General features: G+C 42.4%; 1 protein-coding gene and 1 pseudogene across 7 annotated transcripts; both read right to left on the bottom strand.

Annotated features, from left to right (window-relative positions):
• Positions 1–22,138: 22,138 nt before the first annotated feature.
• Positions 22,139–35,248, bottom strand: LOC125524085 (protein PHOTOPERIOD-INDEPENDENT EARLY FLOWERING 1). Of its 7 annotated transcripts, none has more exons than XM_048689153.1 (21): positions 35,043–35,248; positions 33,876–34,007; positions 33,520–33,600; positions 33,286–33,393; positions 33,063–33,143; positions 32,880–32,968; positions 32,410–32,759; positions 32,268–32,326; positions 31,779–31,914; positions 31,603–31,686; positions 31,380–31,501; positions 31,232–31,264; positions 30,581–30,616; positions 30,300–30,368; positions 29,249–29,311; positions 25,814–29,171; positions 25,588–25,652; positions 25,430–25,500; positions 24,486–25,224; positions 23,305–23,774; positions 22,139–23,143 (listed from the first exon to the last, which is right to left on the bottom strand). In XM_048689153.1, exons 2-21 carry the CDS (start codon positions 33,933–33,935, stop codon positions 22,729–22,731), a joined length of 6,489 nt encoding a protein of 2,162 aa, XP_048545110.1. In that variant the 5' UTR covers positions 33,936–34,007; positions 35,043–35,248; the 3' UTR covers positions 22,139–22,728. The 7 variants fall into 7 exon arrangements, with proteins under 7 accessions (XP_048545110.1, XP_048545113.1, XP_048545115.1 ...); XM_048689156.1 differs by having other exon boundaries at positions 24,486–25,221; XM_048689158.1 differs by having other exon boundaries at positions 31,603–31,671.
• An 18,249-nt stretch (positions 35,249–53,497) lies between these two features.
• Positions 53,498–67,214, bottom strand: LOC125525586 (annotated as a pseudogene).
• Positions 67,215–72,089: the final 4,875 nt, after the last annotated feature.

Here is a 72,089-nt window from a genome sequence, read left to right as displayed (position 1 = left end):
ACGAAGTCTGTGAAGGTTTGAAGTCTACCTTGAAGACTTACCAGAGTGATTGGGCGAGGACTGGGTGTCCTTAGCTCAAGGGGAATAAGGTGAAGACGCGGTCTTCTGAGTTGAATCTCAGCCTCCCTAACCAGACGTACAGTTGTCACAGCAACTGGAACTGGTCCAACAAATCATTGTCTTCAACGAGTCACTGGTTCCATTCTTCCCATATCTTTATTTGCATATTGGTCCTTGTGAAGTCATTGCCTGTTTGCATTATCTATTTGTCTTCACTGTGTGACTGCTTGTTCTGTTTGGCTTCATACTATCTTCCATCCTGATCTATACTGCCTAGCTGTGATTAGTCTTTGTGCTTTCATCTCATTGAATACTTGACTATGCCTTGCTTAGTGTAGTCTACCTTCCGCTGCATGGTAATAGGTTTGTTTCTATCGTTTGTCTTCGAAACTTCCACTTTTGAAGAATTTCATAAAAATCGCCTATTCATCCCCCTCTAGTCGATCACTAGCACTTTCACGCACACGCAAGATCTATCATGGTGATGCATAGCAACGAGAGGGAAGAGTGTTGTCCACGTACACTCATAGACGGTAAGAGGAAGCGTTATGACAACGCGATTGATGTAGTCATACGTATTCACGATCCGACCGATCCTAGTACCGAAAATACGGCACCTCTGCGATCTGCACACGTTCGGCTCGGTGATGTCCCACGAATTCCTGATCTAGCTGAGTGTCGAGGGACAGCTTCGTCAGCACGATGGCGTGATGACGGTGATGATGAAGCTACCGGCGCAGGGCTTCGCCTAAGAACTACGACGATATGACCGAGGTGGATTATGGTGGAGGGGGGCACCGCACACGGCTAAGAGATCAATGATCAACTTGTGTGTCCTAGGGTGCCCATTGCCCCGTATATAAAGGAGCAAGGGGGGAGGCCGGTCGGCCCCTGGGCGCGCCAAGGAGGGGAGGAGTCCTCCTCCTAGTAGGAGTAGGACTCCTCCTTTCCTAGTCCAACTAGGAGGAGGAAGGGGGAAGGAAGGAGAGGGAGAGAGGGAGGGAAAGAGGGGGCATCGCCCCCCGCCCCCTCCTTGTCCAATTCGAACTCCTCAAGGGGGGCGCACGGCCAGCCCTAAGGCCCCCTCCTCTCGACACAAGGCCCATGTTGGCCCATTAGTTCCCCCGGGGGTTCCGATAACCCCCCGACACTCCGATAATTATCCGGTGACCCCCGGATACCATCCAGTGTCTGAATATAGTCATCCAATATATCAATCTTCGTGTCTCGACCATTTCGAGACTCCTCGTCATGTATGTGATCACATCCGGGACTCCGAACTATCTTCGGTACATCAAAACACATAAACTCATAATATCGATCGTCACCGAACATTAAGCGTGCGGACCCTACGGGTTCGAGAACTATGTAGTCATGACCGAGACACGTCTCCAGTCAATAACCAATAGCGGAACATGGATGTTCATATTGGCTCCCACATATTCTACGAAGATCTTTATCGGTCAAACCGCATGACAATATGCGTTGTTCCCTTTGTCATCAGTATGTTACTTGCCCGAGATTCGATCGTCGGTATCTCAATACCTAGTTCAATCTCTTTACCGGCAAGTCTCTTTACTCGTTTCGTAATGAATTATCCCGCAACTAACTCTTTAGTCACATTGCTTGCAAGTCTTATAGTGATGTGCATTACCGAGAGGGCCCAGAGGTACCTCTCCGATACACGGAGTGATAAATCCTAATCTCAATCTATGCCAACTCAACAAACACCATCGGAGACACCTGTAGAGCATCTTTATAGTCACCTAGTTATGTTGTGACGTTTGATAGCACACTAAGTGTTCCTCCGGTATTCGGGAGTTGCATGATCTCATAGTCATAGGAACATGTATAAGTTATGGAGAAAGCAATACCAACAAACTAAATGATCATCGTGCTAAGCTAACGGATGGGTCAAGTCAATCACATCATTCTCCAATGATGTGATCCCATTAATCAAATGACAACTCATGTCTATGGTTAGGAAACATAACCATCATTGATTCAACGAGTTAGTCAAGTAGAGGCATACTAGTGACACTCTATTTGTCTATGTATTCACACATGTACTAAGTTTCCGGTTAATACAATTCTAGCGTGAATAATAAACATTTATCATGATATAAGGAAATATAAATAACAACTTTATTATTGCCTCTAGGGCATATTTCCTTCACAATCACCAATGGACGGTGATCAGATTTTGTCATTTCACCATTTATGACACCCAAATTAGGAAATAACAAATTCCACCGCGAGTTACATACAGCTCTATCCAACCTTTCCTTAATACTCCCTCTGCTCCATGTGTACGAGTCTCCCGTAGCACCCAAATCTTCCAACTCGCACTCGGACAGAACATCCATGAATGCTTGCATACATCTTTGCTCTCTGGGTGCTCCTCCTTCCTTTTCATCTGAGAATAAGATTTGGTTGAAATCGCCAAACACTATCCATGGCTCATCCATCCTCTCCTGCAGCGCACGGAGATATTCGCATGATTTATGTTTATTCTCTTTTGCCGACTCTCCATAAAATCCAGTACACCGGCACTTTCTTCCATCATCAACTGTTACGTCAATGAAGTTGGATGTAACATCATTTTTTGTCACAATCACTCCAGATTTCGACATCATCGGCAACCCTCCCGCCCTTCCATCACTCCGGTCAACCAGCCTCTCCTGGAACCCTAGTCTCCTCATCAGCAGTTCTGCCCCTGCGTCAGACAGATGTGCTTCTGACAGAAAGAGCACATCCGGTTTGTAGCACCTCCGGACCTCCATAAGTGCTCTAACTACCCGGGACCGACACATCCCGCAGCAGTTCCACCCTAGAAGAATCATTGGGCCTAGCGGTCCTCCACCCAGGAGGCCGCCAATGTTGCCAAGTCCATAGATGTTGCTTCGTCTGCTTTGTGACGCTTTGAATCTTGTGAGGTGTTGTCATTCTCTCCCCCCCCCCCCCTTCTTGGGACCATGTTTCGCCCCCCAATTTTATTCCAGCCTCTCCCCTTCCCTGTGTCAGGAACAGCTGGTCATTCTTTCCCTTCTCCGTGAACTCAAGTCGCCTCTTCTGAGCACTTGAAGTTTGTGAGGAGGTGCTAGGTGGTTTAGATGGGCTGCTGGCCGAGCTGCTCAGGTCGTCTGACTCCCTCCGTACTGCAGTTGCAGCAGCACCCCCTCTTCCTACCTCTTCAGTTCTTCCTGCCCTTCCTCCTCTACCATTGTGACCACTCTGCCACCCTTGCTCATCTCTTCTAAACTTTGCCGCAATCAAGGTTAAGGGATAGATAATTGCGGCTTTGTTATGAACCCCGTTCCCATGCTCTTTGGTCAAGTGACCCACAAATCCACAAACCCCACAAAACATCGGCATCTTCTCATACTCAAAATCAAAGTAGACTTTCTTCGTCCTCAGGGTTAGGCTAGCACATCTTGTGAGAGGTTTACGCACGTCCAAAGTAACTCGTACTATGATTCCACTACCCTGACCCTTAACAGATTGTTCATCCACTCTCACCACGGTGCCTACCTTCGTTGCCAACTGTCGCGCTATATTCTCACTCCTCATCTTCTCCTTCAACCCCATCACCCTCATCCACGCCTGGTAGGTATTCAGATCCACCTCAGTTGCTCCGACCAGCCATCGTACGGAGCAAGTAACACTGGACAGTTTCGGAATATCCAAGGCCCATCATGCATGACTCTCTCCTAATCCGCTAGACATGTGATTTGCACAGAGAACAAATTATCTTCTATAGCTCTGAATTCCACCTCTTGCGCAAGATTCCATGCAGATCTCATCGTTCCATAGAAGGCCCATGGCTGAATTTTCTCATAGTATGCACTCTAGCTATCGCCATGAACTCAACATCCTTCTCTAACTCCTCCAGATCCTCCTCCAAAATCACATCTTCCTCTTCATCTTCCTTTAGATTCAGGTACTTCAGCTTCTCATCTAGTGGTTCCTCTTGTTGCGATCTACCACCCCCCGCCACCGCAGCCATCTCCGCCGTCACACATTTTCCTTCCATCTTTGCCCTGCCGCCACTAACCCTAGACATAGATGAGGTCCCGCTCACCATCGTCTTATCTTCCTCCGCTCGTATCCCTCCCTAGGGTTGCGATCTCCTTCTGTTCTGCCGTACTACTCTCCTGGGAACGGGATCAGACATGGTCTGATTAGTATCGAAGGGAGGGAGAATAATCTCCTTGGCCGTCACCGCGGAGAGAGAGAAACCCTAGGTGTTGATGTCTTGTTTTAACCACAGGAGAAACAATATGTAATTATATTTATTGTGAACTTTATTCGAATAAAATTTCATTCTAGCCCATTCTGTGGAGGAATCATATGTTAACAAAGGTCTCAAAGCGCTAGAAAACCTTTTCTGATGAGGGGGAGTGAGCCTAGCTCAACTGGTTGGGGGAGTGGATGTACAAACTCAACATCTAGGTTCATTTTTTGGGGTTCAAATCCTCACGGAGGCGAATTTAGGTTCCTATTTATTCTTAAGGACCAGCCTTTCCTGGTACTCACACATTTATTGAGGACTAGACTCGATGCGTAACCGAGATTAAAAATCCTAGCACTCATACTTAAAAGGTTGTATGCATCCCTAGTTGGTGCAGAGGTCGGGGAAGTGAAATCCCCCCCCCCCAATTTCTAAGGTTTTACCCCTTTTACGTAGACCCCCTCGTCGCTCACCCTCCAGGGCGATCGGGGGGCCCAACCCTAGCCTCCAGCCGCCCCAATCCCATTTCTCCTTCCCCTCCCCCGCCGCCGGGGGATAGCGCGAGCAGAGCCATGCGTTCGACGGTGGCGGCGGGGTACTTCTCCTCTTTCCCGGACTGTACGGCGGCAAGGGCACCATATCCGCGGAGATGCAGCCTCTTACTCGATCCATGGCGGCGCGGTGGATCCTACTGGAGGCGTTTGTGGTGATGCGGGTGAGATGGCAAGAGGATGGAGGCGGGGCTAGGCATGGCCGGTGGCAGCGGTGGCGTCCAGCCTGGATCCAATCTTGGCAGACGCGACAGCGACTCCGGCTCAGATCCGAACATGGCGGTGGTGGCGCCCCCTCCGCCGGGGATGATGGGCTAGATGGTGGGTCCTCGTGGCGGCGCCGGTGGCGGTGGATCTTGGGATCCCGCACCCGGGGACGCCGCAGGACGCGTGTGGCGGCCGAAACTTCCTCCGGCGTCGGCGGCGCGTGAGCGGGATCGCGACGGCGTTGCTGTTGTATGGGCAACGAAAACGGCTGGCGCGACGGTGCGTGCTCCCTGTAGCGCCCGAAATCGGGGCGGCGGCCCCTCTTCATCAATAGCGGCGGACTCCGAGATCGCGTGGGCGATTAGGAGTCTGGATCTCAAGGTGGTGATGGCCTTCTGAGGCTGGTGGCGGTATGGGACACCCCTTCCATCAATAGACCGGGTTTGATGCGGCTCAACAGGTGACACATGTGCCTCTTTCGGAGTTTTCGGGCGGTGCCTCTCGCCGGCAGATGAAGCCACCAGTGGATGCAAAACCGGCGGATGCTAAGCACGGCATCTTATATGGAGACGTCAAGTCATGCATGCTACCGGCAGGTCACGCATGGTGGCTCTGGTGGAGGTGTCGTGTTTAGCCTGTTGCTGCCAGATCGAAGGTGGTGCGACGGTAGCGGGAGCAGGCGGTATGGGACGTCTTTATCTTCTGTTGTCTCCTCCAGAGGTATCCGGCTATCCAGGTGTTGGTAGACAGATAAGGGTGGATGGTACAGACGGCTTTAGCAACGAGTTTATGCACTCTGGTGGAAACACAAGATCTCCGATGAGACTATGTCATCGTGCGCTGTGTCGTGTCCTTGCTGAAGGTGGTGGATTGAAGCTTGGCTTTGGGGATGAGAATCCGGAGTTCAATCATGTGGTGGACTCGCCATCATCGGCGCACGTGCGGTGATTCCTTCTTGAAGGCATAGCCTAGGAGTTGTGTATTTTTGTTTATGTTGTGTCTTGTATCATAGGGATTAGTGGCTATCTGGGAGAGGTACTATCGCGAGGTATACGGCCTCAGGGTTTGTTTTCCGTTTTATTTCCAGATCGATGAAGTTCGGCTGCTGAATTTTGCACTATTAGTAATACTAGTCGTCAACCCGTGCATTTGCACGGGCTAGTTTAGTAATCTGCAATAGGTTGAGTTTTGAGACTACATTTCATTTACCGGGAGTAATTAAATTGGGAATTCTCAAATTTCTATTGGAACAGTTCCATCTTCTCCTATGACCATACATGTTCAACAGTCAAATCTTATCGTAGTTAAAATTTTATACTTAAAATAACAGAATATGAAATGACTCGCATATACTCAAATGTTCTCCATCTAGATAAATATAATCCAATTATTTAACAACCTCTAAATCTTGGTATATGATCCCTTCAACACATTGAAATTAAATTTTGTTGATTGTTCATTAACTTGGCACCTATTCCGACTAGTCTCTGGACTACTTAGGAAGTTTACTTTATATATAAGATGAAAGAGCCTCACAAAATCAACAACACAAACAATTAGACCTTTTTAAACAGAAAAGGAATAGATGCACGCATCAGCGACCATTTTTTAGTACTTCTTTTCTTGTTCGAAACTTTTTTCATTAGAAGACAAAAGCCTAGTCCATACCTGATAAAATAAATCATGCATAGAGAAAATGGTCATTCCGTTTAGCTTGTGTACATGTTGAGATGGTTGCACTTCGGTGCATCTGCTTTGCTTGGATCACATCAAAATGTATTGATCTAAACATGTTCACTTTCATTATATTAATCATTTCCTAAAAATAAATGCTAATATAATAACATATAGACAAAAGTGAACTGTTCTGGTCTCTATTTTGAATTCACACGAAGTTTGTCTAATAAGGTATATACAGAGACCTTACTAAAATAATTTTGTATATAATGAAACCAAAAGAAAATGTAAATCCATATATAGCGAAATACTGATACAATATTTACCTGAAATCTTATTTATATAATCAAACAAATCGATGCACATACCTCGTATCCATTATCTGCACCCTATATATGTCGTTCCAACAATTTAATATGCATGTTGTTCCTAACGTGGTAGTTTGCCGAGTTATCTTTTTTCGAAACTCAGCAATGGCTGTTTAAAATGTTTGTTGAGTGCCCAATAATAAGAACTTAGAAAAGTTCAAGATTGCTCACGTCCGTCCAACCAAGTGTCGTTTGCCGAGAACAGAACTGGGCAAACACAATGCCAAGTTGTTTCTAGGCTTTGCCGAGTATGCTGCAAACTTGGCGAATTCGGCGATTCCAGTAGTGACATGACATTAATAATAAAGTTTATCATGTTCACGTTCCAAAAAAATGAACAGTGTAAAAGAAAGTAACTATCATTCCTGAATGAAGACTATTCTTGGGTGCATGCTTAGTTTTGTTGCTTGTATGTAAGATTGACCTTTATAACATATTAACATGTCACCCTGGAATTAGGTTGCATTTAGTTGGGGTACGGGAGGTGTATTGGGTTTGACTACCATGGAGTTATTTCATACTTTTACATAGGTATGGGTTACTGGACAAATAATCTGATCATATATACGTTGCAAAATAAGAAACAAAACATGTTTAACATATCTGTCTACTCTCAAAAACCAAACACGTATTTATCATATTTTTACCCTAGATTAACTTACAAAAATTATAGTGCATGGACTGATATCAATTTCAATTGTTACTTATTAGCAATACAAAGTCAGAAAATATTATACTACCTCTGACTGTTAGTACCCTAACAGTCAGAAAACCAATTCGAGAGAAGATAGGCAACTCTTACCTCCGATGCATTAGGCAGTGCAAAGTTTGGCAAGATGGTGACCTGATGAGATATATGATTCATGCATGGCCTATTTTGCATGGCGGGGTTGCCATAGTTCTGCTCTAATTCAGTCTCACGCATTCAGAAAGGTTAATTAGAATCCCTCCAATTTTGTGATCTGGTGGCTTTTGTGGATAAGGTCAAAAATTCTTCCTGCATGAAAAATCTATTGCATGGAATATGAGCATTTTCTACCTTGCTGATAATAACCCCTGTGCCCAACAACGATGCTAGCCTGCGAAATGATTCACTGGTCGTCCTGGAAATTGAGAACATTAATCGCATATTATGCTTGGAAACTGAATAAAAGATTAATCGGTTGGAATTCTTATAAAACACATTAAATCAGGCCCAACATAGAACGTGAGAAACTAAATGCACATATAGGATAGAACCTCAGAAGCACAGTCCAAGTATAAGACGTCACAAAAACAAACTGGACTGCGAGATAACTTCTTTTTTACTCATACCATGGGCATCGGTAGTCCCTCGATGGACAACTTCATGGGCTCGATTGAATAGTTGTGCATTGATACGTCCATACAATCAAGGGAGACATTGATCATATTAATAGAATTGGCTGTTTTACAGTACGTGTCAAAGATGAGGAATAGGGGGGGGGGGGGTTCAATGCAGATTTGATGGTAGAAGAAAATGTGTCATGATAATTAGGGTATAAAATATGAAAAATTAAGAAAACAAAAGAGAGACAAAATCAGTGATAAAAATATGAAACTTGTTTTGTTGAGTGAATCCCCATGCTCCAAATAATAAAAAATCACATAGCCTGACTGATTTGAGAGGGTATAATTATATAGGTATGCTTTTCAGCCATCACAGACTAACACCTGTAAGTTGTTTGTCTTGCCTAGTTAATTACTTAATGAACCACAATCTTTCTTAAATAAACGCTACCTGCAGACAAATAGCTTGTAGAGGTGCATGTTAAAAAGACACTGTAAGTAAATAAGAAAATATTATACTACCTCAGATCAAAAGTTTCTTCACACGCTTAATCCATCACCAGACCAGTTGCTTAATGGTGAGCTTATCACCGCGTCCTCGGCCTCGACGGTGCTGCAGCAAAGAACAGCTTCCCATATGCACCCTGGATGGATAGGCTAAACAATGTTAGAACTGACATACTGCAGACAAACAACATTATATTTACCCAATTATGTCACTGGATCGAACTCACTGCATTATCTTCATCATCTGCAACACACACACACACACACACACGCACACAGAGAGAGAGGGGGGGGCTAACCGCACCAGGAGAAAGTGGCCAAGGCCTATCCGCAACGCCCAATTATGTATAACTTGTGAGGCAGCCAATTTGATGATGTTCATCACCTACATGCAAATCTTGCTTTTCTCATATTTGCCGCTGGATCTAACTTGCTGTGTTCTCTCCATCATCTGCAACAAACACAAAGAGAGAGAGCAGGGGCGGACCTACGTTGATGGCTGTGGGGGCAGTTGCCCCCACTTGATTTTTCCATCGGCTCATAGCAGGTCAACGTGCTACGCCATGTGCCCCCACTCAGCCCAATAGCTTTGCCCCCACTCAGCCCAATCTGTTTCCGTAAGCCCAATTCTAAAGAAGCAGGTCTACAAAATAATAATTCATGTGTATGCGTCGTTGTCTCATTGACTGCAGCCTAGGGCCCAACTCAATCGATCCCAGACAAAAGCCTAATTCAATCGCAAGATTAAACCTAGACGCGCACCTCACGCGTGCAGTCACCCACGAGACGGAAGCCCTGGCTTCGCCTCTCACGCCGTCACGCGGTCGCCGGCGCCGGCAATCTCCGACGGTCCCTCGTGTCATCGTGGACTTGCACGACACTGCTGCAACGACAGCACAACTCCATCGCCAAATAGGGACCGCAATTCCCGATTCCCTAATTCTAATTGACATTAAGGTAAGTCATATCAACCGTCCAGGGTTTTCTTTTTCCAAGGTTTTTGTTCTTTTGTAATTTATGCGTTGGAAATCGTTAACTTATGTGTATAATCTATCAATTTAGGTGATTATGTCAGTTCAAACTTTTTCTGTAATAACATACAAATTTAGGATGCAATTTGTACTTACAATCAATGGCTAGTCCACATAATATATTTCTACTTCCTAATTTAGTAATTCATTTAACATTATAGTTTTTGGCACTTGAAGTTGCAGGGAAGCTAATCAAGAGATGTTTTCCAAAATCAATAACTTCCAAAATGCATGAAATAGTTGATTTGCACAAGCTTCTTAGGGATACATCTAAAAAGAAGACGACTGTAGATTACGACCAGAATCAGCATGAGGATGAGGATATAAGAAGTACTTGATGATTTTATGAACCATAGCCCTATCCGCTTTGTCAAAAAATAATTGGTGAACAAAATTCATAATGAAGTGGTATATGTTTCCATGCGGTGAGAGATTGTCGTGGGATGAAACAAAAGGTAATGGGCAAAGCTCCTTTTCTAATTTTTAGAATCGTCCTTCTTCAAAGTTTTCATTCTCCCTCGATTTAATGATGTTTTTTTTTCTTTCAGGTCGAAGGTTTGATTCTTACAACAATGTGTCGATGTTCTCTTATGCAACTTTAGAACAAGATATTGTCATATTGACATAATTCATTTTGTCTCAAATGGTTAGTTTTCTCTCACTTTTCAATGACTTTTAATCCCATGCCTAGAATGAAGTGAATACGCCCCTATTTTCGTTTATGTGGAATATTTTTCCTTGTTGGTTCACGAATATGGTTAAAAAAATTGCCCCCTCTCAACTTTTTTCCTGGGTCCGCCCCTGAGAGAGAGGCTAATGGCACCAGGAGGAATTGGCCAAGGCCTATCCGCCATGAATTGGTGGAATTAGATTTAGTCTGGAGATGTGATTTGCTGCTGGATCTAACACGCCGCCAATGAAACGAAAGGCATGAGAAAGACAATTGTGGGGGAGAGAGAGAGGAGATGCCTGCGGGGAGGAGAACGCACTGAGGTTAGGCGATGGAGACCACAACCAGGACCATAGCCAAATTGCGGCAGGAGGCGACCGCATATGGAAGGGGCGATGGAGACCTCAACCAAGAGCTCTCGATCAGGGTTTAGGCTGAGGCGATTCCTTGAGTAGACAAATCGTGGAGGCTAGGGAAAGTAGATCGGGACTCTTATTTAGTTTTGGAAGAGGCCGTGGAGTATGTTAAGTTTTTTTTTCGGTGGAAGGACGTGAGGCTTTTTTGGGTACAATTGAGATTAGATTTTTTTTCTTTTTTTGGTGGAAGGATGTGAAGTTTTTTTTTTTGAGGATCACGTGAAGCTTTTAGGTACAGTTGAGATTGGATTTTTGTTCTTTAGTTTGGACGTGAAGTTTAGGTACAATTGATATTGGATTTTTTTTCTTTAAAGAAAATGTCTTTTTCTGACTGAGGATTTTATGATCAGATCTACACCGTTATAATTCGGTCCCACCAGATGAACGGCTCGTAAAATCTAATTAACGTGGTAATTTTGTGGAAGTCTGTAATTAGTATGAAGTCTGTAATTAGTATAGAAGGTATAGATATAGATAGATAGATAGATAGATATAGATAGATAGATATAGATATAGATAGATAGATAGATAGATAGATAGATAGATAGATATAAATTTTCATCGCTGACCATTAGGCCAACTCCAGCACATGACCCCAAACGGACATCCGTTTTGGCCGGATTCTGTCCATCTAGGAAGGGTAATGGGGTCGTGTCCGGGCCTGTCCTGGGATGCGGTGGACGTGCGCCCAGCGCGCGGACGCATCTTTTGGCCCGATCATGTCCGCCTCCATTTTCAAACGCCAACTTTCGAAACCACGCCCTAGTTCAGGCCAGCGGCCCTAGTTCACGCTGGCAACAGAGCCAACGGCCTACACGTCCTCGCTAGCAACACAGCCAGCGGCCCACACGTCCTTGCCGGCAACACAGCCAGCGACTGGCAACAGATCCAGCCTACAAAATGAATAGTTTGGTCGCCAGCAACACAGCCAGAGGGCGGCAACACAGCCAGCCCCCAAAATGAGTAGGTTTCGCGCCGGCACACAGCCAGCGGCCCAGCGGCCGGCACCCATGCCAGCCTTCAAAAAGAACGGCCACGGCCGATCAGACGACCTAGTTCAGTCTGTCGGCGTCGAACATCTCCTTCTACCTGGCCTGGAACCAGCTACTCGTCTTCTCGCTCATCTTGGTCAAGTCCACGCTCATGATCGCAAGGGCCACCTCCTTTGCTTTGGTTGCGGCATTGGTGGCCTCAATGTCGAGCTGCCTCTGCCTGGCCGTGACATTGGTGGCCTCGATGACGAGTTGCCTTTGCCGGGACGCCTCCTCCATGTCGATCTTCCTCTTCTTGGCCTCCTCCTCCATCTCAAGCTTCTTGCTTTGAAGCTCTAGGTATTGCTTCATTTGCTTGTCCTTGCTTTGTCGCTTTTTTCTCGTCGGCGAGGGGCAGTGGTGAGGCTTGGCGACCGATGAGCCTGTGCTTGCCGGGTCGACGGCCGCACCAGAGAAACCCGCCGGACGGCAAAGCCCAAGCATGAGGAGGGCATGTGCTTTGTTGACGATGGCCTCCTTCTCGTCGACCTCGGCCTTGCGCCGTGCGGCCTCCACCGCATCGCGCTCGGCGATGAACTTGGTCGTGGCATTCTTGCCCTTGACGGCTGCCCTCCAATTCCTCCTCTTTACTGATTCCGCGTCCATCTTTGCGAGCTCCTCCGGCGTGCATTCCGACCGCGGCTTCCTTGGACCCTTGGCCGCCTTCTTCTTCACCTTTCCGGGCGGGTCGACGGCCAGGCCGCCGGAATTGGGGGGGGGGGGGGCCGGGGGGGGGGGGGGGTGGTGGGCGGGACGTGGAAGGGTTTTGGGGGAGGGTGAAATGGCGCGAAATGGGGCGTGGGGGTTTTGCTTTGTGCCACCGACGGGCGGGCCAGGGAAGGACAAGCGCGCGCGTCCCGCCCGTCCGCATGCTGTCCGTTTCACCCCAAAAGCGGCCCAAACTTGGGCCGGGGATGGGTCAAAAACGGACAGAAAACGGACAAAAGTCCGTTTGCGCCCGCGCGTTGGGCCGTCTGGTTTGTCCGTTTTGCCCCAAACGGACAAACACGGATAGGATGGGGTCGCCCACTGGAGTTGGCCTTAACTCTTCATTCAATCATTCGTCGGCATGGCAGGGCCCCAACTCTCTTTATGTGTGGTCCCCACTTGTCAATTGGAGAGTGGAAGAAACATAAACATAAAATTGTTGCAGTGTTTCAATTAGATACAATTCCCGAGACTGGCAAGACCCCTTGTCTATTATCTATGCCATGGACAAAGTAGATTTCACTGGTCTATACTTCCTAGAATATTAAATAATAATCTCTAAGCCTAAAAATAGTCTACTCTATCGGTTTCTAGGGAAACTAGACTAAAAGATATTTAACTAAACTACTAACAAGAAGGTAAAAACAGGAATAAAAAGAGACTAAGTTAGTAAGGCCGGTGCTTGAGCAGTAAGGCGTTCTCTAGGGTTCCGGAATCACTGCCACTAATATGAACTATTGTATCCTCTAGTCACTGGTCAAATGCATAAGTGGGCAGAGTCGGGTACAGAACACGTTCTGCTCTAACGTAGACTCTGTGCCACGTACGCCACTACTGCAGTGTCCCCCTGCAGGTTACCACTACGATAATTAAGGGTTTCCCCGTGGATGTAGCCTCTCTAAGGGTTCTTTGTTAATTCCCTATAAATTGCAACGGCGAGGAATCAAGGCTTTTACTGTCACCTTGAATTACCCCAATATCCCCAACACTCACAACGACAATAATATACTTCACGGCAACAAGGAAACAATGTGAGTGAGCACTCCTCTCAACATTCGCGAAGGCTACTAACTCGAACCATGGACAAGTAATATTGGATCACGTCAAGTATCATATTGGAGACAAGTAATACTGGATCACGTCAAGTATCATATAGGGTTCAACCATATCCCGAGAAATAGTACAACTACTCAAACAAAGACATGAAGATTAGGGGCAAATTACAAGTCGGCATCAAGCCGGTGAAGGGAGAAGGCATGGTGGTGTTGGTAATGACGGCAGCGTTGTGGTGATGGTGATGATGGTGGCCACGCCGGGTGGTGATGGAGATAGGGGCGGCGCCGGTGATGGCGCCGACGCGATGGCACCGGCCGAAAGGCCGGTGCTCATGGTGGTGGAGCCTCCTCCTTCTTCCCTTGATGTTGGCCCTCCTTCTATGGTGGTGGATGGAGTGGCAATGGATATTGATCTTGGATGAATGTGTGCTCATTGCGGCGACTAGGGTTGAAGAGGAATGTAAACACCTCTCTCCAAACTAGGCTCTTTGTACAAACGACAAGGGTTCATCCTGGTCATGCAACAGGGGCCTCGAGGTGGGAGGGGGTAGGGTAAGGAAGGGAAGAGGAAGAGGAGGGTGGAGAGAGGGAAGGAAGGGCGGAGGTGCTAAGTCTCACGTCGGCGACATGCATCGTGCTAGGAATAGCGGCGAGGTTGAAGGGGGCGGCCGTGAGTTGATCGAGGAGTAGTTGTGGGGCAGCAGCGAGGTAGACTGGATCAACAGGGGCGGTCATGGGGTAGAAGACGAAAGGGGACCGGCAGTGGGGTAGATCGGCGGGAGGTCTCCATGGTCGCAGGAGTGAGGATGGCAGCTAGGTCAAGAGAGAATGGTGATAGCGCGATGAGAGGTTCACGAGGGGGGGGTCAAGGAAGATTTTTCTCTGGGTTAGCCTCGGGCTCGACCCGGCTCGCCTCTATGGGGTGCATAAGATGGGAATGGCTAAGGGTCTTGAGATGGGCAAAGCCCAGGTGAGCCCATGCACCGAACCAAACAAGCAAAAGTGGGTCGGATAGGGAACTTTTTAGCCTATACATCCACCATGCATGCTACCAAACACGCCCTTGGAGCTCCTTTTGCGCGCATCGTCGCCTCCCTACTCCCTTATCGACACCGCCTACTGCCGCCACTGCGACTCGTTTAGGTATTTTGGGGCTTCGGGTAATTTTGGTGACGTAGGTGCAAAGCTTCAGATCAACGGTTTGATCGCTCCAGCCATAAAACAATTCCCAACTCACTTTTTTGTGGGGATTCACATCAACATGGTACCTGCAGGGTTCGGCTGCGGGTAATGGTCGCCCAAAAACATACCTGTCCCGATATTTTTTGCCCAAATCTGCATCGGTACTCGTGGGTAAAAATAACAACTCGGCCATCTTACTCAATTTAGACTTCACCATGTATTGTTCAGCCTTTCCACACATATACACTACATAGCAATAAGCATGAACTAGATGTCACTAAAAAATGTCCAATTACATTCATGGATGAATAGTATGTAAGTGAACTTTTTAGAGAAACATTCACATATGTTCTTTCTTCTTCTTTTCAATTACAAAGCAAACAGGAGGAACATAGTTTTCTTTAAATTTCTTTTGTTGAAGATTCTTCTGTAGCCCATATTTTTAAATGATCAAATGAAGGAGACCATATAATAAGATAAAAAATCATAGACAAAATCATGAATTCACAAAAGAAGATCTACACATTTAAACAAGATATGCACATGGATAAGGGGACAGGATTTTGGGTCAAGGCTAGCGACTGTATTAGCCTAGGGTAAAGCGACTAGGTTTTTCCCTTAAGTGAATGACACATGAAACCTACCTGTTAGAATGAATTAGTATATGGGTATGCGGGTACGCGGGAATGGATTTGCCTTTCCGTACATGTACCCGACTATCCGATGGGTACAATTTTTTCCCATTTATGAACTCATGGTATTTACTTTTTCCAAACTCATGGATTCGCGAGTACCCATTGCCATGTTGAGATTCACATTTCATCTGACACCCTTGAAACCTATTGCAGCCCGGTTCATCAGAAAGCACTGAGAATGGCCTGTGGAGCGGCGGGCCCTTTCATTTTGGTCTGGCCGGCTCGGACGGGCGCCCCTATTTCTCGCTTTTTATGAGAGCGAGGGAGTGCTCGCTGAAGGGGAGGGCAACTTAAGCCGCCCAGGCGCAAAAGAGGCCACAACCTCGTTTTCCTCCTTTTTTACGTTTCCTGATTTCATTTGTTTGCTTTATTTTTGTACTATTGTTTATATTTTAGAATATTTTAAATGTATATATATTACAAAAAAATCTATAAAAAACATTTGAGACATGTCAAACAAGTATTTGAAAAATGTTCAACAAGTATTTAAAAATTGTTGAATAAGGATTTGAAAAATGTTGAAGAAGTATTTTGAAAAATGTTGATCATGTATACAAAAATGTTAATCAAGCATTCAAAATAAAAATATTGAAAAAAAATTTAAAAAATGTTGAATAAGTATTTGAAAAATGTTGAACAGGTATTTCAAAAAATGTTGATCATGTATATAAAACTTTTAATCAAGCAATTGAAAAAAATGTTGAAGAAGTATTTCAAAAAATTTAATCAAGCATTTGAAAAATGTTAAATTTGTATATAAAAAACGTTGACCATTTATTAAAAAATGATGAATTTTGTTGATCATGTATATAAAAATGTTAATCAAACATTTGAAAAAATGTTAATCAAGCATTTCAAAAATGTTAAATGTGTATAGAAAGAATGTTGACCATGTATTAAAGAAAATTATGATCTTGTTTTTCATGTACATAAAAATGTTAATGAAGCAATTCAAAAAATATTGAACAAGTATTTGAAAAATGTTAATCAAGCATTTGGAAATATTAAATGTGTATAGAAAAAATGTTGACCATCTATTTAAAAATGAAGATTTTTTATCATGTATATAACAATGTTAATCAAGCATTTTAAAAGTGTTGAACAAGTATTTTAAAAATGTTAATCAAGACAATTGGAAAATGCTACATGTGTATAGAAAAACATGTTAACCATGTATTAAAAAATATTAAATTCATATTGTAAGAATATTAAGTATGTATTAGCAAAATATTGTTGACATGTACAAAATATGTAGAATGAAACCAAAAGAAACAAAGAGAACAAGAAAATAAAACCAAAAAATAAAAAATAAACCAAAGAAAAAATAAAAAAGCGAAGAAACAAATGCAATAAAGATTGAAAAAAGAGAAGAAACAAAATTAAAAAAGAAAAAAACCAAAGAAAAAGCGGAGAAAAACTGGAAAGAAATGGAGAAGAACAATGGAAAAACGAGGCTTGTTTCGACTAAAGAACTACCGCCCTACTTGTATATCTCGCACTTCCCCTCAACCAAGATGGCAGGGTTCGAATCCTATGCGCCCCCATTTCTCCTCTCCTTTTTCCCTTATCAATTGCACACGAGTGGGCGGCCCAATAATTGCAGATACTTCAGCGAGAGAAACTTTGCATCTCGCTCAATGCGATAAATAATCGCCGAGGACTCGGGTAGGCTAATTGAGGAGCGCTTGTTTGGGATCCTCCCCAAGGATCACTTGGGGTAGGCTAATTGAGGAGCGCTTGATCCCACGCGTTTTTGGATTTTAGATAGTTTTTCCGGATTTTTTTGGCTTTTCAGTTTTTGATCGGTCTTTCTTAGCTTTTCGACAAAAAATTTGCAAGAAAAAACGTGTTTTATTTCTTTTCTTTTGTGAGAGGCATGGTTTTGCTTTCGCGAGAGGCACAGTTTTTCTTCCACGAGTGGCACGGGCGCGCCTCTCGGAGATGAACCAAAAAACGATTTTTTTTACTTCCGCCAAAGCCATGGTTCTGTTGTCGCGAGAGGCATGGTTTTGCTTCCGCGAGAGACACGGTCGTGCTTCTCTTTTTTTTCCTTTCCGTGAGAGGCATGATTTTGTTTCTGCGAGAGGCACGGATGTGCCTCTCGGAAACGGAAAGAGAAAACATGATTTTATTTCCTTCCATGAGGGGCAGGGTTTTGCTTCCGCGAGAAGCACGGCCGTGCCTCTTGAAAAAAATGTGTTTTCTTTTTTTTCTTATGTGAGAAGCACGGTTTGGTTCCGCGAGAGGCACGGATTTGCCTTTGCGACAGGCATGGTCGTGCATCTTGGAAACGGCCTTCAGAAAGGGAAAAACTTGCTCTCGGCGTGGGTTTTTCGTCCGATTTTTTTGTGAAAAATAAAATTTGTCAAAACCAAACAACATGGAATCTAGTTTTGGAGATCTCGACGCAAGCAATCCAACGATGAAAACGGTTTGACATTTGGATGCACGGTTTAATAAATAAAACGTTTTGAATAAACGGGTCTATGAGAAAGGAAAAACTCTCAGGTTGCGACAAGTGGCGCCCATGCTGGGTTGGAAGTGATCTTTGAAAGGAGGACTCCTAAATTAGTGATTTCGAAGATCAGGTGCGTTCGTACTTCAGATCGGATAATTTAGTGTCTTGGATCGCTCTAAGAAATCGTTGGTGGCTCTATTAGGGCATGTACAATAGTGCTATTTTAGGAGTGCCACATAGGATAATTGCTGAGGTGAAAGAGAGAGAAACAATAAGAAACTGTTTGCCTTCTCTTAATGAAGAGATGATCTCTTAGCAACAATTGTCTCACCACATATTTAGGGATATCTAGTTATTGGAGAGAAGACTAAGAATAACCCATTGTACATCACATTTTATGTCTTATCTAGAGTACGTGGCGGACATAAGGTAAAACAAACTTATCAACCATTGTACATGATCTTAGGGCCAATTATTTTGCAAACCACCCCACTAACAACACAATTTGTGGCTAGCTCAAAAACGAAAAGAAAAACACACTAATAGGAGCACTTTTGTTAACCATATCATATAAGCGAGTGTTTCGAATATGTACCTAATAATAAACGGGTTATTGCTTCTTCCGGTATATCATGAAAATTACAACCAATGTCACCTATATAAGTGATAAGAACATTTCACACAGGGGAATCTTTCGCCCGCGCCGGCCATGCAGTAAGGACCTCCTATATTACGCTCTGTGCACTGGGATAACACGCAGTGAACCTGTTTGGGCCGGCACATGTCCACGCGGCCTATTTTTTAATTTTTGCTTTTTATTTTTTTTCCTTTTTCATTTCTATTTTCGCTTTTTTATGACTAAAAATAAGTTGGGACTTCAAAAAAGTTTCAAAAATTAATGAACTGAGAATTTTGAAATACAATGTTTATGGATTAAAAAATGTTTGTGATATTACGAAAAAATGTTTGCTTATTCAGAAACTGTTCTAATTTTGAAAACATATTTTCAGGAAATCCACAAATGTTCAGAAGATAAAAAGTTTGTCTACTAAAATAATGTTAATGAAATATGAAAAACATTTTTAAAATTCAAAAAAGGTTCATGAACGGAAAATATCCTAAAAATAGTTTATTCCTTCATAAAATATTCACTGATTCAAAAAATGAACATGCATATCAAAATTTGTTAAATCAAAAATATCATTAAATCGGAAAAATGTTCATGAATTTCAAAAATTGTTTAACCAATTCCCAAACTAGTGTTCATCCATTCAAAAAATGTTCGGCTATTCAAGAAATTTTTTAACAAACTGTTCACAATTCTAAAAATATGTTCGCATACAGTATAAAATGTTCATGAATTCAATAAATGTTCCTGATTTTAGAAAATATTGAAAATTACTAAATATGTTCACGAATTGGAAAACATATTTATGATTTCAAGAAATTGACAGTGATAAGGTATTTCGGTGATGTAGCAAAATGTGATAATTGCCATTGAAGATTATGAATTATTTTTCTCCCATTGTAATGCATCGTCCCTTTTGCTAGTTCGTACACATACACTATATATACCTAATAATTAACGGGCTATTGTTTCAGGCGATACTCACGAAAATTAACCCCAAGTTACAAAATATTACTCACCAATGCCATCTAAAAGTAATAAAAATAAGTTTCACACATGGGGGATACCCCGCCTTGGCCGGCCTATGTACCGTGCTCTTAAACTGCGCTCTGCGTGCTGGGAGAAAATGCAGCACGCCCATTTGTGTGGGCCCATGTCTAGGCGGCCTGCTTCAAAATTTTGATTTTACTTTTTTGTTTTCTTTCTTGCCTCAAAAAAACTTTTTTGTTTTATTTTTATCTAATTTCAATAATTACGAACTTCAAAAAAGTTCCAGAAAAAAATTGAATTTTTTTAATAAATATTAAAATGTTTGTGGATTCAAAAAATGTTTGTGACTTCATAAAAAATGTTTGTTTATCCAAACAATGTTCAAATTTTTAAAAATAAATGTTTGGAAAATCACAAAATTGTTTATCATTTTTCTAAATGTTTGTGTACAAAGAAGTGTTAATGAATTGAACAAAATTTCAACAATTAAAAAAATTGTCATGAATGGAAAAATACCCTAAAAATTCAAAAACTATCCGTGACATATAAAGTAGTCTATTCATTCATAAAATGTTTGCTGATTAAAAAAATGATCATGCATTTTCAGAAATGTTCATTAAATCAAAAAAAATTGTGAATCTCAAAAATTGTTCCACCAATTTCCAAAAAAAATGTTCATCGATTCGAGAAAATTGTTTAAAAAAATTCACAATGTTTACTAAAAACTGAAAATATTATAAAAGGTCCATGATTGCAAAAACGTTCTTGATTTTATAAAATGGTCGAAAAATTGTATAAGTATTCACGATTTTAGATATGTGCACGAGTTTAAGAAAATGTTCATAATTTCAAATTTTGATTACTATTTCACAAAATTGAGGGTGGTAGTGTATCTCGATGATGCAGCAAAATGTGGTCATTGCCATTGCAGATTATGATGATATTATTTTTCTCTCATTGCAAAGCACGGCCCTTTTGCTAGTACCTAATAATAAAGGGGCTACTGATTTGGGCGGTATGTCACAGAAATTGCCCCGAAATTGCAAAATATTACCCGCCAAATGCGACCTGTAAGTGATAAAGAAATATTGCAGACAAGGTAATCCCCACCTGGGCCGGCCCTATGCTGTAGTGACCATCTATACTGCGCTCTGCCGCTGTAAGAAGACGCAGCGCGCCTCTTTGGGCCGGCCGGGCCTGTTTTTGTCATTATTTTTATTTTTTGAAGTTTTTCCTTTTCCATTATTTTTTTTTTACTTCAATTAATTTGGGACTTAAAAAATCCTAAAATTACAAATTACAAATTGAAAATAAAATTTTTAATTACAATAAAATGTTTGGGGATTCAAAAAATGTTCTTGATTTTATTTTAAAAATGTTTGCTTAATCAAAAAATGTTTGAAATTTCAAAAAAATTTGTTGGAAATCAACAGATGTTCATGATTTTTAAAAAAGTTCGTGTATTCAAAAATGTTAATGTAATTGAACAAAATTTCGCCAGTACATTAGGTGATCATGAATGGAAGTATATCCTAAAAATTCAGAAACCGCGTGTGACCTACAAAATAGTGTATTCATTCATGAAAATGATCATGCATTTCAAAAAATGTTCATTAAATTAACAAAATGTTTGTGAATTTCAAAAATTGTTCCACTAATTTCCCAAAAAATGTTAGTTGATTCTAGAAATGTTCACCGTTTCAAGAAAATTGTTTAAAAATGTTCATATTTTGAAAACAAATGCAAATAGTATAAAATGTTCATGAATTCAAAATATGTTCTTGAATTTAAAAATGTTCAAAATTTTATAAAAGTGTTAACAAATTTTAAAAATGTTTATGATTTCAAATATGTGTAGGAGTTTACAAAAACTTTCATGACTTCAAAAAATTATTCATGATTTCATGAAATTAGCAGTGATAGTGTATCTCGTTGATGCAGCAAAATCTGATCAGGGTATTGAAGATTATAATATATATTTTTGTCCCGTTGCAAGGCACGGGCCCTTTTGCTAGCACACAAACAATGAAAGAACAACTCAAGGCTTCAAATATTTGCACTAACCTCATCTGACTTACAGGTCGAAACCAAGAAATGCATATGGGGAGAGCAGGCAAGGAACTCCCGCAGTAATCTGAATACACGTCAAAGATTCAAAGATGATATAATGTTGCAAATCTCTTGCACAGTACTGAGGCTCCAGTTCTAGTCCTTCACCCACAAATAACATACCAAAAGTGTTTACCATAGATATCTGATTCGTGCAACTGCAAAATTTGTCACAAAACCAAAACTAGCAGAACTAGAAAATAGAATACAAACATTACTCCAGCTACAAAAGAAGATTATCTAAATGAAGCACACATAGAATCCTCCCAAGGCAAATTATTGCTCCTATGAACTTCAGGATCGATACAAACGAAGAGAATCATTCGTCCGCAAGTATCTGTTTCACAACCAGGGGGGTACACGGCTGTTAATTTTCTAGTGCCAGGTAGGAAAAATGACATGAATAGATTAAACGGCCAAGGGAGCAACAATCAAGAAATCACGGCAGGGCTGGGCCTCCTCTTTTCCGTCCCTGCTGGCATCTGCTAAGCAAAATTTACATGTATGGTGAAGTTACAAGATCGATCTCTCCACACAGATGGGGGAGGGAGGGAGACTCACTTCTACATCCTAGGATCCTAGACTAACAATATACATACATGTATAGAGAGTACCCCCAATGCCTCCATTAGTGCAGCAGCAAACCCCCATGCTCCAAACTCATCAGGACCCACGTGGCCTCGCCGACAGCACCGCTCCCGCCAATCATGACCAAGCTTGCAACCAAAACCATGCATGGCTGAGCAACTCGACCAGATATCCTTGGGCTCCCTGCCAGAGACAAAATCTTCTCTGCTCTTGATAGAAGGGCATGCATGCTATCTAGACCAAAATGTCCATTTATTCTCATCCGATGTCTGTCAAATCCACGAGAGGATCCAACTCCTCAATACCAGCAAGGGAAACTTGGTCATACTGGTATGGGGCAAACTCAGTGTCAGTCTCTTCTAGAGTTAGATCCTCCATGTAGGTCAACTCAGAATCATCAATGCCAAAGTCGGATAGTGACTGTGTGATGGGGAACTCAGCTGCACTTGTCAACAGTTGCCGGGGGGATCGGAGAAAATCAAACTTCAAAGCCGGCATGTCCTGCGGTTCAGCCATCCTCTGAATTTTCGATTTCGGTGGTCTTCCCGATTCTGAAGCTGCTTTGTGCTTTCCTGTGGACTTTGAGCCAGATTTATGTCGAGCAGTATCATTCATGTGGACAGATGATGCCCAGTGAGAACCTTCCCCTTCAAAACAAGCTTCTGATGCTATCCTGCATATATGTACATTAGACATAGGCATTAGTTTACGTTCCAGAAGGCTGCTAAACAACATGAAGATTCAAATAATTTGAAGCACTGCTCGTCTCGATTACAAAACAAGGACAATAAGGGTCACCAGCACTGCAACAATAAAGCATTAGACACCACTGACCTGAATCTGTTCTCAGCATGTCTATGAGGAAGCCCAGACAGCAGTGATTGTTCCACCGGCACAACAGTGCGTCTAATAGGATCTGGTTCTAGAATGGACACATTCACCACAGATGGAAAGTCTGCCTGGTAAGCATGTCGATCTGTCCGGAAATCCAATACTAAATCTAAATGCCTCCGGCGAGGTTCCTGATTGCTTGTTGGTATTGCCACTCTTGGACATTGGGCCTGAGCATCTGCGAGGGCTGTCCTTACCAGATTAAAGGATGGCTTGTCGTTTGTCATGGACCAGTTCTCACTCAATCTAACAGGGTTATGGGTTGCACTAGAACAAACACTTGTAACACGTCGGGACTCATGAGCACATTTTGATCTCCAAACAGAAGAAAGTATGGCCATGAAATGTTTCTGGAGAAGCAACTCGTTGTTAGGAATTTCACTGATCACATTCAGCAACATCCGAGTTTGATCCTGAAAGATGTCATAGAGAAATGGTCAATATGTGGCTAACAAGTAGCTGAAAGGCACATAATATAGCTGACAAACACCTAGAGAGAAAAATGATGTCAAACTATATGACCCAAGGAAAAAAGAGACATATGGATGAAGCCACGTAATTTCAATATTGTATCAAGCCTAGCACACATATTTACACATACCGCTTGACTATTTACTCGCTTATAAATTTCAGAGAGGATTACTGGTCAGCAGAGCTATGCTGACTTGCTTACTGGTCAGAGATGAAATTCTCTTCCCAGCAGCAAATGAAAGTTGGTCAGTGATCAGCAATTACCATAACTCAAAAAAGAGGAATCCAGTGCTATGTTGAGTTTCTGAGAAAAGGAAATTCTGAAATAAACAGTAGGATGTTTCACTCCAAGATACTCCATATTGTGTCAGTGGCATGTTTCACACATGCACCATTTCAGACTTAAGCCCAGTTTTTTTTGTGCTTTTAAAATATAAGCTGCCCCCTAGGCTTCTAGAAATATGCCTCAACGAATATAGGGGGCGATTTCTAAAACAAGCTGGGGAGGGTTGGCTTATGTCATAAGCCGCCAAAAGAACTGGACCTTACTGTAAAACAAATCAGAGAACAATAGTACTGGAAAGCATGAACATGCAAAAATATCCTCATGTTGGAAATTTCTCCTCTACCAAGATAACAGTAAATCAACTCACCTCAGATACTTTCAAGACAGCCTTCCCGGCACCAGAAGGAGCCTTCTCACTGTTTGCATTGTCAGTAGCTGACAATACATATTTGCAGAATAATTCTCGGAATCTCTCACAGCAATGTACAGGATGACGATATCTTCCCCTATAACATGCACCACCAGGTATGGAATGAAGAAGGTCACTAGCCAGTTCCCAAACAGGACCGTACTCATGTACAGTTCCACAAAGAACTGCATCTTCCTCAGTAGTCCATGAATCTAAAGCACAATCTCGAGGCCACATAAGACCCTTCTTCTTCAACCTCTCAGGCTTAATTACCATAACACGTTTTGCTGGCATGGAGGCCATGGAAATCCGGCCATCACTCTTAATTCTCACCGACTTCGGATCAGAATCATTCACTTCATCCATCAACTTGAGTTGCTTGCCTTCGAGCGAGTGCTTATGTGATGAGGACTCAGGAGTACAGTTCGATTTAGGGGCTTTCTTGAACTTCTTCAGGGCTCTGCTACTGCTGCTCACTTCCTCATTTCTAGGTGTCATCTTTTTACGCTTATGTGAACCATGATGTGGTGATTCATCACTCATAAGCTCTGGCGAGGGTGCATTGTCATCAATACTCATAGTATCTACAGACGTTTCATCGTGCATGGCCTCTGAGTCAGATGACACACGTCCTTTTTTTAAAGACTTAAACTTGCCTGCCTTCCTTTTCTTCTTCTTTGACTTTTTGCGGTGACTGCTATAAAAGGATGACAGAAGGAAACAGTAATTTATGTGGTCAACAGCAGAAAAGCATATAAGAATTGCATGTATAGCATGATATTACTGCAAGAAGAGTGGAGACAGTAGTGTAGCAGAGGAGTGTCTAACAGAACTATAAAACAGGTAATTCAATACATCAATGATAAAATTGTGAACGTGCTGAGAGCATAATTGTAAATTACCTCGCCATGTCATTCATTTCCTCTAGCTCTTTGGCTGCTTCAAGAACTTGCCTTTCCTGTTCCTCCAACAACTGTGCGTATTACAGCATGGATGCCATTAATACTCATAGTACTATGCACAAGAGGCACACAGACAAGAACTTAAGATATAAACTAACCTGTTTTTTAGCTAGAGCCTCAACCTGTTGGCGATACGCTGTAGTAGCAAAATCAACATCCCATGCTGCAATTGAAACAATGTCAATACACTGGAATATAAGAAAAAGGAGCGAGGCATGCATCGAGGAGAGCACTAGCTCGAACCAATTGCAAAAAATAAAGTGACTAAATGAATTTTTAGAAGACAAACATGAGTGCGGTCAGTACCAACATGAAATCACTTACACTCATAAGATAGTGGTTCCTGGTCTTCATCAATTTCTGCTTCTAAATCTTCTTTGAGTTTTTCAATGCGTTCAAGTTCCCATTCTTCCTCTGCAACATTCACCTGATAATTTACAGCAGCTTTGTCAATTATTGGATCCCAGAGCTCCAAAAACCTCATTGCATATCTATCTATTGGCCGAAGGTGATTTTCAAAAGATGAACTCGCTTGTCCTGCTGCAGCTGCTGCAGCAGCCATTTGCTTAACATCAGCAAGCATATCCATATCTCCGTCACCTGCAGCCAATGTAAGAGCCTTTTCTTCATTTATTTGGTTCACAGGTAAACCAACATTTTTATCCTTATCCGCATCAGAACTTTGATGTTTATGCTCTTCACTGGTGTGATCATCAGGTTTTGTATCCTCCTCATTTACAAGCTCATCATCCTCTAGCCTTCCAGCAACCTCCTCACTGAATTCTTGATTGTCTGCAGCCTCTTCCTGCTCCAACCTTTTGAGAGCCATATAGTCAGCTTCATCTTCTGCCTGTCTAATAGCTGCTTCAACATCTGCATTTGACAGCGCCAGACCAGTTTCATTTGAGGATACAGCAGTCATAGAGCGATCCCTCGGCTGTTCTTCGACATTAAGAGGTGTGTGCCCAGAAAAAAATTCCATAGGGTCCAGCTTCTTGAAGAACTCTGTATTGTAACAACCGCGTTGTATCACTAAATCATCAAGTGTTCGCTTCTGATTTGCTTTCTTGAGAATATTCTCCTCTATAGTGCTCTCACTAATCAGCCTATAGATGTTAACTTCACGAGTCTGTCCTATCCTGTGGCATCTGTCTTGGGCTTGTTGATCCATTGCAGGGTTCCAGTCACTGTCATAGAATATAACAGTGTCTGCACCTACTAGGTTGACTCCCACACCGCCACTGCGAGTGGATAAAATGAAAAGAAAAAACTTCGGGTTTGTATTGAACCTCTGCATTAGTGTCTGCCTCTCTTCTGGCTGGGTAGAACCATCTAACCTCAAATATGTATAGCCATACAAATTAATGAATTCCTCCAAAGTATCAAGCATCTTGGTCATCTGAGTAAATATCAAGGCTCTGTGTCCTTCTGACTTCAAACGTCTCAGCAAGATAGCAAGCTCCTGCAACTTCCCACAGTCAAACTGGATCAGGCGCCTATCAGGGAAGTACACTTGACGGCGAACAATTGCAGGCCTTATAGGGGAGAGAATGGGCGAGAACTCATTCATACATTGTTCTCTGTAAGCTGGTCCAAGAAGAACAGGTGAATTCCTTTTTTTGCACCAGCAAATAGGAGTAGCAGCCCGTGCAGCAGGAATTGCAAAAGTAAATGATTCAATAAAGCCAAGCATTTTATTGAAGCGTTCCACAGATGAAAGAACAAGATCTGCTAGACTCGATGAAAAATCCATGTAGCATGAAGGGTTGTTCTTCTTCTCAAGAACATCACACATAGGATGTCTTATGGTCAGAAGCTCTCTAATGTTTCTACCATAAACAGGCCTCTTCTCACATCTCAACCTATTCCACCAAGCAATTGAAGCTGCTCTTTCTTTGGCCTCTTTAATTCTCTCCTCCTGCAAGGCTTTCTGAATTTCTTCAAAAATATTTGTTCCATTCCTTCTCTGACCAGCCTTACTAGAGCAAGAAATCTCTGCACCAGAGCCCCTAGAGGTGATGCCTGGAAGAAAGACAGCAGCAACCTCATCTGCCTCCCAAGAAGTCATATTAAATTCATTTTGAGTAAACACAAGGTTCATATCAGATAGGCCAGCCTGAGAAAATGGCCCCTTATCCAGGACCATGCAAACAGAAGAGCTGATCTGCATGTCAATCCCTGCCATGTCAAATGAGCTGATAATTGGGCGGCCTTCAAAAAGATCTGGATGGTTACAGACCTTTCTGAGTTGCATAATGATACTAATCATACCAAAATAGTTGCCACTTGACAGTGTAGCTTGTGTATCTGAGCTGGCAATAAAATCTTCATACAAGTTTCTTTGCCTTCTGGAAAGTCGGCAATATATGACATGCTCATGCTTCTGCGGTAACTGCTTCTCAACATCTCGTTTCAATCGCCGTAATATAAATGGGCGGAGGACATTGTGCAACCGATCAATAACTTCCTTGTTTACCTTGTCTTGGCCCTCCACCATTCCTGATATCGGATTGCAGAACCAATCTTTGAACTCTTGGTGAGATTGGAATACATGTGGCATCAAAAAGTGCATGAGAGACCAAAGTTCCATAAGGTCATTTTGCAAAGGAGTTCCAGTCAAAAGAATACGTCGTTTTGAATTAAAATTCAGCAGAGTCTGCCATCTTTGTGATTTCCAGTTCTTTATCAGATGAGCCTCATCAAGAATAAGATACTTCCACTTCTTTCGCTTGAACGCTTTGGAGTCCTGAATAACTAGCCTGTATGTCGTGATGCATACATGGAAAAAATTTGGCTTCATCCAACCTTGACGTTTCTGCTTTCTCTCCTTTGCACTTCCAAAATAAGTAAGTATTTTAAAGGCAGGACACCATTTCAGAAATTCTGTTTCCCAATTTAACATAACACTGGTTGGCACGACAATAAGATGTGGACCCCATATCCCCTTCTCACATGCAAGGTGTGCTAGCAAGGAGATAGTCATGATTGTCTTCCCTAAACCCATTTCATCTGCTAAAATTCCATTCAGCCTCTTTTCATACATAGCAACCAACCAGTCCAACCCAATATGCTGATATTCCCGAAGAGAATGCTTGAGAAGGAATGGGAATTTTGTGCGGACACTTGTTGTTGAAAAGGTGTTCCCAGTTGGTTGTGCTGCTCTTGCAGCAGCAGCAGCATCAGCCATTACACTGTCACCAGTATCCTCATCGGCCATCGCCTTAGCATCAGTCTGCTCATCTTCTTTAACAAAACGTTCTTGTACACTAGTTTCCTCATCGGCCATCACCTTAGCATCAGTCAGCACATCTTCTTTAACAGGACATTCTTGTACAATAGTTTCCTGATCGGCCATCACCTTAGCATCGGTCATCTCAACTTCTTTAACAGAACATTCTTGTACACTAGCTTCCTCATCGGCCATCACCTTAGCATCAGTCAGCTCGCCTTCTTTAACAGAGCATTCCTGCACGCTAGGCTCTGAAACTATTTCTAGTTGTAGGGCATTGCCGCTCACATGCTCAGCTCCCAGCACTTCTGCTATTTCGTTATTTTCAGACGTATCATTGTTCAGTTCCAAGTCGGCAGGTGGATCATCCAGAGACATGTCACTATTAACCTCTTCATTAGAATGTGTGGGTGAATCCTCCAGTTCTGCTGTTAAGTCATCTGCATAGCCATCCTATAAATATAAAAAGGGCATTACAGATGGACCACAGTAAAATGCAATTGAAGAAAGCAAATGGAAAATCTGCATACCTTTGGGTACCTCGCAAGAAGTTCTTCTAGTGGGATCTCACTCTCTTTTTGCAGAAGCTTAATCTGTATTTACAAAACAAGATCAATGATAAATATGCAAGGGCGAAGCTAGTATGTGTGTGCAATGATCACAAAATTGAAACCTCAAATAACAGGGTCTAAAACACACAAGCAACATAAAACAGCCCAATGCCCCCATCTGGGTTTTTTACAAATGTATGATAGGTCTGTAATTAAAATAAAGTTCAGTCAATGAACATTTATCATTTCAGACCATCTTTCACTGCAGTGGTTCTGACCTCACTCAGTGTTCTCATTGTTTGCCACTCTGGCTTCACAAGCAAACAATAAAGCTCAGTTGTTTTCTGATATCTAGAACATATGGGCATTTTGTGCGCATGTGCCCAAAACACTTTGTTTAGCAGACATACTCCCTCCGTTACTTAATATAAGTCTTTTTAGAGATTCCAATGGGGACTACATACGGAGCAAAATGAGTGAATCTACACTCTAAAATATGTCTATATACATCCGTATGTAGTCCTCATTGAAATCTCTAAAAAGACTTATACTCCCTCCGTCCGAAAAAGCTTGTCCCTCAAATGGATGTATCTAGCACCAAGTTAGTGCTAGATACATCCATTTGAGTAACAAGCTTGGGACAAGCTTTTTCGGATGGAGGGAGTATTTAGGAACGGAGGAAGTAACAAAAACCTCTAAAACTTTGGAAGCTCTTTGGCCCAATATCCATGCTAAATTAAGTTTTGCATAAAAGTCAGATAGCAGATTGACAGAATCAGAATTTCACAATTTGCTCTACAGATGTGCTACTAAGAGAAAAGTCATCAGAAGCTTAACCAATTAAAATACTGAAAAAGTGCTAATCTTTGGTAGTTACATTGTATGACATTGATAGTGAATCAATTGCAGGAGTAGCTTTTACTGACTAGTTCATTCATGTTGTAACCAAATCCGTAAAATCATAACTACAGCAGCTCAAAATGACAATGTGAACAGTTCAACGACATTACTGACTAATGTATGAAATCACCTCATCCGAAGGATCAGGACCATCTTTCTTTGCCAACTCTTCCTCTTCAGATAAAGTTGCTTCATCATCCTACCAAATAGATGCAGCTAATAAGGCTCACAAATAGACAAAGATAAACACATATACGAAGGGCGGGAGAATTCAATGCACATGGCAACTCCATGAATCATGAATGGATGTGTTTCTAATCTTCCAGAGCAACTTCCATGCAATTAGTATAACGTTAAGTATGTAGGAAACAAGAAAGTGGTGAAGAAATCAGATGAAGATGGATGTACTACCTTTCCTTCATCAGTACAAACATAATCGTTATCCTCCTGAAAATAATAAACGATACGAGTTAGTATGCAAAACCATAGATTCCCCACACAAACAGGATACTTCGCATTTATTACACCAAAGCAGATCATGCCAAAACACAAACAGGATAATTACTAGGATTGCTTAGTGTTTCAATCCACGTTACTTCCTCCGTCACGGTTTAGAAGGCGCGCTTGGAAATTCTCTAGAACCTAGGTGGTTATCTATTGGTTGTGAGATGGGCTAAAAAATAGCATTCACACTACGCATGCATATAGAAATAGTATATCTGAGTACTAATTAGCTACTAGAAATAAATGCAATGCGCCCTAAACCTTGTCTATTGTGGAAACGCACGCAAATTTAACTGTGCCTTCTAAACTGTGACGGAGGGAGTAACAATTTTCAGCAAGCTTTTCAACCTGCGAACGCTTGCCAATTACTACTCCAGTTCACAGTATTACAGTAGACTTTTCACAAAACAAAATGATATATCCTAAACTGTAGTACAGTTCAGGGTGAACACTAGTTAGGCAACAGAGGGAGGAAATGAAGTTTTCTTTCAAAGTTAGATGATTTTGTAACGAGGAGAGAAATTCTACAACAGTAAAACAGGTTATTGAAATGTATACCTGCTCACCAGAGACACCGCCATTACTTTTCCCCTGCAAAGATTAAAAAAAATAGTAGAAGTTTAGAGAAAATTCTATAACTTGTTAACCTTGGCCCGCTCACACACATGGCCATATGCAAAAGAAGGCACAAGGAAAACAACTGTACATGATTCCTCTTCACAAACTCAGCATAATGGTGGCTATCATCAACTTCCTCAGAAAAATTGCCTTCATCACTTGAAGTATAACCAGAATCATGATTACAGCCATTAACCTGGTTTGAAGAATCTGATAATAAACAGCAAAAAGGCCAGATCAATTTGGAAAGACATCAATGAGTATGCAGTATTTCAGTTTCCTAATGCCATGCAGGTATTTGAAAATCTAACCTTTAGTTGAATTCTTCAAATCTGAGTTGCTGCAAGTGTCTTTGTTAACTGGACTGCTTTCCCTGCTAACTAAGAATGCTTGAGCTGATCAATTTATCAATTTAGCACCAAATAGAGCACAGTGTTGTCTCTATATATGTTAAGGCAGGTACAAGAGAACTGCTTTCGGGGATCACCTTGGCTTTTGAGATACGACTTAAGAAGATCATCAATTGGTATGTCAGCTTCTGCCTGCAATGCAGCTAATTCTTCATTGCGCTCAGCCTCCGTGATTTGGGCTTCATCCTCATCAATTGTGCGCTCGTCATCTTCCTGCAGTACCAACACATATCAGAGTGATTCATATGTTGTGAAAACAATGAAGATTTCCAGCAGGGGCAGAAATGCAGTATCATAACAATACTTAAGTATATGGCATGTTGTATTATATTCTGTTATTTTGAACAGCAGCTAATCAACAGAAATCTAGGAGTGCCGAGCAGAAATGTGGTATCATAACATACTGGCATGAAAAACAGAACAAGAAAATGGCAAACTGCCAATAAAAACAAATTGTTCAACTTATTCACAACAATAATGCTTGGTACTAAGATCCTTAGGATTCACGGCAATTATATTCATATGGACAAAATAAAAATATGGGCAAACAAAAAATATTAGCTTACCTGTTCTTCGTTCAAGGAGCTGCTATCATAGTCATCATCGGTTTCCATTGTATCTGCAACTAAAAGGTGTTAAAGCCTAAAGAAAAGGACAATTAACTGAATAAGTTTTCTGAAGCATGCAGCAATTCGTCAAGCTAAACACCTAGATCATCAGGAGTTGGTGCATTTATGTTCTCCGCAGCTACTTCCTCCTGCGCTGGTTGATTAGTGTGCGAAGGTTCTGCTACGTCCTCCTGCAATGGTTGATTAGTGTGCGAAGGTTCTGCTACATCCTCCTGCAATGGTTGACTAGTCTGCGAAGGTTCTGCTACATCCTCCTGCGATGGTTGATTAGTCTGCGAAGGTCCTGCTACTTCCTCCTGGGATGGTTGATTAGTCTGGGAAGGTCCTGCTACTTCCTCCTGGGATAGTACATTTGCCTGTAACAGTCCATTTTCTTGTGTTTGCAAATGGGGAACATCCACGAGATTTTCAGCCAACATTGTAGAATATCTGAAAAATTCAAAGCAAATGACAGAAGGTTAGAATGCAGCCAGGGCCAATCGACCTAAAATAAAAAAATCCAAGGTTTGAAATAGACACGGAAAATCAACCAACAATAGATGGTGGTACCTTTCAGTCTGACCTAAAAGGAAATCAAGCTGCTTATCGAGGGCCTTTTTCTTCCTTTCCTCAACCTCTAGTTGATTCTTATAGAGAACCTACATTCACATCGTTAAGTGATATTGGTTCAGTTTCTTGAGAACATGACATAGTAAAGTAAGTCGTACAGTGAGGCACACAAAAAAAACTTGCCAACTTCTCTATTTTGGTCCAGAACTTCTTCACATCCTTAGAAATATTTAGGGCAACTTTTCTCAGGCGATGTTCTCCCTCCTGCAAGAGAAGGATCATCAAACTAAGATACAACCTCATGGATTCGATATCTGGATAGTAGAAATAAAGGCATCCCTTGATTTGGTACCGGTCAAATAAAGTATAAAAAATATAGATTGGTTATATCATAGATGATGCAAACCTTCTGTTTTTTCTCATCCTTTGTTGCTTGGTCAACTACACCCATATTGGCCCTTTGAGCAATCTTTTTAGCCATGGACAACTTCCACTTTCTCTCAGATTCAAACTCCTGCAGGATATTTAAATTAAGGAAGAAAAGATAACAGGATCACTACAGCTCCACGACAGAATCCTGCAATATTACGCCATTTAAAAGGAGGATAGCAAGTGTTTGATAGTATTAGTAGCAACTAACCTTTGACAGCCAAACCATTTCCCCCAGAACATGGTCCCAGTGAACTTTTGGCTTCCGAGGCTCCCTTGGAGCTTCAAGAGCCTGAACAGATAGGGAAAAGGTTTCAGTCAATGTACTAAAACCAAAGTGAAACTGGCAATGGATGGCATACCTAACATATAGATTAAATAATACTAGTAACAGAAAACTTAAAGAGAAGAGAAGCACTACTTTAATTCTTACCCACACTGACTACAGGGTATGACAAGCGAAATTTGCCATCATGTAAATATGAAATGCAAAGTAAAGAGATGGGGAATATGGAGAGCAATGATAAAATACAGCTGGTAAATGACATGTCAAAGCTGCAAGCTGACCTTCTTGCGTCTAGGTCTTGTCTCATGGTCTGGCTTCGACCTGGGACCTTTTGATGCCATCTTTTCAATCCCTTGCAGAGGAGTATCTCATGTCTTGGGCGATATGTAGAAAAATGGCATACGGACTGTGCACTACATATGCTAACACAGAATTAGTAGCGAGACAGAAGATCTTATCTATTTTAAATAATGCATGCAAGGCAAAGCAAGAGCAAATGGTGAAAGCAGGTCTCCAAGCCATCCAAGCATGTAAATGAGCTCTTCTTCAGACTCCCTACAACTGAATTTCGACCATTTTAACCCTGCCCATGGTATGCTCAATTTCTAGCAAGTAGGATCCATCAGTGACAAGCCAGACCACACCCCATTGTAGAAGTGAAAGGCAGAAAGCAGAGAAGTTGGTTGGGGCACACCGGTGTCTCAGCAAGATGCTGCCACAGCAAATCGCGAACGGAAAAGCTGATGGTACTTCAACACAACTGTTAGATTGGATAAAAGCATGTAGAGCCTACTTCTGCCAAACTAACGTTACAGCAACTGGATAAACTAATGCACGTCCTAGAGCCACATTCTCATTGCCCATTGCCTAACATTTGAACCGTGAGATCACATTTCTGCATTCAGTATATATTCACAGCTCAATGACACGGCTGAAGCTACTGAGTAACCATGTTCACAGCCTGCGGCATCCTGCTTAAACAGCCCAACTAATTGGCTGTTGCATCCAGCTTAAACAGCCTGTGAAGGACACAATATGTACCGGAAAGAGAATCCTGGGGTTACCCGAAATAAGCAGGCTATACTATTTTATTTTGAAACTAATAAAGCAAGCACACTACCAGGCAGAAAAAAGACGCTCGCCCGCTGATCTCAAAGCTAACCACGGCATCTTTGCCCGAAACGGCAAGGCACACGCCGCATTACTTCGCTGCGCTACTCCAGGAAAAAAAATCCACCGATTCAGCGCGCCAAATCTCGAGATCCGGGGAGCCGCATTCCGCGGGAACGGGAGGGCGCCCGGTCCGCCAGGCGAACTTCGCGAAATGCGCGCGGCCGCGGGAAGGGAAAAGCGGATTCCAACGGGGAGCCGCACACGGAACAGCTGGTCGCGCTACCTACCAATCACTGGCCCGAGCAGGGGACCGGGCAGAGGTGAGCGGGTCGTACCTACGCGCGGGTCGCGGCAGCTCCGGTAGGGTTCGGGGGCGGGGGCGGCCGCGTCGGCGGGCTCCGCCGCAGGGCGAGCGTCGCCGTCGGCAGCCGCGGGCCCCGCGGGAGGGGAAGACGCGCGGGCGGTCCTCCGGCCCTTGCCCGGCGGCGGCGGCGGCGGCGGTGGAGGGTCGCCGCGGGGAGGGGGTGGGGTGGGGGTGGGGGGCGGAGGCGGCGAGATCGAGATGGGCTAGGGCACGGGCGGGTTGGGGACTGGGGTTGGCGTCGGGGGCCTGGGGAGCTAAAACTCGGGGTGGGGTGGAATGACGGGAACGCCCCTGGGGGGTGCGCTGCGGGGGCGCCGCGCGGGGCGGCGTTTTGGGGATTTCGCGTGCGCGTGAGTGGATTCGTGTGTCAGAGGATAGAGGGTGGAGGAGAGGAGTGAGGGAGGGAGGTCGCCGCCGCGCCCGGCGACAGCGACCGGTGTGGTGGTGGTGGGTGCGTCGGTCCGGCCCACGACTCGGTGAGGCCCAAGATGATAGTTTCTTCTTCTTCCTTTTTCTCTTTTATTATATATATATACTACTATCTCCGTTCCGAAAAGTAAGGCGTATTTTGTTTCGTCAAGACATGCATTTGACTAATAATTACTCTGTAAATACAAGATTATATGACATGAAATTTGTGCCACCAGATTCATATTTAAAAGATACTTTGTTATGGTAGTGATTTTGTATCACATAAATGAAATGCTAAAAGTGCAATTGTTGGTCAAACTCTTATCTTAATGAAAAAAATACCCCTTATTCATCGGAACGGAGGGAGTCTGTGAGTTGCCATGAAAACCAATTTTTTTTAATGTGTATATAAATGCTAGGTCTGTGTTAAGGTAGAAGGAGAGGTAATTACACCTTATATGGCATAGGGCAAGCGAAAGCACCAAGGATTAGATTTTTATTTTGACTAAATGGCGTACGGGAAGATGCAATCAAATATGGCATGAAATTAAGCGGCGTAATTTCAAGTTATTGCAAAAGATAAAGTTAATTAAGATTGAGTTGATGTAGTGCTCCCCGCAAAAAAAAAGAGTTGATGTAGTGCTGCAAAAAGGTATGTAAACTAGATGATGCCCCGCGCGTTGCTGTGTGAACCTTGGTAAAACATATGCATAAATAAATGTTACAAAACTAACACTATTGCAAAAAAATAAATTTAAGAATGTTCTCATGATATATTTTGAAAAAATAAAATATATGAAGCACGTGAAAAAATGTTTTATAAAAAAGATAAATCTATTGGATTGAAGTCAAATGGGATGCTATTTTTAAGAAAAATGTGTAACATGACCTACATATATTTGCTCCAAATGTACAACATACAAATATATGTAGGTCATGCTACAAAAATGTGTAACATGACTATCTACTAGTGGTTGGGGCTCGCCATTGTAGGACTCTTGAGAGGAAGCTGTGCGTGTATTTCTCCCTCTTAAAAAAACTCATCTTCATCTCAAAATTAAAAAGAGCTTTCTCACAACACGTGGACATCACGTCCATCTCAAAAAGAAAAAGAAAAACTAAAAAAAAAATCTCAAGAAGAAAAAGGAAAAAATCTCACTTCCAACTTTCAAAATTAATCTCCAAAAAAAGCTTTTCTCAAAATAAAAAAATCGCACTTTCATCTTCCAAAAATAATCTCAAAAACATCAAAGTTTCTCACCACGGCCAACCAGCATGCGCCATGTGGCCATGCTGGTTGGTCGCTCTTCTCCCGCACGTTAATATTTTAGTGCCTACACAAAAGTAAGTGAAACAAATTAACATGCATGGTTGCTGAGGTGGCATGGTTGCATGAATAGATTAGTGCACAATTGTTACTTGTGACCACAATGCATGACTTGATGAGGTGGCATAGTTGCATGAAGAGGAAAAACATGCATGGTTGCATGTATAGATTAGTGCACAAATTGTAACTTATGACTACATCATTGACTTGATGATGTGGCACAGTTGCATGAAAAGGAAAAATAGATAGTGGATTACAATTATTTAAGAATAAAGGATTAATGTGATTGAGTGGCGTGTTGGGAAGGTGCGATCAAATATGACGTGGTGGGAAAAAATGATTGGATAAAAAAACCAATGGTTGGACATGGTGGAAGGGGGAGAACCGGTTGATGGAGAGTTTTGCCTGGCACAAAAAGAAACGCTACTTTTTTAAGTACTAGGTATGTGCTTGTGTGCTCCCACGGAGCTGAAAATTTATAATGTATAGATGCTATGTATGTTTTAAGTTAGAACGGGACACAATTTCACCTCATATGACATGGGGCAAACGGGAAGCACCAAGATTATAATTTTGATCATAAATTTGGTGGCATGGGTCATGCATGGTAAGTAAACTAATGTGATTGAGCGGCATACAGAGAGGTGTAGTCAAATATGACATGGAATTAAGCGGTGTAATTCCACATTATTCCAAATGTTAAGTTAATAACTAGCACAATGCGCACGCGTTGCTACGAAGCCATAAAAGTCGATGAGTTCTCATCGGCTTAGGAGATTATCAAAAGATGATGGTCTTGCAGCCATTGTATGGTCCACGATTGAAAAAGAGAACAAAAATATAATGGAAGGTCATGTTGCAATCACTAAAGAGTTTCCAGCGATCATAGTAGGTCATTTGCAAGATTTACAGTGAGATAAGTAAGTGTTTCTTTTAATGATATGAGTATGTTGAATGCACAAGATCGTGAATTCACTAATAGAGAAATGGCTAGCCACAACTTTAGTTGGTGGCGTCATGTTTAATCAACGCCAACACTATTTTTTTATATAGTGGTGGCATCGCATATTTCGTATATCATCACTATGCCTTTAGGGGTGGCGTTGATTTTTTATTGAATGCTACTTATATGTGGGTGTTGGAAATATGCCCTAGAGGCAATAATAAAATGGTTATTATTATATTTCCTTGTTCGTGATAATTGTCTATTGTTCATGCTATAATTGTGTTATCCGGAAATCATAATACATGTGTGAATACATAGACCACAACACGTCCCTAGTGAGCATCTAGTTGACTAGCTCGTTGATCAAAAGATAGCCATGGTTTCCTGACTATGGACATTGGATGTCATTGATAACGGGATCACATTATTAGGAGAATGATGTGATGGACAAGACCCAATCCTAAGCATAGCTCAAAGATCGTGTAGTTCGTTTGTTATAGCTTTTCCGAATGTCAAGTATCATTTCCTTAGACCATGAGATTGTGCAACTCCCGGATACCGTAGGAGTGCTTTGGGTGTGCCAAACGTCACAACATAACTGGGTGACTATAAAGGTGCACTATGGGTATCTCCGAAAGTGTCTGTTGGGTTGGCACGAATCGAGACTGGGATTTGTCACTCCGTATGACGGAGAGGTATCTCTGGGCCCACTCGGTAATGCATCATCATAATGAGCTCAATGTGACCAAGTGGTTGATCACGGGATCATGCATTATGGTACGAGTAAAGTGACTTGCCGGTAACGAGATTGAACGAGGTATTGGGATACCGATGATCGAGTCTCGGGCAAGTAACGTACCGATTGACAAAGGGAATTGTATACGTGATTGATTGAATCCTCGACATCGTGGTTCATCCGATGAGATCATCAAGGAGCATGTGGGAGCCAACATGGGTATCTAGATCCCGCTGTTGGTTATTGACCGGAGAGTCGTCTCGGTCATGTATGCGTGTCTCCCGAACCCGTAGGGTCTACACACTTAAGGTTCGGTGACGCTAGGATTGTTGAGATATTAGTATACGGTAACTCGAAAGTTGTTCGGAGTCCCGGATGAGATCCGGACGTCATGAGGAGTTCCGGAATGGTCCGTAGGTGAAGATTTATATATAGGAAGTCAAGTTTCGGCCATCGGGAAAGTTTTGGGGGTAATCGGTATTGTACCGGGACCACCGGAAGGGTCCCGGGGGTCCACCGGGTGGGGCCACCTATCCCGAAGGGCCCCATGGGCTGAAGTGGGAGGGGAACCTACCCCTGGTGGGTTGGTGCGCCCCCCATGGGCCTCCCCTGCGCTCCACTTGGGTATGTAGATGCACTCCACTCTCCCTCGTTGCTAGATGACTCCATAGATTGATCTTGGTGATGCGTAGAAAATTTTAAAATTCTGCTACATTCCCCAACAATGGCATCATGAGCTAGGTCTATGTGTAGTTTCTATGCACGAGTAGAACACAAAGCAGTTGTGGGCGTCGATATTGTCAATTTACTTGTCGTTACTAGTCTTATCTTGATTCGGCGGCATTGTGGGATGAAGCGGCCCGGACCGACCTTACACGTACGCTTACGTGAGACTGGTTCCACCGACTGATATGCACTAGTTGCATAAGATGGCTAGCGGGTGTCTGTCTCTCCCACTTTAGTCGGATCGGATTCGATGAAAAGGGTCCTTATGAAGGGTAAATAGAAATTGGCATATCACGTTGTGGTTTTGGCGTAGGTAAGAAATGTTCTTGCTAGAAACCTATAGCAACCACGTAAAAAAACTTGCAACAACAATTAGAGGACGTCTAACTTGTTTTTGCAGCATGTGCCGTGTGATGTGATATGGCCAAAAGGATGTGATGAATGATATATGTGATGTATGAGATTGATCATGTTCTTGTAATAGGAATCACGACTTGCATGTCGATGAGTATGACAACCGGCAGGAGCCATAGGAGTTGTCTTAATTTATTTATGACCTGCATGTCAACATAAACGTCATGTAATTACTTTACTTTATTGATAAAGCGTTAGCCATAGTAGTAGAAGTAATAGATGACGAGACAACTTCAAGAAGACACGATGATGGAGATCACGATGATGGAGATCATGATGATGGAGATCATGGTGTCATGCCGGTGACAACGATGATCATGGAGCCCCGAAGATGGAGATCAAAAGGAGCAAATGATATTGGACATATCATGTCACTATTTGATTGCATGTGATGTTTATCATGTTTTACATCTTATTTGCTTAGAACGACGATAGCTTAAATAAGATGATTCCTCGTAATAATTTCAAGAAAGTGTTCCCCCTAACTGTGCACCGTTGCGAAGTTTCGTTGTTTCAAAGCACCACGTGATGATCGGGTGTGATAGATTCTAACGTTCGAATACAACGGGTGTAAGCCAGATTTACACACGCAATACACTTAGGTTGACTTGACGAGCCTAGCATGTACAGACATGGCCTCGGAACACGGAAGACCGAAAGGTCGAGCATGAGTCGTATAGAAGATACGATCAACATGAAGATGTTCACCGATGTTGACTAGTCTGTCTCACGTGATGATCGGACACGGCCTAGTTGACTCGGATCATGTTTCACTTAGATGACTAGAGGGATGTCTATCTGAGTGGGAGTTCATTGAATAATTTGATTAGATGAACTTAATTATCATGAACTTAGTCTAAAATCTTTACATTATGTCTTGTAGATCAAATGGCCCACGCTAATGTTGCCCTCAACTTCAACGCGTTCCTAGACAAAACCAAGCTGAAAGATGATGGCAGCAACTATACGGACTGGGTCCGGAACCTGAGGATCATCCTCATAGATGCCAAGAAAGATTATGTCCTAGAAGCACCGCTAGGTGACGCACCCATCCCAGAGAACCAAGACGTTATGAACGCTTGGCGGTCACGTGCTGATGATTACTCCCTCGTTTAGTGTGGTATGCTTTACAGCTTAGAACCGGGGCTCCAAAAGCGTTTTGAGCAATATGGAGCATATGAGATGTTCGAAGAGCTGAAAATGGTTTTCCAAGCTCATGCCCGGATCGAGAGATATGAAGTCTCCGACAAGTTCTTCAGTTGTAAGATGGAGGAAAATAGTTCTGTCAGTGAGCACATACTCAAAATGTCTGGGTTGCATAACCGCTTGACTCAGCTGGGAGTTAATCTCCCGGATGACGCGGTCATTGACAGAATCCTTCAGTCGCTTCCACCGAGCTACAAGAGCTTTGTGATGAACTTCAATATGCAGGGGATGGAAAATACCATTCCTGAGGTATATTCAATGCTGAAATCAGCGGAGGTGGAGATCAAAAAGAAACATCAAGTGTTGATGGTGAATAAAACCACTAAGTTTAAGAAAGGCAAGGGTAAGAAGAACTTCAAGAAGGACGGCAAGGGGGTTGCCGCGCCCGGTAAGCAAGCTGCCGGGAAGAAGCCAAAGAATGGACCCAAGCCCGAGACTGAGTGTTTTTATTGCAAGGGAAGTGGTCACTGGAAGCGGAACTGCCCCAAATACTTAGCGGACAAGAAGGCCGGCAACACTAAAGGTATATGTGATATACATGTAATTGATGTGTACCTTACCAGTACTCGTAGTAGCTCCTGGGTATTTGATACCGGTGTGGTTGCTCACATTTGTAACTCAAAGTAGGAGCTGCGGAATAAGCGGAGACTGGCGAAGGACGAGGTGACGATGCGCGTCGGGAATGGTTCCAAGGTCGATGTGATCGCCGTCGGCACGCTGCCTCTACATTTACCTACGGGATTAGTTTTGAACCTCAATAATTGTTATTCAGTGCCAGCTTTGAGCATGAACATTGTATCAGGATCTCGTTTAATTCGAGATGGCTACTCATTTAAATCCGAGAATAATGGTTGTTCCATTTATATGAGAGATATGTTTTATGGTCATGCCCCGCTTGTGAATGGTTTATTCTTAATGAATCTCGAGCGTAATGTTACACATATTCATAGTGTGAATACCAAAAGATGTAAGGTTGATAATGATAGTCCCACATACTTGTGGCACTGCCGCCTTGGTCACATATGTGTCAAACGCATGAAGAAGCTCCATGCAGATGGACTTTTAGAATCTCTTGATTACGAATCATTTGACATGTGCGAACCATGCCTCATGGGTAAAATGACCAAGACTCCGTTCTCAGGAACAATGGAGCGAGCAACCAACTTATTGGAAATCATACATACTGATGTGTGCGGTCCAGTGAGTGTTGAGGCTCGCGGTGGCTATCGTTATGTTCTCACCCTCACTGATGACTTGAGTAGATATGGGTATGTCTACTTAATGAAATACAAGTCTGAGACCTTTGAAAAGTTAAAGGAATTTCAGAGTGAGGTTGAAAATCAATGTGACGGGAAAATCAAGTTCTTGCGATCAGATCGTGGGGGGAATACTTGAGTCACGAATTTGGCACGCACTTAAGGAAATGTGGAATAGTTTCACAAGTCACGCCGTCTGGAATACCTCAGCGTAATGGTGTGTCCGAACGTCGTAATCGCACTCTATTGGATATGGTGCGATCTATGATGTCTCTTACCGATCTACCGTTGTCATTTTGGGGCTATGCTTTAGAGACTGCCGCATTCACTTTAAATAGGGCTCCGTCGAAATCCGTTGAGACGACACCGTATGAATTATGGTTTGGGAAGAAACCTAAGATGTCGTTTCTAAAAGTTTGGGGATGCGATGCTTATGTCAAGAAACTTCAACCTGAAAAGCTCGAACCCAAGTCGGAAAAATGCGTCTTCATAGGATACCCTAAAGAAACTATTGGGTATACCTTCTACCTCAGATCCGAAGGCAAGATCTTTGTTGCCAAGAATGGATCCTTTTTAGAGAAAGAGTTTCTCTCGAAAGAAGTAAGTGGGAGGAAAGTAGAACTTGATGAAGTATTACCTCTTGAACCGGAAAGTGGCGCAACTCAAGAAAATGTTCCTGAGGTGCCTACACCGACTAGAGAGGAAGTTAATGATGATGATCATGAAACTTCAGATCAAGTTGCTACCGAACTTCGTAGGTCCACAAGGACACGTTCCGCACCAGAGTGGTACGGCAACCCTGTCTTGGAAATCATGTTGTTAGACAACGGTGAACCTTCGAACTATGAGGAAGTGATGGCAGGCCCAGATTCTGACAAATGGCTGGAAGCCATGAAATCCAAGATAGGATCCATGTATGAAAATGAAGTATGGACTTTGACTGACTTGCCCAATGATCGGCGAGCCATAGAAAATAAATGGATCTTTAAGAAGAAGATAGACGCGGATGGTAATGTAACCATCTATAAAGCTCGGCTTGTCGCTAAGGGTTATCGACAAGTTCAAGGGGTTGACTACGATGAGACTTTCTCACCCGTAGCGAAGCTGAAGTCCGTCCGAATCATGTTAGCAATTGCCGCATTCTATGATTATGAGATATGGCAAATGGACGTCAAAACGACATTCCTTAATGGTTTCCTTAAGGAAGAATTGTATATGATGCAGCCGGAAGGTTTTGTCGATCCTAAGAATGCTAACAAGGTGTGCAAGCTCCAACGCTCAATCTATGGGCTGGTGCAAGCATCTCGGAGTTGGAACATTCGTTTTGATGATATGATCAAAGCATTTGGGTTTGCGCAGACTTATGGAGAAGCCTGCATTTACAAGAAAGTGAGTGGGAGCTCTGTAGCATTTCTCATATTGTATGTGGATGACATACTGTTGATGGGAAATGATATAGAATTCTTAGAAAGCATAAAGGCCTACTTGAACAAGTGTTTTTCAATGAAGGATCTTGGAGAAGCTGCTTACATATTAGGCATCAAGATCTATAGAGATAGATCGAGACGTCTATTGGTCTTTCACAGAGTACGTACCTTGACAAGATATTGAAGAAGTTCAATATGGATCAGTCAAAGAAGGGGTTCTTGCCTGTGTTGCAAGGTACGAGATTGAGCACGGCTCAATGCCCGACCACGACAGAAGATAGAGAAAAGATGAGTGTCGTCCCCTATGCCTCGGCCATAGGGTCTATCATGTATGCTATGCTGTGTACCAGACCTGATGTAAACCTTGCCGTAAGTTTGGTAGGAAGGTACCAAAGTAATCCCGGCATGGAACACTGGACGGCGGTCAAGAATATTCTGAATTACCTGAAGAGGACTGGGGATATGTTTCTCGTTTATGGAGGTGACGAAGAGCTCGTCGTAAAGGATTACATCGATGCTAGCTTCGACACAGATCTGGATGACTCTAAGTCACAAACCGGATACGTGTATATTTTGAATGGTGGGGCAGTAAGTTGGTGCAGTTGCAAGCAAAGCGTTGTGGCGGGATCTACATGTGAAGTGGAGTACATGGCAACCTCGGAGGCAGCACAAGAAGCAATCTGGGTGAAGGAGTTCATTACCGACCTAGGAGTCATTCCCAATGTGTTGGGCCCGATGACTCTCTTCTGTGACAACACTGGAGCTATTGCCCTTGCCAAGGAGCCCAGGTTTCACAGGAAGACCAGGCATATCAAGCGTCGCTTCAATTCCATTCGTGAAAGTGTTCAAAATGGAGACATAGATATTTGTAAAGTACATACGGACCTGAATGTGGCAGATCCGTTGACTAAACCTCTCCCTAGAGCAAAACATGATCAACATCAGGACTCTATGGGTGTTCGATTCATCACAATGTAACTAGATTATTGACTCTAGTGCAAGTGGGAGACTGTTGGAAATATGCCCTAGAGGCAATAATAAAATGGTTATTATTATATTTCCTTGTTCGTGATAATTGTCTATTGTTCGTGCTATAATTGTGTTATCCGGAAATCATAATACATGTGTGAATACATCCACAACACGTCCCTAGTGAGCCTCTAGTTGACTAGCTCGTTGATCAAAAGATAGTCATGGTTTCCTGACTATGGACATTGGATGTCATTGATAACGGATCACATCATTAGGAGAATGATGTGATGGACAAGACCCAATCCTAAGCATAGCTCAAAGATCGTGTAGTTCGTTTGCTATAGCTTTTCCGAATGTCAAGTATCATTTCCTAAGACCATGAGATTGTGCAACTCCCGGATACCGTAGGAGTGCTTTGGGTGTGCCAAACGTCACAACGTAACTGGGTGACTATAAAGGTGCACTACGGGTATCTCCGAAAGTGTCTGTTGGGTTGGCACGAATCGAGATTGGGATTTGTCACTACGTATGACAGAGAGGTATCTCTGGCCCACTTGGTAATGCATCATCATAATGAGCTCAATGTGACCAAGTGGTTGATCACGGGATCATGCATTATGGTACGAGTAAAGTGACTTGCCGGTAACGAGATTGAACGAGGTATTGGGATACCGACGATCGAGTCTCGGGCAAGTAACGTACCGATTGACAAAGGGAATTGTATACGGGATTGATTGAATCCTCGACATCGTGGTTCATCCGATGAGACCATCAAGGAGCATGTGGGAGCCAACATGGGTATCCAGATCCCGCTGTTGGTTATTGACCGGAGAGTCGTCTCGGTCATGTCTGCGTGTCTCCCGAACCCGTAGGGTCTACACACTTAAGGTTCGGTGACGCTAGGGTTGTTGAGATATTAGTATACGGTAACCCAAAAGTTGTTCGGAGTCCCGGATGAGATCCCGGACGTCACGAGGAGTTCCGGAATGGTCCAGAGGTGAAGATTTATATATAGGAAGTCAAGTTTCGGCCATCGGGAAAGTTTCGGGGGTAATCGGTATTGTACCGGGACCACCAGAAGGGTCCCGGGGGTCCACCGGGTGGGGCCACCTATCCCGGAGGGCCCCATGGGCTGAAGTGGGAGGGGAACCTGCCCCTGGTGGGCTGGTGCGCCCCCATGGGCTTCCCCCTATGCCTAGGGTTGGAAACCCTAGGGGTGGGGGGCGCCCCACTTGGCTTGGGGGGCAAGCCACCCCCTTGGCTGCCACCCCCCCTTGGAGATCCCATCTCCTAGGGCCGGCGCCCCCCCTAGGGGTCCTATATATAGTGGGGGGGAGGGAGGGCAGCCGCACCCTAGCCCCTGGCGCCTCCCTCTCCCTCCTGTGACACCTCTCCCTCTCCCTGAGCTTGGTGAAGCCCTGCCGAGATCACCGTTGCTTCCACCACCACGCCGTCGTGCTGCTGGATCTCCATCAACCTCTCCTTCTCCCTTGTTGGATCAAGTTGGAGGAGACGTCTTCCCAACCGTACGTGTGTTGAATGCGGAGGTGCCGTCCGTTCGGCGCTAGGTCATCGGTGATTTGGATCACGACGAGTACGACTCCATCAACCCCGTTCTCTTGAACGCTTCCGCTCGCGATCTACAAGGGTACGTAGATGCACTCCCCTCTCCCTTGTTGCTAGATGACTCCATAGATTGATCTTGGTGATGCGTAGAAAATTTTAAAATTCTGCTACGTTCCCCAACAGTGGGACCTAACATTCTGACCAGGCATAACTTAGTGGCGGCGTCATGAAACCATGCAATGCCAGCACTAAAGCTAATAGCTATGGCGTCGTAATTTTCATGACGCCACTAATATATATTTTGCGGGTCCACTTTCGAGGCGTGATACTCTCAAGTGTACCTATAATTTTTGATTGTTTCATGCTATTATAGTATCAATCTTGGATGTTTTATATGCAATTACAAGCATTTATATATCATTTTTTGGACTAACTTATTAACTTAGTGCCCAAAGCTAGTTGTTGTTTTTTGCTTGTTTTTGGTTTTCCAGAATATCAGTATCAAACGAAGTCTGAATGCCGCAAAACTTTTGGAGATCTTTTTCCGAAAAAGAGACCCTGGAAGCTTCGGGAGAGAGCTAGAAAATGAAGGAGGGGCCCATGAGGCACCAGGGCGCGTCCTGGTGGCTGGTGGGGCCCGTGTTCACCCATTTGACCTAATTCCGCCTCTATAAATTCTCTAAAATCAGGAAACTAACAGGAAGCCACCCGAAATACTTTTTCTGCCGCCGCAAGCTTTTGTTCTTCAGAGATCCCATCTAGAGGCCTTTTTCGGCACTCTGCCGGAGGAGGAATCAACTACGAAGGGGCTCTACATCGACCTTGATGCCCTTTCGATGATGTGTGAGTAGTTTACCACACACCTATGGGTCCATAGGTAGTAGATAGATGGCTTCTTCTCTCTCTTTGATCTTCAATACGATGTTCTCCTCGATGTTTTTGGAGTTCTATTTGATGTAATCACTTTTTACGGTGTGTTTGTTGGGATCTGATGAATTATGAGTTTATGATTAGATTATCCATAAATACCATTTGAGTCTTCTCTGAACTCTTTTATGCATGATTATTATAGCTTTGTATTTCTCTCAGAGCTATTGATTTGCTTTGGCCAACTAGATTGAATTTTCTTGCAATGAGAGGGGTGCTTTGTGATGGGTTCGATCTTGCGGTGCTCAATCCCAATGACAGAAAGGGACATGACACATATTTGTATCGTTGTCATTAAGGATAAAAAGATGTGGTTTATTCATGCGTGAATTTACTTTGTCTACATCATGTCATCTTACTTAAGGTGTTACTCCATTCTTTATGAACTTAATACTCTAGATGCATGCTAGATAGCGGTTGATGTGTGGAGTAATAGCAGTAGATGCAGGCAGGAGTCGGTCTACGTGTCTCGGACGTGATGCCTATATACATGATCATTGCCTTGGATATCATCATGATTATTCGCTTTTCTATCAATTGCCCAACAGTAATTTGTTTACCCACCGCATGCTATTTACAAGAGAGAAGCCTCTGATGAAAACTATGACCCCCATGTCTACTTTTATCATATATTAAAATCCCAAAATACATTGCTGTAATTTTTTACTTTATTTATTTTGTGTTTTATTTATCTATCTATCACTACAAAATTTAATCTTTGCAGATAACCACCGAGAGATTGGCATTCCCTTGTTCGCGTAGGGCGCAAGTATTTATTATTTTGTGTGCAGGTATTACTAACGAGGTGTTGTGTGGTTCTCCTACTGGATTGATAACCTTGGTTCTTAACTGAGTGGAATATTTATCTCTATTGTACTACATCATCATCTCCTCTTCGAGAAAATCCCAACGCAGCTCACAAGTAGCAGGGCCCTTTATCCGACCCACATAACACCAGCGTGGCTAACGTCGCACACCACAAATATATGTAGTAGTGGTGGCGTTGGTTACGTCCGGGATGCCACTAATTACGTCACAACACTATTCACATGTGAACCTAGCTTATTCATCTCTATCTAGCTATCTCTCTTCCTTTCCTCCTTCTCTCTTCTCTTGTTTTTGAGAAAACAACAAATTCTTTCTCATGATTCTAATTAGATAGTTAGATTTACCTAGGTGATGCATTAATTAAGCTTCTTAGCCACACACACACACTCCCCTAAGCTAACTCTCTCCTCCACCCACTCACACACTTGCATTACACTTTCCACCACTCTCCATTAATGGTGCCCGCCAACCTACATACGCGTCGGCCGGCCGCGCGATTGATCAACGACTAGCTCGAGATAATCTTCTCGTCTCTCTTTAGGTAAATATAACAAACTTCTCGTTAAATATATGCATGATGATGTGGATGCATGTGTGATGGATATGTGTGTGATTGCTATATAAATTGCATTGTGTTGCTCACGCTATGTTTCTTATTGCAGGGAATGTCTAGAGAGTTGCGGGTGTTTTTAGCGAAACGTTGATTCATTTCCGTTTCGTCAAATTTTTGCCACTCAATATGTCTCACTTTTACCAAAGGTCACATCAAATTTTTTATGACCTCATTGGTAATATATATAATTCTTCTCTACTTATACCCTTTGTGGGCTGCTTGATCTATGGAAAGATTCAATATGGATCGAAGTGTGAATGGCTTCCTCAATTTCACGGTGGGAAATATGATACAAAAGGGCGACGTGCAGATATTATGTCCATGTAAGAAGTGCAAAAATGGAGTTTTCCACAACCCATTCGAAGGCAGCGTGATGGTGCACTTGCCCCGTCATGATTTTATTCTAGGTTATACACGGTGGACAAAGCATGGTGAGGAGGAGGAGGATGGTGTTAGCAATGATGAAGAAGCGGCGAGTCATGTACAAGCGGAAGACCCATTTGATGGAGGAGAGGCATCGGAAGGAGGAAGCAATAAACAGATGCAGGGAGTAGAAAATGATGAAAATGACACCTGAACATGAAGAGGATCATCAGGCTGGAAATGATCATGCTTTCACACAGGAGATGTCATTGGTTGCAATGCTGCAGGACCCTCATGTCAAAGATCTACTCCGGAAGAAGACGACAAACGAGAGAGTTGCTATTAAAGGGGCTCTCAAGTTGGGGCAACTAGAAATATACGCCAAAACACCACTGTATGAAGGTTGCGACCCCAAGCCCGCCTGCCTGCACGTCATGCTCAAACCTCTAGACATCAAGGCAAAATTCAAGAGAACGGACGCAAGCCTGGATGCTGCATTGGAATATTTACACAAAGTTTTTTCCAAGGGGAATTTGTTGCCTCGTAGTGTCGATGAGGCGAAGAAGATCGTGTGCCCTCTTGATTTGTTGCATGTAAGATATCACACATGCATAAATGATGGCATCATATATCGAAATGAGTATGAGCACAAAACAAAGTGTCCAAATTGCAAGGAACCCTAATTGAAGCCTGGAAAGAAGGATCCTCAAAAGGTTGTATTTGTACTTTCCGCTGATTCCTCGCCTGTGATGGCCCACAATTATAGGGGATCAATAGTAGTCCTTTCGCTAAGTAAGAGTGTCGAACCCAACAAGGAGCAGAAGGAATCAATAGCGGTTTTCAGTAAGATATTCTCTGCAAGTGTTGTAAGACGGTTGTGTGATAGATAGTTTGATAGTGGTATAATTCATAACAAGTAACCAAAGGATAAGACGAGGAAGCAAAGTGGCTCGATCCTTTTTATTGCAAAGGATAAGATGGAAGTACATTTCATAGTGATTAAAATGTTCTCGAGGACACAAGGGAATTTCGTCTAGTTACTTTCACCATGATTCATAGACTCGCGTTCACTGCTTTGATAAGTTAATATGTGGGTAGACCGGAGCTAAGGTGTTGTTCTTACTGGAACAAACAACCTACTTATGATTACCCCCTATCGCAAGCATCTGCAACTACAAGAGAAGAATTAATATAAATCTAATCATAACATTAAACATGTGGATCCAAAACAGCCCCTTACGGGACAGCTCATAAACTGGGGTTTAGATTTCTATCACTCCCGCAAACCATCATCTACAAACTAATTCCACAATGCCTTCCCCTAGGACCAAACATGATAATGTGTCATGTAGTCAACATTCACGCGACACCACTAGAGGAAGAACAACACAACACATCATCAATACATTGAACAAAATCAACTTCACATGATTACTTATAACAAGACTTCTCCCATGTCGTCAAGAACAAAAGGAACTACTCACAAATCATATTAATGTCATGATCAGAGGATATAAATTTGTAATTAACAATTTGAACATATAATCTTCCACCAAGTAAACCAACTAGCATCAACTACAAGATGTAATCAACACTATTAGCAACCCACATGTACCAATATGAGGTTCGAGACAAAGATTGGGTACAAGAGATGAACTAGGAGTTGGAGATGAGATGGTGCTGGTGAAGATGTTGATGGAGATGAGTCCTACCACAATGAGAGGAGTGTTGGTGATGGCAATGGCTTTGATTTCCCCCTCCTAAAGGGAAGTATCACCAGCGGAATCGCTCCGCTAGAGAGCAAAAGTGCTCCTGCCCAGGTTATGCCTTGAGATGGCGGAGCTTCGCCCCGAAAGTCTTCTCCTGATATTTTCAGGGTAAATGGTTTCATATAGCGGAAGATGGGCATCAGTGTACGGGCCCCACAAGCTCACATGGCACGCCCCGGGGGGAGGGTGCGCCACTTTAGCTTGCTGCCCCATGGAGGGTCCTATATGGTATCTCTTTCTTTCAGTATTTTTTATATATTCCAAAATAAATCTTCGTAAATTTTCAGGTCATTTGGAGCTCCGGAGAATAGCTATTTCTATTGTAGCTCTTTTAGGTCCAGAATTTTAGTTGCTGGCAATCTCGGTTTTGTGATGTAACTTGCAATTTTAAGAGAGAAAGGACATTAAAATTGCATCAAAAGTGAAATATAACTTTAAAACAATAAAAATAATAGTAGGAAAACATGATGCATAATACTCCCCAAGTTTAGACTCCGCTTGTCCTAAAGCGAATACTGAGCTCGATAATCATGTCCACAGGTTTACAGTGAGAGAGGTGTCTATAAAAGAAAATATGGACACAATAGCATCATGATCATTATTATAACATCAATTAACAATCATAAAACTTCTCATGATTAAGTAACAATTCATTCACAAGCTAAAGGGTGTAAGCAATAAACTTTGTTGGAAACTAATAAACTATGTTCTCAGTCATCAATGCAATTGCAATTCATCATATTTTCAGGAAGGGTTTATGTAAGAGCTTTTGATTTAGTAAACTTCACATACTCAACCATCATATAGTCTTCCATGATTGTTAGCACTCAAAGCGTATTTTTAGAACAAACAATTTCAATCAAACACAAATGAAGATGGGGGCTTAATATTTCACCTCCGAACTTACTTATCTCGGGGATACTGTCAACAATAATAACTCATGATTACACATATATAACTAGATATATATGTCTGGATCATTCCTACCACATGATGCTTGCTGAGTGGAGAATAATTGATATTGGAATAGGAGCAAATATTTTTTACTCTTGTATGAAAGTAAAAATTAAACACTGAGAGATAGGCCCTTCTCATTGGGAAGCAGATGTGCACTTTTGATTGTTGGGTGTGCAAACTCCTAATGCAAAAGGAATGTCACTTTATATTGCCCCCTATGATAGGAACCTTTATCGAGCAATCCGTCGCTTTTATTGCGTTACCATCATAAGATCGTACAAAGCTTGTTTTTCCTTCTAATAAAAGATAATACATATTTAGGAGCAATTTTTATTGCCTACACCGATGACAACTTGAAGGATTTTATTTAAATCAATAAAATTACTATAAAAATATCTAAAAATGATATGATAATAACATGAAACAATAAAAAATAATATAAATATGTTTGAGACGTATCAACATCCCCAAGCTTAACCTTTGCTCGTCCTAGAGTAGATAGATGATAAAACAAATATATTTTTTTATGTCGAATTTACCTAACATAATCTTGACGAAATGATGTAAAATATTGTGAACTCAAGATAAAAGTGATTCAAGGCAACTGTTTATAATTGATGATAAGCAAGTAACATTAAAACATGCAAGTAAAATCACCTCTCGCTTTTCATGGATCAATGCTTTCTTGTCATGACCACCAACACTAGAAGGTTTAGAAAGGTGCCAAGTGTATCATGGCCTGAGATGCTCATGGTTTTATCAAATCAAAATATTTTATCATAACACGACCAGAGTTTTGGTCAAGTAACCAATCACATGAATCTCCCTTTTGAACTACTTAGCACTTCATGCGGTGCCCAAAACACAAACTTTGATCTTCACACTAATAAATTGAAAAAAGAGAATGATGATGGAGGTTTAATTGAGAAGTCAAACGAAAAAAATAAAGTCTCACACCAATTAAAAAGTGACCATTAGGCAATGGAGAGACATTATAGTCGATATCAATGAAAGGAATAGGGATTGACATGCAACAAATGCACTAGAGCTATGCGTGTATGAAAGCTCTCTAAGTGAACTAGTGAGTGTGCACCCAACTTGGTTGCTCACAAAGACCTAGAGCATTTGAGAAAGCTTATCATTGGAATATACAAGCTAAATTCTATAATATAAAAATTCTACTAGTATAATCATGAAGCACATGAAAACTCTATATAAAATGCATAGCACAATCTTGTATAGACATTACGTCCATGATGTGTAGACCGTTAATCCAACTACATCTAAAATTAATACTCCACCCAAAGATCGCTATCCAACACGCTCTTGAGGTATTATAAGTTCATAACAAACAAAGCATTACAATAAGCATGATAACATAATGTAGATGGTAACTGTCAACCAAGTGTGACATGTCTGTTCCCGACCGAGGATGTGAGAGGAAAGCTCGGTTCTATACAGAGTTCCTACACAATGAGTTTCTTTGCATGGATGCAGGAGCTCAAATGGGAACTTGCGTCTTGAGTCGGGGACTAGAAGATCAAAAGCGCCACATCGCTTCTCTTGTGTGTCAGCAACAGAATCCCTTCAACATACTTACTCTGGTCATCCATGATTATTCGTTGATGGGAATACATACACTGTAAATTGTTGAAGCACAATCACCCAGGATTTAGCTGTAGGTGTACTCAAATACTTATCAAAATAACAATTAAGTTGCAAACATTTTACACTCGAGTAATCAAGAGGTACTTGTGTCCAGACCTGGAGCTCCATCTTCACATCGATCAAAATGAAAAAAGGTCGCCCGTCTCCCAACCGGCGCGGCTGCATTGTTAGCCGCCGGTGCGACTCACCACTGTCTATGTCTCTTGGCATGCAACCCTTCCTCCAGAGAGGAACCAAGCAAACCTAGGACCATTGTTGTCTAGTAAATTAGGATGAACAATCTGAGGAAGAAACACCCGGGATCAAACACAAAATCACTGAAATTTACCAATGAAATTATCTCTCCCCTGGGGTTGGCCGCCCCAGTCATCGTGGATATCCATGGCAAAAAATGCGTTCTCTTGTCCAATCACAACCCTGTCAGACAAAGTCACAAAGATACTCATCTCTAGTTTGCTATGATAGGCAATTGGAATACGTTTTTTTTTGGATAAGAATGTTAAAATCTGCGGCATGATACATGAATGTAGCTCTTAGTCAGTCTGGAAATGAAACAAAAACAAGGATAGGTACCTTGGTGAACCCATCAAACATCCGAGAGTGATAACAGGTCCACCGCCACCTAAGCTAATGGTTCTCTTTAGCCTGACGGGTATAGAGCAATCGGTTACAAATAAAAAGAATACGTATATGCACCTACATGTTATGATTTAGTAACACAACCCATGACATCATTAGTTGATTGCTTATGTGAAGCAACATGGGGTGGGGTTCTAGGTTGGAAGAGCATTCACAATGTCGTGATACTCGTAATTACCTGAAATCAGTGGAGTTCCACAGATGAATGATGCCATGTTCTGTTCCTGTAATTATAACTGGAAGGTTTGGATGGGCAAGGACACAATGAACTGGCGACATAGCTTCCAGCGTACAAATGCACTCCCTTTTCTGCAAGTCCCAGATCTGATTTGAAAAAAAAAAACAGTGTATGGACTTCAGCATTATTTATTTTCCGAAAAGGAGTATCGTCCTGGCCTCTGCTACTAGCATTAAGCGATGCACATACTGTATTAATTAGCTAATGTAGTATTTGATGACAATGGCAGATCTACCTTGACAGTGGCGTCATAAGATCCACTGATCAAATACTGTTGATCTCCACATGTGACAAAATCAAGGCATGTCACCTTCTTCAAATGTCCAAGCAAAGAATATTCCGGGTCGGAGGAATCGAACCTCCAAACCTGAACAAGCATATACAAGGACTCAATCTAGTAGACAACTTACCTTCATAACGCAAAAGTTTAGTTAGCAAAAGGAAAAAATACCTGTACTTCGCCATCATAAGACCCACTCGCAAAACTGTTGGTGTCCCTTGTGTTGAACGCAACTGCCTCTGCTGTGACAGCCTCAGACTCAAATATTCGTGTGGTCTTCCAGCTCAGGTCCCAGTTTAAAAGCATTAAACCTGATGCCAACACATATGGTAGGATCGGATGAACAGCTAGTAGTGTACTGGTCCCGTAATCACCACGTTCAAAACTGATCTTTTCGATTTTTGTTACACATGAACAGTCATACACATGGAGGTGAGCACGATCTGTCATAGCTACAATCAGTTGCCTTCTTGCAATAAATTTGACGCAGCTTACTGAAATTACAGTGGTCAATTTAATTAGTACTCGATGGCAGTGTATATTTATATGAGTATATGAGGATGCAAGTTGTGCTTAACTATTAATCCTAGTTATGAGTCAGAAAGAATACCTGCATCCTGATCTGAGACTTTAAACGAATTAATCAGGAACTGCATGCCGTAGAAAATGGCTTTGTTAGTTCAACAGAAAAGGCCAATGCGTAATTCTTCACTTCTCAACATATATACATTGAGCAGCAGTATATATAGACGAAATATTAACATAATTATAAATATGTAGAGATTGCATTAGCTTGCCTTCATCTCATTGTTCCATATGCGAGCATATCCACTATTATGACCTGTTAAAATCCTTCGTGACAACATAAATTTTAGTGTAGGGTATAATAACATCCAACACATTCACTTGAACAAAAGAATGAAAATATATGCACCCACCAAGGTTCTGTTGGATGTGCATCCAGGGACCACAAAGAGTCAGGATTGTACTTCACAGATATATTCTGATCCAACAAAACACCAGTCAAACTCAGAAACAATAGCTGAAATTAAGTTGACCAAGGTGGCTGGTGCATTGTTGTTCTAATCGCCAGCAGGCAAGCAAATTTATTGAAGTCAAGAGATGGAGAAACAGAAGTGCTGATCGAGTTAGTGTACATTATATGTATAGCTATTCTGTAGAATAACTATTCAACAATCTTTATACACTGGGCAGCGTGGCCGTTCTATTGTACATAGTCGGCAACTATGTGAACCACTCATGTTGTACTATGTCAAATGCTTACCTCTCCAACTCTTTTCTGTTAGATAGTGGATTTTCTACACCCTCCATGAACAGTAAATTCAGAAAAAAAATCTAAATTGTTGGACGTCAAACGTGATCAAGAGTTTTAGCTTCTTGCAAATTTTCGTCCACAAATAACATTCTAGGAGCCATCACCAAAAATAACAAAATCAGTGTTCAAAACCAACGCACCTCAGATGTGATCTCTCCGTACTGCACAGAAACAGCTTTCAGTGTCACTTCATGCACCATATTCCCAAACTGTTTGGCTTCTTTGAAAAATGTATCAGACTCAGATTGGTCATTGAATACCTCGATGTACTTATCTCCCAATAAACTGCTCTGAATAACGAGATCAAAGTCTGTCTCTTCCTTTTAGCTTCATCTCCTCCTTCATTGTCACAGTCAAAGTGTAAGTGGATCCGTGAGGTACAATGCCGCACAACGGCAACTTTGCGAAGCACCATGGGGACTTGCCACTCTTGTCTACAAGTCTAAATGCCACATTTTCATCTGTGTTGTTTGTTAGGTGCAGTGAGCAAGGAATAGGCTCATTGGGACAATAGGGGAAGCGGAGTTCCAGCGGGTGGACATCAAGTAGCTTGCTGATGGACCCTGCCTTTTCCTGCTAAATAGATGAAACATTGGATAGGTAAGGTTTCACACACTGGCGTGAACTAATTAAAAGATGATTATTACATCAACATGGATTTTACATTTAATATGAGATATCGATCTGCATTCTTGAAACTTGAAAGGACTAACTACAACTGAACTACCCCTCAAAGAAAAAAAAAACTACAACTGAACTAGAAAAGTCAACCTGGTATGTGAGCTCTCAACTTCCCATATTTTAAACACCATACAAAAGACAACATCAAGTTAATGGAAATTCAGTTTTGTACCAGACCTTACATGCTCCAGGGTCAAAAGTAAAATTTAAAAAGTTAACACATTTTTAAAAAGTCTTGACTACCTTTTAGCACTTACAGTCTTCTGCCCAGCACACAACACATGTCTTTTCCCTACAAAAATTTGCACGCATGTTCAAGACATGAACATGTTGTTAAAACAATCACACTTCGTAAACTTTTTTACTATTTTTTAGTTCAATGTTTCATGCTCCCGAGTACAAGAATGCTGCCCTCGTTTGACACACTTCCATCTAAACAAAATTAATGAAGTCACCTTAGACATGTCTCCGGCATGGTGTGTCGTGCATGCACTTAATTGCTGCTCACTTTTATCAGTTGGTTGCTCCTGATAATTCACATCATCGATATCCATAATTCCCACTGCATTTTCTTTTCCAATCACAAGCCTACATATACCCATATAACATTACAAGTCTGGCATGACAAAATACGAAGCATGGCTGTACAGCTAAGAATATATGCTGTTAGCAATAAAACAAAAGCATGAAAATATACCCTCCCATCACACATGCGATATGGTAGACAGCTCCAACACAACCAATCTTGATGACTCTATTAAGAGTCGGGGGGCATGAATAATTCCTATGCATGGGAATTTCGTTTGTCAGCAAGTAGAGTGGAAATCCATGTATGATTGTGTTGGTGTATGACTATATTTACCTAGTTCCTTAGGGACTAAAATGTAAAATGTACACATACTATAGATGTATACAGAGAGAGGGACCGAGGAGAATGGTCCAGAAATTTCCCCAAATCCTTTCCATGGTTCTTCCAATCCCTAAAACTATTCTCTCAAATCTTGCTTGATTTTCAAGATGGCATCGGAGCAGGTTGAAATCCACTGCGTTTCTTCTGTGATTTGAGGTTGGCGGTGCTGTGTTGCCGTCCAGATTCGCCAGCTTGACTACGGCGGCTAGGCGGTAAGCTTTGAATCATCAAGTCGCCCCTGTGTTAGTTGATAAGGAAACGAGAAGCTAGTGATGTCTTGCCGCATCTAGCCGCACTGCCGCCGGTATACAGATTTGTTAATCTGCAGGCGAGCTTCTTGCTGTCATCCGCCAATATACGGCCACCGCCTCCTCTGCATCTGACCATCTGTATGAGAAGGTGATAATAGCACTTGTGATTCCCTTTGGATTATTGCGATTAGTACTGACTGACTGTGAGCTTGTCAAGTCAAGCTTATCTTTGCTTGGTGGCCGGATTAAAATATTCTGCTTGTGCTGCGTGTGTGCATCTGAGAGCAACTCATACTAATACATCTACTTGCCATTGTGTACGAGTGTGTTGCTGGTGGAGTGCTAAAAACAAGTCCTGTGTGACTGGGTGTTTGTTTTGTCATGGTGAACTATGGCAGATCCAAGCAAGGATAAAGCAGGGGATTCTAGTGTGGATACGCTATATGAAATTTTCAGCAAAATGTTTGAGCAGAAGCAACAACTCAGAGTGGTTCATGAAGGAATCAAATATGCACTTGAGCCTAATCCAGTAAAACTGGCTGGACCGGGCAATTACATCAGCTGGGCACGACATGCCCAGTTAATCCTGAGTTCTCATGGTTATGATGACTTGCTTAGTGCTGATGAAGGAAAACAGCTAAGTGACACTAGTGCAAAACAAGTTAATGACAGAGTGTTGGTCTGGTTATTAGGAAGCATGGAACCACCAATTCGAGAACAAGTTGAGACTATGACTACTGTATCTGAAGTATGGGCAGCTTTGGAGAAGCAGTTTGCAGGGAGATCCAATAAAATGCAAGGTAATCGTATTATGCATGAATTGACAAACCTGAAGCAAGGCGCAAAGTCTGTGACAGAGTATGCTGGTGAGACCAAAAGACTATACAGAGAACTGCATTATTATCATCCCTTTGAGCCCGTTGACAAACAAGACTTGGCTATTCATCATACCTGGTTTGAGCCATTTGTGAGCAAGCTCTTTCTTGATGGCTTAAATGAGGAATTTGACCTTCGACGCCAACTTATATTCTCAAAAACTGAGTGGCTTAGTCTTGATGATGTTATCTCAAGTGTGATAGAGGAGGAGACTCGGTTGGCTCAGCCTGAGAATGGCCTAAAGTATACAGATGCTCGTGCAGCCTTATCCATGCAAGCTCGACGTGCCCCAAAGTTTGTTGGCAAATCAGATAAAAACAAACTTTTCTGCAACCATTGTAAAAGGACTGGACACATAAAGGATGCATGCTTTGAGCTGCATGGCTTTCCAACTTGGTGGGAAAAAGGAAAGTCTCGGCCAGGGGGAGTTCATGGAGCAAACAAAAAACAAGCTAACCTCACTACATCCAAGGGGGAGCTACCAATGGTCGATGTGCGAGCTCTTGAGGATTTTACTTCCAAGCTTAGACTCTCAGAAGGCTCGTCTACTTCCCAGGATTCCTCTAAAGCTGAATCTAGTTTCTATATCAATTCACACCAAGGTATGAAACCTCACCAGACCCACACTTCTACAACACAATCAAACCCTTGGGTTATTGATACAGGAGCTACTAACCACATGACAGGAGCCTCAAATTTGTTCACTTCTTACACACCTTGTTCAGGTAAGGACAAGGTACGTGTAGCTGATGGATCCATGGCACCTATTGTAGGACATGGATCCGTTAGGTGCACTAAGACATTGTCCTTATCTCCGGTTCTACATGTTCCTAAATTTCCAATCAACCTCTTATCTGTTAGCTCTATTACTAAATCCCTTAACTGTAGAGGTTGGTTTGATCCTACCTGTTGTGCTTTTCAGGAGCTAGCGACAGGGAGACTGTTGGGGACTGGGACCGTGCATGATGGACTCTACTATCTTGATGAAGGAAGTGATGAAGTTGCTTTTGCATCATGCTTGTCTCCTAGCCAAGAACTGCTACTCCATCATCGCAGGCTTGGCCATCTATCTTTTGCTGCATTATTACGCATTTACCCCTCTCTTTCAAGTTGTGTCCCAAGGAGCTCCTTGTATGTGATGCTTGTGAGTTAGCTAAACATACAAGGGGTTCCTATCCTAGTATAGGTTTAAGAAGTGCCAAACCATTTGAAATGATTCACTCGGATGTTTGGGGACCCTGTGAGGTTCGTTCCATTTTTGGGCACCGATGGTTTGTGACTTTTATTGATTGCTTTAGTCGTTACACTTGGCTTTATCTCTTGAAGCATAAGAGTGATGTGTTCTTGGTTTTTAAGGATTTATGTGCTCTCATTAAAAATCAACATGGGGCAACTATTAAAACCTTGCGTTCAGACAATGGTACTGAATATATCAACAATGAGTTTGGACAGTTCCTTGCTTCAAATGGCATTGAACATCAAACTACCTGTGTTGATACTCCGGAACAAAATGGTATTGCAGAGCGTAAAAATAGACATTTGCTTGAGGTTGCACGCTCACTTATGTTTACAATGAATGTGCGTAAATTTCTTTGGGGGGAAGCAATAAAAACCGCAGCATATTTGATAAACCATATGCCTCTTCGGGTTCTTGGTCACAAGACTCCCGCTGAGTGTCTCTTGAATTCTAATGACTTTGTAGTTCCTCCAAAGGTCTTTGGGTGTGTGTGCTTTGTGCATGATTATAGGAACTCTGTTGGAAAATTAGATCCCCGTGCTCTCAAATGTGTTTTCATGGGTTATTCCCCCTCTCAAAAGGGTTATAGATGTTGGTGCCCTTCAGAGCGCCGGTTTTTTGTGAGCATGGATGTGACGTTCCGTGAGCATGAACCATATTATGGCTCAACACGTGACACTGGCATTGCATTATCCCCACGTGAAGTGCAACAAGAAGGGGAGAGTAGTAATGTAGACTCTCCATTAAGCCCCATTCTTGTTTCCACTTCAAGTGGTTTACCCATTCTAGATAATGCTCAAAATCAGGGGGAGGAGACAAATAATGATGGGTGCAATAATGGTTCTGGTCATGGAGACACAGAAAATGCAATAGAAAATTCTTCATTTCCTTCACAAGACGGTGAGCTTCACATGCATGAGGACCCAGGTACTAACACTAACCCATGTAGTTCCGCCACTCCTATTAGCACCGCGGGGCAGAGTGAGAATCAATTATCTACCCTTGCTCCTGAAAATAATCTACCGATTGCTTTGCGAAAACCTACTAGAAATCGAAACATTCCAGGACACCTCAAAGATTATAAACATGATATTGCCAATTTCATTTCCTATGAATATTGTAATCCACCCTTCAAAAGCTTTATTGCCTCTTTAGACTCTGTGTCCATACCATCTAATTGGAAAATAGCTATAGAGGATCCAAAATGGAAGGAAGCAATGTTTGATGAGATGAAAGCCTTGGAGAAGAATGAGACTTGGGAGCTCGTGGATCTACCACCAGGTAAGCAACCTGTAGGTTGTAAGTGGGTTTTCACTATTAAGCAGACCCCCGAGGGAAAGGTGGAGAGGTATAAAGCTCGTCTTGTGGCGAAGGGCTACACACAAACATATGGAATCGACTATGAAGAGACCTTTGCACCGGTGATCTCCAAGAAGAAGTATACATGCATATACCTCCTGGGTTTGAGTCCAGTCAAACCGGTGGAAAGGTGTTGCGCCTACATCATTCTCTATACGGCTTAAAGCAGTCACCACGAGCTTGGTTTGACCAGTTCAGACAATCCATGCTGAAAAGGGGCTATGTTCAAAGCAATGCTGACCATACACTATTCTACAAGCATAGTAATAGCAAGGTTGCAATACTGATAGTGTATGTCGATGACATTGTGATTACCGGAGATGATTCCACTGAGTTGCAAATCTGAAGCATCATCTTGCACAGGAATTTGAAGTGAAGGACTTGGGAAAACTGAGATATTTTCTTGGTATAGAGGTCTCACGGGGGTCAAAGGGCATTTTTCTCTCACAACGGAAATATATCTTGGATTTGCTCAAGGAAACATGTATGCTTGGTTGTCGACCTGCAGCTACACCTATTGAGCAAAATCATCGTTTAAGTAGTGATGACGGAAATATATCTTGGATTTGCTCAAGGAAACATGTATGCTTGGTTGTCGACCTGCAGCTACACCTATTGAGCAAAATCATCGTTTAAGTAGTGATGCAGGTACACCCGTGGATCGAGAGCGCTATCAGAGACTTGTTGGAAGGTTAATATATTTATCTCATACCCGTCCAGATATTGCTTTTGCTGTGAGTGTAGTTAGCCAGTATATGCATGACCCAAAATCAGCTCATATGGAAGCTGTAAACAGGATCCTAAGGTATCTTAAAGGGTGCCCAGGAAGAGGCCTTTTATATACCAGACAAGGAGACTTACAAGTTAAGTGCTATACTGACGCTGATTGGGCTGGTTCCCTAGATGACCGACGCTCAACATCTGGTTATTGTGCATTTGTAGGAGGAAACCTAGTTTCTTGGCGAAGTAAAAAGCAAGGTGTAGTGGCTCGATCTACTGCAGAGGCTGAGTTTAGATCTATGGCTCACGGCATATGTGAGTTACTATGGATACATATCCTCCTAGCAGAGCTGCGGCTGTACAGGTGCAATCCTCTGATGTTGTACTGTGACAACAAAGCTGCCATTGACATTGCAAATAACCCTGTTCAGCATGATCGAACCAAGCACATAGAAATTGATCGTCATTTTATTAAGGAGAAGCTTGATAGAGGGATAATTTGCCTACCGTATGTAATCTCAGCTAGTCAGGTAGCAGATGTCCTTACAAAAGGACTCCCCGAAAAAACATTCTTCATGTTTTGTAGCAAGATGGGTTTGTATGATGTATTTGCCCCATCTTGAGGGGGAGTGTTGGTGTATGACTATATTTACCTAGTTCCTTAGGGACTAAAATGTAAAATGTACACATACTATAGATGTATACAGAGAGAGGGACCGAGGAGAATGGTCCAGAAATTTCCCCAAATCCTCTCCATGGTTCTTCCAATCCCTAAAACTATTCTCTCAAATCTTGCTTGATTTTCAAGAGATACATTACTGGAGATACGAAAGCCTCAAGTGTATGTATACACATCATCTTCCGCAGATCCCATATCTGATTTCAACAAAACAAAGGATGTATTATGATCACTCTCTATATGTACACGTCCTACATTAGTTTGTTATTCCACGTGAATAGCAGACCTTTGCAGTCTGATCATGTGAGCCAGTAACCAAATACTCCTGATCATCACATGTGAAGAAATCCAGGCAATTCACTATGCTCGAATGCCCTACTAGAGTGTATATAAATTCGGGAGAATCAAGACTCCAAACCTATATAGGGGATCAGAATCAAAGAAAATCAAAGGTCAACCAGCAATACTTGTCTTCCAGGGCTGAGAGGGGGGGGGGGGGGGGGGGGGGGGGGGGGGGGGGGGGGGGGGGGGGTGGTGACATACCTCCACTGTGCAATCCATCGAAGCAGTCGCAAATGTGTCATTTGGGTTAAATGCGACTCGAAGTATTGTCATAAGCTCTTCATTCTCAAATGTTTGTATGCACTCCCAGCCCACGTCCCAGTCCCAAAGTTTCACTTTAAAACCATACACCGACAACAAATATGGCTGGGTTGGATGGATGGCCAGATGGGTATGAGCAGCCCGTGACTCCAGATTCTCAATGGCACCAACTCTTAAACTCGTGATCTTCTGAATTCTTGTTTCATAGCTGTACACATGGAGATACCCATCTTCTGTCCCAGCAACAATCCATTGCTTCCGTTCAATGAATCTAATGCACGTAACTGCAGTACCAGGATAAGTCAGCTCGCTGAAAATAGTAATAGAAGTAGCAAGAGAAATCAGAAATCATACCACGACTCGCTGAGACTTTAAGCGCATCCACTTTTTTCTGCGGTGATAAAGAAATAATTAATATGTTAGTCAAATGTGACCAAAAGCATGGATACCCCTGAGAGGCATCAATAGTCTTTATCAGAAAAAACAACACTACTACATGCCTGTGTCGGATAGTCCCAAAAGCCAACGTGTCCATTTTCATCTCCTATTATTATCCTGCCCAAAAACAAAAATCAAATTGACCACCAACCATATATGTGCACCATCCCTTGCTTACACGTACAAAAGCAAATCTCATTCATGTGTTCAGTCACAAGTTAGGAACCATGCGGAATGAAACTATGGACTGATCAAAGGCCCATTCCCGAGAGGCCATTGGTTCCTCTTCCATGATTAAATATCAATCATATTTATTTCCAAAGATCTTGCCACAAATATTGAGGTGGAGGTGCCACATGTATATTCAAGAATGTAAACGGATCAAGAAGAAACACTTCATCTTGATTTCTGTGTGTTCATGCATATGGATTTTCTAAGTATAAAGAATGCACTCACCACTGCTTGGCTCGGTTTGTGTCCAAGCAACTGAGATGCATTTCTATGTAGACGTGTACCTGAGTCAAAGAGGCTATTGTTAACATCTGGCCGGGAACGACCTAGAAGTATTACTGCACAGACATCGTAAGCCAGATAGAGAAGATAAAGAATTTATACCTTGACTGTGGACAAAATTGGCTGCAAAATATATGACCATGTGTGCATGCGCCGTCCCACCACCACACAGTACAAGTGAAAACAACGCAAAAGGTAAAGTAAATATATCAACCTTCAAATTTAAGCGAGACCAACTTGTATCTATCTATCTTCCATTATATAGATTCATAGTTTTAAATAGCCGGCTATAGCTCTGCTATAGCCCGCTATAGCCTTTTCAGCAAGGTGCCGCTAAATGGTCGCCTTCACAAATAGCCCGCTTTAGCCCGCTATAGCTCCGCTATAGCTGATTTGAAGGCTCGCCGTTATTTTCCATAGCCCGCTATTTAAAACATTGTATAGATTACTAAAGAAGTTGAAAAAGAATGGCAGATATTAATTGTGCTAAAAAGAATGGCGGAGATTGACGCTCATTTTTGCTTTCCCACCTAATTACTTGATGGAAAGATTGAAGTCCAGCAATGTTCCCTCAAGATGTAATTTGCAAGATTACTTTGTATATTTTGATGGACATATCATTGCTAATGCGACGATGAAATGCATCAATTAACAATTTTCATGGGGAAATACTTGGTGGAAAGACTAAACTGTCTTTTCTCTTTTAATATCTCAATGTTAATACAAGAGTATGCAAAAACATACATAAAACAGCTGACAACTAACTGTGTTGTGCATGTCACCGAGCTTGCTCATCATATTTTACCTTAGAGAATGACGTTGCGATGTGTGTCAAGGTATAAAGTGCTTTCCGTTTCACCACCTGTATATCATTCCCCGTCTCTTGAAAAAACTTGTCTGGCTGGCTTCGGAAAGTGTTTATATGATCATCATCCCCCAATATTAATGTAGCACTTTGGAGGATCACATCTATGATATACTTTCGTGGTAGATCTTCTTTCTCTTGTGTTGTCACAATGAGAGTGTAAGGTGTGTTAGGTGGCATAACGTCATACAATGGCAGCCTTAGGAAGGAAGACTCCATGCTATTATCCATAAGCCTAAATGCAACATGCTTATCGGTGTTATTTGTTAGCTGCAGCGGGCATGTGATAGCCTTGTTGGGCTCAAAGGGGAAGCAAAGCGCGGACGGGTGAACGAGAAGAAGCTCTCTTGTCCCACCTGCTGGGATTACATGCGTACTACATTCTATTTCAGCAAGCCAATCCATTATGTGCTTCATACTAGCTGGTCTCTTTGCCGGATCGACTTCTGTGCACTCCATCCCAATCTTCGCACATACTCGTATTTGATCCCACTGCAGTGCATCCAACACCGTATTATTCCAAATTTGAAGTACCTATGAAAATGCAACCACGTTATAAAAATGGACCAGCCTTTCTAAAATAAAGACTTTGCTAATGCCAAGGATCATTATTTGTAAGATTTGACTTGGAATGGTGGCTAAATTGTTCATACATTCTCAATAGTAACTTGACACCCCTTCTTTCCGGTCAGTATCTCTATCATTATAACACCAAGACTATATAAGTCAAACTTGTGCGTGAGTACGATTTCCTTGTTATAGCATTCCGGCGCCAAATATCCCCTGAAAACATATATAGTCTGCTCCATTAGTAATATGCAGAGCAAGTGCAATATAAATTTACACTACAGTTGAATAAGTCAAAAAATTAAGCTTTCCATATGCTTTGGCAGGCTTACCTTGTTCCGTCCACATTTTTAGTAATGACCCCTGTTTGGTCTTCCTCAAAACACCTTGACAATCCGAAATCAGTAATTTTCGGCATCATATCCTCATCCAATAATATATTTCCGGGTGTTAGATCCAAGTGCAGAATATTGTTCTGGTGAGGATAATTTAACCCTTCACAGATACCCTTTATTATATCGTATCGCTTTCTCCAGTTAAGTTCTCCGGGTGAATCTAAACAGGAGAGATGAAAAAATGGATCTAGTTCAGTATATATTTGACATAATTGAGTTCCTTAACTTTTGAATGCAATATAGTATATCATATGGGTGAATTATGTAAGTCACATACGGATATACTACACTCCAGTAGGTTGAACCAACCAAATAAATATCGTGTGAAGAAAATTAGAATGGAAACATAAGCCTACCTGTTATATAACCATCAAGACTTCCTTTAGGTAGATATTCAAAGCAGAGCAACCGCTGCTGCACATCTGCCATAACCATTTTCCCTTTGTAGTCTGAAATGTTCCCTTGCGTGTCGGCGCAATATCCAAGAAATCGTACAATGTTTTTGTGCTTCACCTTCATGAGACATTCCACCTCACCCTGGAATTGTTCCTCATGCATGTGCATATCGAACAGCCTCTTCACAGCGACAATGCCATTATCAAGCACTGCCTGCAGCAGCAGCAGCACCCGAGATACCTTATAAACCACCGCGAAGCCACCTCTTCCAATTATCAACTCGTGAGAAAAATAATTTGTGATTTTCTCCAAAAGTGGCAGTGGCAGGGCAATGGGCTCTGCATCTTCATCGTGTACCATGTACTCCAGCTCGATTTGTGTTATGCCACCTCGGGGATCCATTAATTAACTGGGCACTCGGGCAAGTTATATATGAGTACAGTACTATCTTAGTCTCGCTTGAAACATGAGAGCACGCACGAATCATTAGTTTGCAAAAAAATACGAGTTGACTCCAAGTAAAATAAATCAACTACTTCCTCGGATCCATATTACTTGTCGCTGATCTAGTAGATCGGGGGGAATAGGTAGTAGGCTAAAGTAAATCAGATTTACCTAGAATTGTTGCTTGCTGCCAGATGGGGGTGAGGATGCGGATGGAAAGATGTGATGAACTAAACGAATCGCTCCTCGACTAAGCAAGCAGATGATCCATCCCTAGTGCTCCTCCCAGCTTTCCGGCGAGCATCCCGTAGGGTGTGGCTCCCGGATCTACTCTGCTGCGGTGAGAGAGAGAGACAAGGGGAGCAGGGGGTGGCGGCTGACCCTGGGAGTGGGAGTGGGAGTGAGGTGGGAAGACGAGGATTGGAGTCTTGGAGATACCTAGCAGTAAATCTAGGTCACGGGGTGGAGAAGATGATGGGCTTTCGATCAGGGACCGAATGAACAGCGATCCATCTCTCCATCTCGGACCGCATGAACAGCGATCCATCTCCCTATCGCGGACCGTATGAACAGCGATCCATCTCTCCGTCTTTTCAAATTTCCCTTGTTGCAAAACATAGCGACATCAGTTTGACAAACTGGGGGCATGCGATCCGACATGAATCAGCAGTTCAGCACTGAATCCTCGAGGGAAGGAACTTCCGGAGGAAGAACATTGAGTATCGCCGCCGCACCAAATGCCTCGCAACAGAGCGCGGCGATGCTGTGCATTTGGTTGAAGGTGTCATATGAATGGGTTTGGACCGTCCAGTATTTTCTGGATGGAACCATTCAATTCAAGTATTTGGATGTATATAAAAGATGAGCTAATTATTTGAGATGGGATCATCGGTCATGCTCACATGATCATGCATGTAATGGGTGACCATATGATTTGGCCGATTTCTTGGGGTGGTGGTTCAGCATCTTCAGAGCATTTTCTTTTTTTAAGTAAAACCATTCAAGTGCTTTATAATCAAACATGTCTATTTTCTGAACGATCTCAACCCATCACTGGCCGCCCTTTCAACCAAATGCACCCTAAACTCTCCATTTTCCTTCCGCAAAATACAAACTTTCCCCATTTTCGTCAAAAAAAGAAGAAAATTTCACATTCCCTTTTCCTACTCCTAGGCGACAGGAGCATGGCGACGGTGCCACTAAATCTGACAAATTGGATTATGCTTTATCCCTATCTCTATCTTACTATGGTGTGTCATATGCCTGTGTGCATCATATGATGCAGAGGCTGAGGTTATCCCCTTTCTTTCAAAAAAGGAATTTTAGTTTGCTTAAAAAATGAATGGCGTTTATTTTCGTGTAGAATGTTTTGTCCAACCTACATTTCTTTTTTCCACGCGCACGACCCTTCACCGATTTTTTTTCGTCCCACCAGTTATTTTGGGCACCATTGGGCATCGGCCGACTGGCCACGACCACAAATTGCTCCCCTCCTGGACCGTTTGATCGGGCCGACAACAGCCGTCAGATTCGCCCCCACCGTGCAGAGTCATTCCCTCTCTTCTCATGTGAGCCGCCCGTATGGTTCTAGGAAATCTCATCGTGCTCATCTCAGCGGTGGCAGCACCCCATGCACACTCCACTCGAAGCTTGCCATTTCGCCACTGGTAGCACCGCATCGGGTGCCACTGTGCCACTCCTCGCTGTGTCGCTCACGGCTCGACGCTATGCTGCCCAGCCGGTTCCAGCATGTAGCAGACATGGTTGTATCATCGTGGTTGGCTGGTTCCAACACGTGGCGGCCGCGGTAACAGCGTCGCAGTTGGCTGGTTCCAAGCCCTGTCGACCATGGATGTCGCATGATCGGCCACCAGTCCCAACACCATGTAGCCTAGGTTTGCAGCTCCACCCCTCATCGGGTGCATCTTCTGCCGTAGTAGGTTGCAGCTCCTCACCTATTCGGTTGTAGCTCTGGGCTCCTCGTCAGATGTAGCTCTCGTTGGAGTCGGTTGACCAACTTTATAAAAAAATTATCAATATTCACAATACAAAATCAATATCATTATATGCGCCATGAATTTAATGTTCATATTGTATAACTTTAATATTATAGATGTTGATATTTTGTCATATAAATTTGATCAAAGTCGATGAATTTTGACTTTAGACAAATCTTATATGTAAAGTAAAAGGACTAGAGCACGACCCATTCGCTAAGGCATGAAACCCCTGCCTCCTCGCTCGAGGACGGCGGCGGCGCCGTCTCCTCCCGCCCGTCGCCATGTCCATTGTGGAGGACCGCTCTCAGCCCCCGGAGGAAGGCCACCCATCGACTCGCATCTGGTACGCAGAGCAGCAAGCACCATCAACTCTTCCTCCTTCACTGCTCTCACCCACCGGAGGAAGGCAGCATGTCGACTCTCATTTACCTACTGAAGGATAAGCTTATAAACTTGGGGGTGCTGATACGTCTCAAAACGTATCTATAATTTTTTATTATTATTTTATGCTATTATATTATTAATCTTGGATACTTTATATGTCTTTTTGTGCTATTTTATATTATTTTTTGGGACTAACCTATTAACCCAGTGCCTAGTGCCCGTTGCTGTTTTCTGTTTGTTTTTTGGTTTCCAAAAAATAAGTACCAAGCGGAGTCCAAACGCTATGAAACTTTTTGGTGATTTTTTTCTGGACAAAAGAGACCCTAGAAGCTTCGGGAGGAGATCAGACGCCGAACGGGGAGACGGTAAGGCAACAGGGTGCGCCCTGTTACCTTGTGGGCCCCATGAGGCTTCGTCTGACCTAATTCCACTTTTATAAATTCTTAAATATTGGGAAATACCCAGAGAGCCACCTGAGACACTTTTTCAATACCATCTAGAGGCCTTTTCCGATACTCTCCCAGAGGGGGGAATTGATCACGGAGGGCTTCTACATTATCCTTGTTGTCTTCCTATGATGTATGAGTAGTTTACCACATACCTACGGGTCTATAACTAGTAGCTTGATGGCTTCTTCTCTCTCTTTGATCTTCAATCCAATGTTCTCCTCGATCTTTTGGAGTTCTATCCGATGTAATCTTTTTTTGCGGTGTGTTTATTGGGATCCGATGAATTGTGGGTTTATGATCAGGTTATTTATTGAAAGTAATTGAGTATATTCTAAACTTTACTATGCATGATTGTTATAGCTTTGTAATTCTCTCTGATCTATCCGTCTGGTTTGGCCAACTAGACTGATGTATCTTTAGTGGGAGAGGTGCTTTGTAATTAACGGGTTCAATCTTGCGGTGTTCTATATCCCAGTGACATAGTATGGGACAAGACACATATTTGTATTGTTGCCATTAAAGATAAAACGACGGGGTTTATTCATATTGATTGGTTTACTTTGTCTACATCATGTCATCTTTACTTAAGGTGTTACTCCATTTGTAATGAACTTAATAACATAGATGTATGTTGGATAGAGGTTGACTGGTGGAGTAATAGTAGTAGATGCGGACATGAGTTGGTCTACTTGTTTAGGACGTGATGCTTATATACATGATCATTGCCGCAAATAGTGCATAAGTATGCGCTTTTCTACCAATTAACCAACAGTAATTTGTTTACGCACTATATGCTATCTGTTCGAGAGAGAATCCTCTAATGAAAACTATGCCCCCATGTCTACTTTTACATATTATAAAAACCAAAAGTACTTGCTGTAATTTATTTACTTTTCTTTTCTTTTGCAATTTATTTATCTTTCAACCACTATCAGAATTAATCTTTGCAAGTAACGAGTCCAAGGGGATTGGCAACTCTCTTGCTCGCGTTGGGTGCAAGTATTTGCTTTTGCGTGTAGGTACTGAAGATGGAAATTTGTGTGGTACTTCTATTTGTTCGATAAACTTGAGTGCAGACCTTCAAGGTGGCTCACCAAAAGGTGAAGCCATTGCCGCAGCACGAATCAGATTGGTCAATACCCTAGATATGCCATCGAACTCCATATCTGGCACCCCACCATGACTACACGTCGAATGATAAAACCATATCTGCCATCCATCAAGGACGAACCCAACACATGTTCTTTCTTCTAGATGTCGTCTATGCAGAACCATGTCTGCCATCCATCAACGAAGAACCCAACACATGTTTATTCTTCCAGATGTCACCGATGCAAACCACAATCTGCATCTGCTCCTAGACTAACTCCCAAGCTCCGCGCCACGCTGGAGCAGACACCATCGTAATGGCGAGTGCAAGGACACAGGTCCACCAGAAGAATGTCGTCGCTGCCATGATATCCCCGCTTGAACAGACCAGTTCTCAAATTCATCACCAACCATAGAGACGATCGCCTCACCACTGAACAATCCGGACCTTCTTTATTCAGCATCGTCGTCGCCGCCGTCGAAGCCAAGACGTTGGACGATCCAAAAAACTAAGCTACCACTACTAGGGAAAAGCCTAGCACTAGCATGGGTTTTTGGCCTAGCAGTAGTGCGAGTAACCGCGCTACTGCTAAGGCGCTACAGCTAAAGGTTAGTAGTAGCGTTTGTTCACCCGCGCTACTGCTATATCTACTTAGTAGTAGCGCTTCCTGCAAAAGGCGCTGCTAGTAATTACTAGTAGCGCGTCTCACTACCTGCGCTACTACTATTATTCTGTATTCTATTTCTTTTTTATTTTATGTGTATTCATACACCTTTATACAAGTTTTCATACAGTAGCAATTTAGAGATTGTTTTTTCATTATAATGAGTTATTAAATCAGTAGGTGAAATAACCGCGGATTAGTTTCAAGTGGATAGATCCTAAGTGATCAAGTTATAGATTATCGTGGTATAATAACTCATCATCATCATATTAATATAAAAACTCTTGCATCATATCATCACCAAACAACACTAGCTAATAATCATCGTAGTCATTACCACCAACACTATTTAATCATCATAGTCATAGTGTAGCTATCTAATCACCACCAACACTAGCTAATAATAATCATCGTAGTCATTACCATCAACACTAGCTATTTAATCATCATAGTCATAGTGTAGCACATCATCATCTTCAAACTCATTCTAGCTAGCCAATCACTCCTGCTGCTCTCTCTCAGTAAAATAGCATAGAATATGTGTAGCACTCCCGCTTCATCATATTGGAGCATGCAGATGAACCTGTCTCCTAATTGTGGGCCGCGCTTCTGATTGCTGCCCCCTAGTACTTCTCTGTTGCGATCCTTCACAATTTTGCTCCAGTCTTTGACTATTAAGACTTGCTTGCTTCGAGAAATATTAAATGCACTAAAGTGCAATGTAGGATGTCTGGGCCATAACTTTAAGGAAATATGCCCTAGAGGCAATAATAAAGTTGTTATTTATATTTCCTTATATCATGATAAATGTTTATAATCATGCTAGAATTGTGTTAACCGGAAACTTAGTACATGTGTGAATACATAGACAAACAGAGTGACACTAGTATTC

Source organism: Triticum urartu, chromosome 7 (assembly GCF_003073215.2).
Source record: "Triticum urartu cultivar G1812 chromosome 7, Tu2.1, whole genome shotgun sequence".
Classification (NCBI taxonomy): Eukaryota; Viridiplantae; Streptophyta; class Magnoliopsida; order Poales; family Poaceae; genus Triticum; species Triticum urartu.
Note: the sequence above shows the minus strand (reverse complement) of the source record. Positions and strands in the feature narration are given on the sequence as shown.

Excerpts from the sequence above, each read along its gene's own strand:
- LOC125524085 (XM_048689153.1), bottom strand. The coding sequence starts at position 33,935 with ATGGCATCAAAAGGTCCCAGGTCGAAGCCAGACCATGAGACAAGACCT. Across the intron at positions 32,760-32,879 it reads CTTTTAGGTCAGACTGAAAG|ATATTCTACAATGTTGGCTG; the intron begins GTACCACCATCT and ends TGAATTTTTCAG. Across the intron at positions 29,172-29,248 it reads TTCTTGCGAGGTACCCAAAG|GATGGCTATGCAGATGACTT; the intron begins GTATGCAGATTT and ends TTATATTTATAG.